This window comes from Salvia hispanica, chromosome 1 (assembly GCF_023119035.1).
Source record: "Salvia hispanica cultivar TCC Black 2014 chromosome 1, UniMelb_Shisp_WGS_1.0, whole genome shotgun sequence".
Classification (NCBI taxonomy): Eukaryota; Viridiplantae; Streptophyta; class Magnoliopsida; order Lamiales; family Lamiaceae; genus Salvia; species Salvia hispanica.
This window is the reverse complement of record NC_062965.1, coordinates 48,880,952-48,952,717: the sequence shown is the minus strand read 5'-3', so window position 1 is coordinate 48,952,717 and position 71,766 is coordinate 48,880,952. Positions and strand designations below refer to the sequence as shown.

Here is a 71,766-nt window from a genome sequence, read left to right as displayed (position 1 = left end):
ACTCCCATATATGTAGACACACATTAGACAGACTGGGTCAAGGAAACATAATCCTATCCCAATTAGGAAACCTAATCATATACAAATTAAAGGCATACTAACAAAAAAATATTCTGATTTTCTCAATCAACCTATAACATCTTGTTGATTTGGTGCACCTATGTTTCAAGGATGCATGAGCTCGGAAACTTCTTTTACAGCGGGCTGCATTTGCCATCAAACACGAGTAACCCCTACCGAGCCGGGCTGAAAGCAGCCCGAATCCCGGGCCTGAACGGTTCTCATCCTGCCCCACTAGCACCCAAGGGCGGCCAAGATTCTAACCGTTCTAGAAGGTTCCTTGGAAGTCGGATTCGTAACTTCATACCCTAACTACAAACTATACCCTAAAGTTCTCAACAAGGGCGACGACTCACGTCTTTTTCGTCCCCATTGGGAGCATGAACACAGTGGTCCTGTCAGTGGTCAATAGCCATAACGCTGAAATCGTTGAAGTTGTCGCCGGTATCTTCGGTGCCAAGCCTATGATTGCACATTGTATCATTTGTGAAGCTGTCTCGAACCAAGTTCGTTCCAAATATTGTTTTTTAGTATTATATTTTTGGCAAGTTGACCTCACATTTCACTAACTAACTTTATTTATATTTTTACTTAATCTGCATGTCCCACTAGGTATGAAACATTTGTTTTGTGGCATGAAATTTTAGGTAATGCTCGATTGTGAGTTAATAAATAGAGAATAAAATAAGAAATGATGTTATTTCCATTTTATGAAAAAATAGTATGTTGTTTTTAATGAGACGGTCGTATACGTATGGATTCCACATTTCAAAGGTTTGGCGATGTCACCAGGCCTGAAAATAGGGGAAAGAGACTGAAACAAGATTCAAACTAATGTGGAATTTTTAAATTTGAAATAGACTAAAATTAAAGAAAGCAATTACACTAGAATATGGATTGGGAAACTCCGGCATAGTCACAGTGGTGAGAAAAATTAACACTTGGCGAAAATTATTTTTTTTTTTTGAAAAATAGACAGAGTGAGAAGGAAAGAATGCATGAACATTCTCAATAAAATGATGCAAAATGAACTAAGTTAAAAAGCTACTAAAAATAAATTCCTAAGAAAGCTAGAAACTATGGATGTGACAGCAAAAAGGTGGTCTCAAAGCTTATCTAATACTCTCTCTGTCCCACAATAGGAGTCACTCCTATTATAAGCACGAATTTTAAGAAATGTAAAGAATAGTGGATTTAAAAAGTTAGTGAAATATGAGACCCATTTTTTATATTAATTTTATAATAAAATGTGAGTGATGTGAGTGTGGGACTGACAAAATTGGCAAAGTGTGACTCTTATTATGGGACGGAAGAAGTAGATAAACTAAATAACTCCTAAATTTTGTCTAAGAACTTGAAACAATTTATACACTCGTGAACTATATACTACCTCTGTCCACGAAAATTTGTCCCATTTTTTCATTTCCCTCCGTCCCCCAAAATTTGTCCCATTTCACTTTTACCATTTTTGATAGTGGACCCCATATTTCACTAACTCATTTCTACTCACATTTTATTATAAAATTAATATATAAAAGTAGGACCCAAAATTCACTAACTTTTTCAACTCATTTTCCAGTATATTTCTTAAAACCCGTTCCCGGTTTGACGAATTTTCGTGGACGGATATAGTAACTTTTATTGGGTTAAGATTAAATTGCAATGTTTGCGTGAATGACATCGATTACATCTATTCGAAATGACATCTTTGTTTTTCTTGTCATATTTATCCACCTACATTATCTGATGAGCAACTTATGATTTGATTTGGTGGAATAAGATTATTATTTTTTCGATCAATTTTAATGATCATGTGAAAATTCAGAATACGTCTATAGTTCACGATATAAGCAACCAATAGCCCCTTCGACAAACAATATTTAACTAAAGGTGAAATGGTTAATCTAAAGTTAGAAAATTTCAAACATGGAATCCGATCAACACAATCAAGAATATATGGATAACCTTGAACTCACATAAACGGTCGTGTGTGATTAAGCAATATACTTATAACTTTCGACCAATTCCTAATTAATATGGAATCAATTTTTAATGATTTATATAAATCCATAGTACTAATCTGTCTATTTTATTTCACTTTCCAAATTTTCAATAATTAAATTTTGTTCGAGTAGATAAGGATATTAAAAAACGTTATATTCCATTATTAGAGAAATAACATTATGCTATTTGATTATTAGATGAGATTGTGTAGGTAGTGTAGCATATGACTTTGATTATTCTATCAAACACGCCTATAAATAGGTTGTTTTATCCCATAAACTATAATATAAAAAAAAAACTAATTAAGATGACTGGAGTTATAGTTTTATTCAGCACTTTGGCCTTTAATTTATTGCATTTAGCATTGGCTTTTGATCCTTCTGCTTTACAAGATTTCTGCGTTTTCGATGCCAAAAGACCCGGTAAGCATTCTCCCACTTTCATATCACTATTTAAATTTGGGTAAATAGAAAAAATCATAAAGTTTTAGTCAAATTCTGGTCCGCGCTACAATTTTACCATTTTGCTCAATTCTCCCATAACAAAAATATTCTAATTTTCTATTAATAATATATTGTTGATTTGGCGCACCTATGTTTCTAGGATGCAAGAACCCAAGAATTGTTACCGCCAACGACTTCTTCTACAGAGGGCTGCATTTGCCATCAAACACGAGTAACCCCTACCGGGCCGGGCTGAAAGTAGCCGGAATCCCGGGCCTGAACGGTCAAGGGCTGACGCTGGCCCGCCTTGACTTCCTGCCAAATGGACTCTTCCCGCCCCACTACCACCCGAGGGCGTCCGAGATTCTCACCGTTCTAGAAGGTTCCTTGGAAGTCGGATTCGTGACGTCATACCCTAACTACAAACATTACCCTAAAGTTCTTAACAAGGGCGATGTCTTCATCGTCCCGGTCGGGCTTGTCCACTACCAACGCGGCGTCGGGAATGCTAAAACGGTGGTTCTGGCAGCGCTCAATAGCCAGAACCCCGGAATTGTGGAAGTTGCCGCCGGTATATTTGGTGCCAAGCCTGTGATTGATAGCAATTATCTAGCAAAAGCTTTTAGATTGAATAAGGGAATTGTGGATCGGCTTCAATGCAAGCCTTGGTCTTGATTGTTGTAGAAGTGATTACTCCATTTCTTTATTTTCAATAACATGAAATAGCTCCATGATTTTTTTCCTAATCAAATACACCTATAAATAGATTGTTTTATCCCATTAACTATAATCAGAAAAAAAAAATGACTGGAGTTGTAGTTTTATTCAGCACTTTAGCCCTTAATTTATTGTGTTTGGCCTTGGCTTTTGATCCTTCTCCTTTACAAGATTTTTGCGTTTTCGATGCCAATAGCGCCGGTAAGTATTGTCCCACTTGCATATATCACTATATAATTTTGGGCAAATTGCAAAATATACATTAATTTTAATCCATGAATTTTAACATTTTCCTCAATTCTTCCATGACAATATTCTGATTTTCTATTAGTAATATGTTGTTGATTTGGCGCACCTATGTTTCTAGGATGCAAGAACCCGGGAACTGTTACAGCCGACGACTTCTTCTACAGCGGGCTGCATTTGCCAGCAAACACAAGCAACCCCTACCGAGCCGGGCTGAAAGCAGCCCGTATCCCGGGCTGAACGGTCAAGGGCTGACGCTGGCCCGCCTCGACTTCCTGCCAAATGGATTCATCCCGCCCCACTATCACCCGAGGGCGGCCGAGATTCTCACCGTTCTAGATGGTTCCTTAGAAGTCGGATTCGTGACGTCATACCCTAACTACAAACATTACCCTAAAGTTCTTAACAAGGGAGACGTCTACGTCGTCCCCGTTGGACTTGTCCACTACCAGCGCGGCGTTGGGAATGCGAACACGGTTGTTCTGTCGGCGGTGAATAGCCAGAACGCCGGAATTGTGGAAGTTGCCGCCGGTATATTTGGAGCCAAGCCTGTGATTGACAGCAATTATCTTGCAAATGCTTTTAGATTGAATAAGGGAATTGTGGAGCAGCTTCAATCCAAGCCTTGGTCTTGAGCGTTGTTAGAAGTGATTACTCCATTTCTTTATTTTCAATAATAAGAAATGGCTCCATAATTTTTTTTCCTACTTTCAAATTGCCATTTCTTCTAAAGACAATCTCTAGTTGAGCACCATTGGGCATTGTGTATCATTTGTGCAGCCGTCTCGAACCAAGTCCCTTATAAATGATATTTTAAGTTAATATATAGTAATAATTTGTTTCAAAAGTAATAGTAACCAAAGAGAAAAAGTTTCTTATACTAAATTCTCCGCACAAAATACTGATACTAGTACATATATAAAATGTATTTCCTAGATTCCTGAATAAGTGGTCAACTCCTAATATTAATGCTAATATGCTATGTACACCTATTACTTTAATTTGGTACATGTATTTGTGTAGATTCATCCCACTCTAGTTTATTCCTTCACTAGTATAAATAGAATGCCCCTTGGTCTAAATTTCATTTAAGTATTCAATAAGATTTCTCTACACAAAGTATCAACTTGTTCTTGTTTCATTTCTCTCTGTATATACACATTTTGGCAAAGTCGACGATAATCCAACTATTGAGGGGAAGGTTTATAGAACTGCAGTGGGTGTGGTTCAATATGCAACAATTACAAGGCCAGAAATCAGCTATTGTGTGAATACGGTGAGCCAATACCGTGTCTTCGCCTCTTGATAAAGAGGTCAGAGAGGTATAAATTAGTTAAAACCACAGAAATAGGTTATAGGGGAATGAATAGTGGAGTTCTGAGATTATGACCATGAGAATACACAAACATTAAGAAACAAGAGAAAACAAAGAAACCAATTCAATTCTCAATTAACAAACAAGAGAAGAGAAAGAAACCAATCCAATTCTTTGATGATTGCAAATACATAACTAGTTTAGAAAGGGGAAGTGCTGATTATTGAACTTGTTCAAACATAGCATATCCATCCGATGGAGAGGGATATCGCGGCGTTTGTGGAGCGTTGCTTAGCCTGCCAACAGGTAAAGGCCTTACATCAATGACCACATGAAAAATTACAACCACTGGTGATACCCGAGTGGAAATGGGAGCACATCGCCATGGATTTCGTGACGGCCTTGCTAAAGACCCTAACGGGAAACACCGCAATTTGGGTGATCATAGATCGACTTACCAAGTGTGCGCACTTCATACCGATTCCTATAACTCATGGATCGAGCAAGCTGGCGCAGATTTACATAAAGGAGATTGTGCGATTGCATGGAGTCCCAGTGACAATTACGTCCGATCGTGACCCGAAGTTCACATCAAAATTTTGGATTAGTCTACGGCGCAAGCTTGGAACGCGATTGAATTTTAGCACGGTGTTTCACCCGCAGTCCGACGGGCAATCCGAGAGGACAATCCAAACCCTCGAGGATATGTTGAGAGTCGTGGTGCTCGACCGCGGTGGAAGTTGGGAATCCGTACTACCGCTGATTGAATTTGCTTACAACAACAACTTTCAAGCAACAATCAACATGGCGTCATATGAAGCACTATACGGAAGGAAGTGTAGATCACCGCTTTACTGGGATGAGGTTGGCGAGCGAAGGGTACTCGGACCCGATGCAGTCGAAGAGATGATTGAAATTGTTCGACAAATTCGTGTGAGAATGAAGGAAGCCCAGGACAGACAAAAGTCATACGCTGACGTCCGACGGACCGACTAACAATTTCAAGCCGGTGATAAAGTTTTTCTCAAAGTGTCCCCGCCGAAAGGGATAACGCGTTTTGGTGCTAAAGGAAAATTGAAACCGCATTTTATCGGACCTTATGAAATTCTTGAAGAAATAGGACCCGTAGCATACCGATTAGCGCTACCGCCAAGTCTCGGAAATGTGCATAACGTCTTTCACGTATCGCAGTTGCGAAAATATGTGTTCGATCCGAAACACGTGATCCACTATGGAGAAGTCGTGCTGAATTCCGACTTGAGCTACGAAGAGAGACCACAGATGATCTTGGACCGAAAGGTTCAAAATTTGAGAAATAAATCCATTGCTAGCGTAAAAGTACTATGGAGAAACCACGAATATGAAGAAACCACGTGGGAGCATGAGGACAAGATGATGGAACTGTACCCGGAACTCTTTCCATGAAGGTACCAAATTTCGGGACGAAATTTCTTTTAAGAGTGGTAGAATGTAACGCCCCGCTTTTTCGAACCCTTTCGAGTTATAAAATTTTTGCATTAAATGCTTTTAATGCTATGGAGTATGTGGATTAATTGATGAGTGATTTAATTACATGATTTCTTCGTGACCAAATTGCGATTTGGAGTTGAGATTTATTTGAATAGTCAAATGGATGACGAGATTGATTGAATAATCAAAAATGTGGAAAATATGACGTGGCTGTTGAATAGTCAAAGATGTGGAAAATATGACGTGACCGTTGAAAGGTCAATGTTTTGAGAATATGAGGTGGAAGTAAAAATGGTTGTTTTTGTGTGAATACTTTGATGCGGAGTAATATAATTGTGGCGAATTATTTCCCAAGGGATGAGTGAGACTAAATAGGATTTTCATAAATATCCTACACATTTTATTGGAATTTTCGACCCTTATTATTATTGGAGAAGGAATCCTATTTTTCTTGGATTTAATTATTTGCTTGGGATAATTATCCAAATTAAATCCAAAGTCCAATTATTCTATGGAATTTTCGACTCCCATGTTTATTTCATGGAGATTTTCGAAATCTCCTATTTTGTGGGAGAAAGAATTATTTTATTATATTATTTGATCCCTTATTTATTCTCCTCCATGAATAAATATAAATATTCTAGCATATCTTACCATATCTAAGAAGATCTTGCCATATCCTATTTAAATTAGGATTTGAATTCAAATCCTAGGCATAAAAACCGCCTACTCCATAATTATATGGGAGGATTTATTATTTTATTCTGCTCCGTGATATTTTATTCTACTCCGTAAAATATCCAAATAAAATCATAGGCTAATTAAATCTTCCTCCCATTTTTCCCATTTTTCACGCCAACTCCCTCCCCAAATCTTCTCAAATCTTTAATTTATTTAATTAAAGATATTATATCTTGCACTCTATAAATACATGAGAAAACCTAAACCTAGAATCAGATAAAAATCGCCCCTCTCTCTCAAAATCACGCCTCCCCACTTTTCCACTTCTTCTTCAACTTGTTTTCTATTTTATTCAAGATCTCTTCATTCTTTACCAAGAATTGAAGTTGAAATTCAAGAATTGTTGAAGAATCAAGGCTATTACTTTGTTCTACCGTTCGTTCTATCAAGAAAAAGTATTTTTATATCAATCTTTTCTCATCTAACCGATTAATCGGTGTTCTTTGAACCCTCATGCATATAGATCGAGTGAAAGGGGAAACCAATTGATGAATGGGATGCATGTGTGTGTGTGTGTGGACCGTGTGCGTGTGTGTGCATGCCTCGGTGTGCGTGCATGTGTGTTGTATGTGTGTTGTATGTGTGTGCGTGTGATGTGTGTTGTGAAACACTCATGCGTGACACGTTTTGATGATAGATCTGGAGTTGTTGTGCGAATAAAAAGTGATACGATAATCATACCTTGATTTTGAATGGTGATATTAAAACGAATTAATGGGAAAAGGGAAACGCTGGGAACATGCATGATTTTCGAATCAATGTTTAAAACTGATTTGTGATACACATAATTTAAAGGTGATAATTCGCGCTCTCAGCGTGATAGCAAGGGGAAGAGAATACTTGCGAGCTAAGCCGACGAGGTGGGCTTTTCTTTTAAAATAAGGATATCGTCCTAAATCTTTATTGATGAGAATGAGATCTGTGTTATCATGCCTTGATTTGTTTTGTCGTGCCTATCCCTTGTGGCTATGCCACTATTGATTTAATCGAATTCGGATCCTCGTAGAGCCGCAAACTCTACGAGGATTGCGGCCGCATTCCTTGTCATGTAGAATGAGGATATGGTAAACGTAGATGAGAAAAATGGTTGCGCGACCGTGATTTTGGATAAATGATATATATATTGTGGTGCCTCGGGCCTTTCTAAAGATAAAACCCCGATGGACACTTGAAAATGGCATGATAACTATATTTGTGAAAAAACTGTTTTCGGCATGAGTCCACTGAGTATGTTTATATTACTCAGCCCTGCACGTGTTTTCCCAATGTGCAGGTTGAGCGATAACGAGCGATTGGCGGTGTTGAGCAAAGGAGATAATAATAATAATATGACCAGTTTGAAACTCCGAGTGTAGTTGTGTCTTCATACATAGCTTCACCCTTCTCTTGGTTGCTTCCGCTGAAACATGAAACTTATGATTGTTTGGTTGAGTTTGAACTATTTTATTTCGTGGGAATATTGAGATGTGATAGGGATTGGATTATTTTTGAAACCTTGTCATTTTGAAAATGCTAATTGTGATACCCCTTTTTCATTGAATCTCATTGCTAAGGCATTATTCTTCTCTTACTTAATTTTTCATTAAATACTTTGGTAAAATTTCTTTAAATGAAACCCTAGCCTATGATCTTTGTTGCATTTAAGTCCGCCTAGTTAACGACCGCCGTATTTATTATACCCTAGAAGGGTGGATCGTTACATTCAGCCTGCCCGACTTTTTTCACAGCCAAGGTCAACAACATGAAAGAGCCGTTGTAGGCCGTCTCAACAGCCTTGACAACTTCCACAAGCTCAAAAGTTTTGGTATTATGCAATTAAAAGCTTGTTTCAATCATAAATATCTTTGATGATTAAATATGCATAGCATACCGTACCGTGTCAACATTGATCTCATCAATAGCAAACTTTGCTTTCTCATACGCATAATCACGATCGATAGGTTCAGACAGAACAAGAGGGATCAAACACACCAACATACTACCTAGATAAGTAGGAAGTTTCACATCAAAATCAAAACCCTAGAACGTTAATTCAATCAATTACTCCCTCCGTTCAGCTTAAGATGACACGTTTTCCTTTTTAGTTTGCCCCAACTAAGTTACTAAGATGACACATTTCCTTTTTCGGTACCTTTATCTGTCTAATTAATACACTCAACCAATTTTTCTCACTTCTATTAAAATATACATCTTTCTTCATAATACTTACACCCACATTTTCTCTCTCCAATTAAACACTTTAACCAACAACTCCTAAAATCTCGTGCCGGCTAAGCAATGTGTCATCTTAGCCGGGGCGGAGGGAGTAGTCAAAACTAATTAAGCAAAATTAGAAAAAAATAAATAAATTGCTTACACCACTATTGCAGACTTGAGTGATGTATCTGAGAACGGCGTGATGGTCATAAGGAGGGCCTTTCTTCATGTCCGCTATCAATTCCGTACCATTACTTGCCAAACATTCTCTCATCATATCGAAATTTTCCTCTTCGAAAATCCACTTTCGTTTGAAGTTGCAGAGTAGAGCAGTGATATCTTCCGTGAATTCCGATACCTGCCGCGATTCCTTTGCCATGCCGGAATCTAGACAAACTGTTTCTCCAATCGGTAAATTAGGGTTTTCTGCCATCCAATAAACGATTTTACAATTTCTCTCCTTTTCTCATCTATGAGGACTAAATAAGTTCAAATCAAATAAAAACCCAATATATCAATTTCATACCCCAAGAAATTCTAATTAAACCGTAATTTGATTCGCATAATATGTAATTTTCTGAAATTAATTAGTGTGATATGTATGGTGTGAGGATTTCAATTCATTAGCAGATTTCAATAAAATACTACTCCCTCTGTCCCGGCCGCTTAAGATGACACGTTTTCCTTTTTAGTCTGTCCAACTATGATGACACATTTCCTTTTTTGGTAACTTTCTCTCTCCAATTAATACACTCAACCACTTTTTCTCACTCCTATTAAAATATTCATCTTTTTTTATCTCTCTACTTTAATACTTCCACCCACGTTCTCTCTCCAATTAAATACTTTAACTAATAACTCCTAAAATTCTGTGCCGGCTAAGCAATGTGTCATCTTAACCGGGACAGAGAGAGTAGTAGTATAAACTTATCAGAAGGTGACCTAGGTATTCTAGACAATGACGAAGCCAAAATTTTATTGAGAATCAGTAAATTAGTAATGCATATATTGAAATTTATGGGACCATGGGCCCCCGGCCCATTTTAATGTGTTTCACGTTTACAAGGAATATGTATCAATCTATTTTAGATGTGTATAAATCTATTCTAGGTACAAATCAATTTCATATGACTATGAATACTTTCACCGTTTGTCTGATTTACTTTTCTTAGTTTGACAATAGTATGATATTAATTTATGGTATGAGGATTACTGTAATTTATTAGTACAAAATTAAAGCTAACAATTGAAAAAAGTAATTTTCTATAATTAACAAACAAATAATAATTTATTAGTGCAAATCAGAACGCCGGAATCGTTGAATAAGGCTTTTAGATTGGATAGGGGAACTGTGGAGCAGCTTCACTCCAAGCCTTGGTCTTGAGCTCCGATCCATACTTGTTTAGTTCTTATGATTAATGCTGTTTAATTGCGCATTATATCATTTGTGAAGTCGTTTCGAACCAAGTTCGTTCAAATATTGATTTTTAGTTCTATTGCTGGCGGATGGCCTCCCATTTCACTAACTCACTTCATTTATATTTTTACTTAATCTGTATATCCCATTAAGCATGAAACATATGTTTTGTGGCGTGAAATTTTAGTTAACGCTCGTTTGTGAATTAATGAAAATAGAATAAAATAAGAAATGATGTTATTTCCATTTTATGAAAAAATAGTATGTCATTTTTAATGGGATGACATTTTATGAATTCCACACTTCAAAGGTTGGGGAATGCCACCGGGCCCAAAAATAAGGGAAAGAGACTGAAATACGAAATACTCCCGTAAACAAGATTTAAACTAATGTGGAAATTAAAGATGGAAATAGATTAAAATTAAAGAAACCAATTAAACTGGAATACGGATTGGGCAACTCAGACATAGTCACAGTGGTGAGCAAAATTAATACTTGGCGAAAATTATTATTTTTTTCGAAAAATAGATAGAGAGAGAAGGAAAGATGCAGTCTTTGCACGAACATTCTCAGCTAAATGATGCAAAATGAACTAAGTTAAAAAGCTACTTAAAATAAATTCCTAAAGGAAGATAGAAACTAGGAATGTGACATAAAAAAGGTGGTCTCAAAGCTTATCTAATAATCCCTCCGTTCCACAATAGGAGTCATAGAGTTTTAAGAAATGTAAAAAAATAGTGGGTTGAAAAAATTAGTGAAATATGAGACCTATTTTTTTATATTGGATTTATAATAAAATGTGAGTGTATTGAGTGTGGGAGTGACCAAAATGACAAAGTATGACTCTTTTTGTGGGACGGAGGGAGTAGATAAACTGAATAACTCCTAAATTTTGTCTAAGAACTTGAAACAATTTATACACTCGTCGACTATAACTTTTATTGGATTGAGGTTAAATTGCAATGTTTGCGTGAATGACATCGATTACATCTATTCGAAATGACATATCTTTGTTTTTCTTGTCATATTTGTCCACCTACATTATCTGATGAGCAACTTATGATTTATATTGGCGGAATAAGAATATTATTTTTTCAATCAATATAAGCAACCAATATCCCCTTCGACAAACAATATTTGAACTAAAGGTGAAATGGTTAATCTAAAGTTGAAATTTTCAAACATGGAATCCGATCAACACAATCAAGAATATATGGATAACCTTGAACACACATAAACGGTCGTGTGTGATTAAGCAATATACTTATAACTTTTGACCAATTCTTAGTTAATATGGAATCATGAATTTTTAATGATATATAAATCCATAGTAATTTTGTCTGGATTTATTACTACATATCACCACTCTAGGTTGCGTACAATTTGGCTACTATTGGTGTCTGTCTATTTTATTTCACTTTCCTAATTTTTAATAATTAAATTTTGTTCGAGTAGATTAGGATATTAGAAAACGTTATATTCCATTATTAGGGAAATAACATTATGCTATTTGATTATTAGATGAGATTGTGTAGGTAGTGTAGCATATGACTTTGATTAATCTATCAAACCCGCCTATAAATAGGTTGTTTTATCCCATAAACTATAATTAAAAAAAAAACAAATTAAGATGACTGGAGTTGTAGTTTTATTCAGCACTTTGGCCTTTAATTTATTGCATTTGGCATTGGCTTTTGATCCTTCTCCTTTACAAGATTTCTGTGTTTTTGATGCCAAAAGACCCGGTAAGCATTTTCCCACTTTCATATCACTATTTCATTTTGGGTAAATAGAAAAAATCATAAAATTTTAGTCAAATTCTGGTCCGTGCTACAATTTTACTCTCTCCGTCCGCAAATAAGAGTCCCGTTTTTCCATTTTAGTCCGTCCATGAATAGAAGTTCCGATTGACTTTTACCATAAATGGTAATAGGGTTCCACCTTTCATTAACTTATTACACTCACATTTTATTTAAAACTACTATATACAAGTGAGACCCATATTCCACTAACTTTTTCCATCCACTTTTCTTAACTTTTCTTAAAACTCGTGCCGCCCATGAATGGGACTCCTAATGGCGGACTGAGGGAGTACCATTTTGCTCAATTCTCCCATAACAAAAATATTCTAATTTTCTATTTATAATATGTTGTTGATTTGGCGCACCTATTTTTCTAGGATGCAAAAACCCGAGAATTGTTACCGCCAACGACTTCTTCTACAGCGGGCTGCATTTGCCATCAAACACGAGCAACCCATACCGGGCCGGGCTGAAAGTAGCCGGAATCCCGGGCCTGAACGGTCAAGGGCTTACGCTGGCCCGCCTCGACTTCCTGCCAAATGGACTCTTCCCGCCCCATTACCACCCGAGGGCGTCCGAGATTCTCACCGTTCTAGAAGGTTCCTTGGAAGTCGGATTCGTGACGTCATACCCTAACTACAAACATTACCCTAAAGTTTCTTAACAAGGGCGATGTCTTCATCGTCCCGGTCGGGCTTGTCCACTACCAACGCGGCGTCGGGAATGCTAAAACGGTGGTTCTGGCAGCGCTCAATAGCCAGAACCCCGGAATTGTGGAAGTTGCCGCCGGTATATTTGGTGCCAAGCCTGTGATTGATAGCAATTATCTAGCAAAAGCTTTTAGATTGAATAAGGGAATTGTGGATCGGCTTCAATGCAAGTCTTGGTCTTGATTGTTGTAGAAGTGATTACTCCATTTGTTTATTTTCAATAACATGAAATAGCTCCATGATTTTTTTTCCTACATTTCAAATTGCCATTTCTTCCAAATATAAATTCAGAATGTCGACTAGTTTTCTCGAACCAAGTCTGTTACAAAAGATATTTGATAATTTGTTTTAAAAAAATCATTAGCCAAAGAGGAAAATCGTCTTTTGGTTAATTGCTAAATTGTCAACGGTTTGCACACTGCAAGCAACCCACAGCTATCAGAGGATCGAAATATTCCTTTTTGATGATCAACATTTTTTAAGGATCCAATAAATCATAATTAGCTAAAAAAGGGAATGTCTAATAGCATTTTTAAATTCAATTAAGGAAGTTAATTCGTATTTTTTGAATATATTGTATTCAATTTTTATTAGTGTCCAAACTAAATTAAAGGATGTAAATGGAATCGTCTTATAAAAAGAATGATTAAGACATACTAGTTGACAAATTAATCAATAACTTAAGGACTGTCCTTGCGCTCTAAATTTCGGCCCTTTCTTCAGAAACTTTCAACAAGTAATTGTGTCTCCATTTTTGTGTCCTGATGCAATTCCTTTGATTTTTCCATGTCGGAATAAAAGGTGCAATGCATGGGATTCGGCAGATGCATGGAATCAATTTTGACGTCGGATTCCGCAGATGCAGTATCTCTCCAATAGGGCTAAATTGTATAGCTATTTAAGGCCCAACAAAAAACTAATGTAGCACGTAAAAGAACAGAGATATTAGACAGATTTAGTGAGCAATCATACAAATTATATTATACAATTAATACAATATTATTGTTCTTCAACAAACAACAGAAACTGGAGGATGGGTGCATTTAGAAAGGGGAAATGCTGATAATTAGACTTGTTCAAACAAACATATTCATTAGATAACATATTCATTAGACAATTTTGCTTGGATAGTTATTGTAACAGCTTCTTCAGCATCAGAGAGTTGATGGACTGCGAGTCCGCGACTCGACCCCCTTGACAACTTCCACAGGCTCAAAAGTTTTGGTATTCTGCGAACCATGTTTCAATCATAATTGAATAAACAAAACCCATCCCAAATCTTTGATGATTTAATACATATAGCATAGCATACCATATCAACATTGATTTCATTGCTAGCAATAAAGGTCGGGTGTGACTAAGCACTATGATATTATTAACTTTGACCAATTCTAGTAAATATGGAATCAGTCTTAATTATTTTATTTCGGTTTCCTAATTTTTACTATGAATTAAATTTTGTCCGAGTAAATTAGGATATTAAAAAGCGTCATATTCAATTACTATGGAAATAACGTTATACTACTGTTTGACTATGGGATGAGATTGTGTAGGTCTTGTAGCATATGATATTAATTGTCCTAACCAAACACACCTATAAATAGATTGTTTTATCCCATAAACTATAATCAGAAAAAAAAAAAAAAAAAAAAAAAAAAAAAGACTGGAGTTGTAGTTTTATTCAGCGCTTTAGCCCTTAATTTACTGTGTTTGGCCTTGGCTTTTGATCCTTCTCCTTTACAAGATTTTTGCGTTTTCGATGCCAATAGCCCCGGTAAGCATTGTCCCACTTTCATATCACTATATAATTTTGGGCAAATTGCTAAAAAAAACATGAATTTTGATCTATGAATATTAAAATTTTTCTCAATTTTTTCATGACAAAATATTCTGATTTTCTCTTAGTAATTTGTCGTTGATTTGGCGCATCTATGTTTCTAGGATGCAAGAACCCGGGAACTGTTACAGCCGATGACTTCTTCTACAGTGGGCTGCATTTGCCAGCAAACACGAGCAACCCATATCGGGCCGGGCTGAAAGCTGCCCGTATCCCGGGCTTGAACTGTAACACCCCACTTTTTCGAACTTTAATTTTAGAGCCAAAAAAATATTTAATTCCCTCATTTATGACTTAGGAGACGAGAATTAATTGAGGAACGAAATTATGACCGAGTCGAGTTTAGGGTTGCGTTGGAAGTTTGAAAAGTCAAACTTGTTGATTATATGACGTGTCATGCGAATATTTGAATTTGAGAAATTATGTGTTTGTGGGTGAGTGAGATTATTAGGATATTTTTTCCATAACCTTATTTGCTTGGATTTTCGAAAACCCCTCATTTTATTGGAGAAAATCCTATTTTTCCGAATTTAATTTAATTCTAGGGATATTTATCCAAATTAAATCCAAAACCCAATTATTCCCTATTTTTAATGAGAAAAATCGGCCCCACTTGTTCTAGGTGATTTTCGAAAATCACCTATATTTGGGAAGGAAAGAATTTATTTTATTTTTAATTGATCCCTTATTGATTTCCTTACATACCTCAAATCAAATATTCTATCAAATCTTACCATGCCTCAAGAAGATCTTGTCATATCATATTTTAGTTAATATTAAAAATCCATTCCTTATTTAATACCTATAGTACACGCCTATCTTCCTTTCCCAATGGGAGGATTTTTATTTTATTTTTCTCTGTGATATTTTATTCTACTCCGTAAAATATACAAAATAAAATCTTGGCTAATTAAAAGCCACCATTTTCGAAAATTTCATGCTTGAGCCCTAGAGCTTATTTTTGTTAATTTCTTCTTCCCTACTCCACAATATTTGTTTATTTAATTGTGGAGAATAAAAATCTTTCCAAATATTCTACTTAATTACCTAAAGATTTTATTGAACCCTATAAATAAGAGCAAAACCTAACCCTAACCCTAACCCTCATTATTTTTGCCCCCACCCATTATACACGCCCCCCCTCTCTCTTTCCCTCACTCTCAAGTTTCTTCTACTTTTCTCCAATAATCCTTCATCCTTTGAGAAGAATTAGAGTTTGAGCCTCAAGATTTTGAAGAACCAAGTCTCTACTTTGTTTCTACCATTCGTTTTTCTCCAAAAAGGTATTCTTATGTTAATTCTTCTTCATCTAACCGATTAATCGGTATTCTTGAACCCTCATGCATCTTGATCGAGTGAAAGTGGGATAAAGGGGATATGGAATATATGTGTGCATGTGTGTGTGCGTCGTGTGTGTGTGTGTGTGTGTGTGCGTTGCGTGTGCGTGTGCGTGGCGTGTGTGTGTGTGTGTTGTGTGTGTGTGTGGGTGTGTTGTGTGTATGTTGGCAAAATACTCGTGTGTGACATATGTTGATGATAGATCTAGAATTAAGATGCGAATGAAATTTATATGATGAACATGACTTGATCTTGATTGGTATGGGAAAAGGGAAAACGTGACGCATGCATGATTTATGAATTTATGTTAGGACTAATACATGGTATGTACATGTGTGGTAAAAAGGTGAAACCTCGGTTGCAAAGCAGGATAACAAAGGGAAAGAACATACTTGAAATCTAAGCAGTCGAGGTGGGCTTTATTCTTAAACTCTCTTATTTCTTGCAAAAATATTGATTGGTGTGATAAGGGTGGTTTGAAACGTTATGCCATGCCTGTGACTGTTTTTTATGATATTGTGTGTCTGATGCCTAGTTCGTGAGTATGCTCCATTAGGCTACAGTGGCTATGGATATGTATAAACGAATTCGGGTCTGAGTACGGGCCGCAAACCCTACCAGGCTGTGTACACGGTGGGATCGGGAGCCGTCCTTGCTAGTCGGCCGGTCTCGTGGGCGAAAAGTGTGGCCACACTTTCGTCGCACCATGGAAAGATTGTGATTGTGATTGTGATTGTGATAATTGATGAAAAAAGTGGGGGAGTTGTTTGACTGGCCAGTCTAAGAAATATTTTTTTGTGATACTCGTGATATTCTTTTATAATTGCTTAAAACTCGAGTTCAATATGGTAAGGGTGGCATAACTTATTAAATAAAATGTTTTGGCACTCGAGTTCACTGGGTATTTCAAAATACTCAGCCCTACATGTGTTTTCCTTATGTGCAGGTTGAATGTCGACGAGCGTTGGCGGGTGTTGAACAAACTTAATTAATAAGATGGATATTTTGAACCTCGAGTGTAGTCGTGTCTTCATACATGGCTTCACTTTCTCTTGGATGCTTCTGCTAAATTTTGAAACTCATTATTACCACTTAGTCATTTTTAACTTATTTTTCCCCTTGGCTTAGACGATTGAGACATGTCGTGGATTTTGTTGAGCTTATGTTAAACCCTTGTTTTTGGATCGTAGTTTATGCTATCTTTTCTCCTTTGACTTTCTTGTTAAACCCTTGACTTTGATCGTCATTTATGATTATCTACTCTTCATTGATTTTTCTTGATTTAACTGTTGTCTTATTGCCTCAATAGCTCGTTAAATTCCTAGGTCAAATCTCTTTAAATGAAACCCTAGCCTTGCGCTCGTTGTATTTATGTTGTCTAGGTAGCGACTGCCGAATTTATTATACCCTAGGAGGGCGTGTCGTTACATGAACGGTCAAGGGCTGATGCTGGCCCGTTCGACTTCCTCCCAAATGGATTCATCCCGCCCCACTATCACCCGAGGGCGGCCGAGATTCTCACCGTTCTAGAAGGTTCCTTGGAAGTTGGGTTTGTAACGTCATACGCTAACTACAAACATTACCCTAAAGTTCTTAACCAGGGCGACGTCTTCGTCGTCCCCGTTGGGCTTGTCCACTACCAGCGCGGCGTTGGGAATGCGAACACGGTTGTTCTTGTTGTGAAAGAAAAATACTGCCCTGCCACAGCAGCCGGCGAGTTCTTCATGATTTCTCGTGAGGAAGGATGGGTTCTTCACCAATCTGCTCCATAATTTTTTTCCAGTCATTACCTACAATCAGTTCACAATTAATATCAGCAAATAAGACCATTGATTCGCAGTTAAACCAATTTAATACCAATTACACCAAAATCAACTCCTTCTACAGTACACCATGGTCTATACCCAGCAGATTCTCACAACCTGTAAAGAATTTCATCCCAAATTTCACATTTCACGATAAAAAAATTCTAGAGTTAGAGAAAGAGAGAGTGCAGAGGAAGGAGCACGACACTTCCTATTTCAGCCTAAATCATTTTCAAGGTAGATTACATTCCAAATTCATCTCCTTAAATCTCCAATCTCTTACAAATTAAGCTCATATGATTTTGTCATAAATCATGAAAACAACAGTCAAGAGAGTATCCCTATTCTTCCAAAACTTTTTTCCAACGGAGGTAAATGCTCCCAAAACTAAAAGTTTCAAATCAATAACCAAACGTTTGAATTTTCAAATATCGAACTTTGAGCAAGATTTTGAAATAAAATGCTTAGCTTTCCGTGGGGGGTTGGGACTGTCGCCGAGCAACCGGACGGCGCGGTGACCCACGCAGCGATGGTGCGGCGCCGGAGAGCCACAATGGAGGCGGTCAGGCGCTGCGTGCAGCCTCTGGACGGAGAAAGTAAGGACAGCAGAGGAGGCGAGGTCTCGAGGCAGGCGAACTGCAGCGGCGGTATCCCAGAGGATGGCGGCGGGTAATTTTTGAGGGAGAGAGGAGAGATGGTTTGGTTTTAAGTGTTCATTTTCATAAATAAATAATGCCACAAAACTTTTCTGGTAAGCCCACTTTTTTGGGGAAGAGCAAACACATAGAAAGCACGAAGCGGAAGAGACCATTTTTGCTCCATCAATTTATCAATTACTCCTAATTAATTAACTCATTTTCCCGCCCAAACTGAATTCAGTGGCATTTACGTGAATATCAATACAACTGTACCTTTAGATAGTTATAGATTAGAGCATATATGTTCCAATCATAAATAAACAATATTTGAACATTTAATATTTATAGCATAACATAGCATACCATGAAATGTAGTATCAACTATCATGAATTATAGTAATTGATACCTTCCGAGCATTATTGTAGTATGATTTCAAACCCAAAAACATGAACTGACCAAAACCCAAGTAGAATGAATCCAAGATGGGAAAACGTGTAATTTTCAGAAGTATAAATCAGTAAATTAATATATTTAAATAATTATAATCTTCATAATATCTAAATATCATAACATAACCTGTGTCAATATCAATCATCACAAACATAATTTTTTATAAGTATTATATACTCTCTCCGTTCTCTTTTTTTTACTTTGGAACATTCAGTTATAGTTGAGTTATTATGTATTAAAAAACTCCCTTACTTTATTACTATATCTTTATTATGTGCCTTACTTTATTACTACTATATCTTACCTAACACAATAAACATCATTTACTTAATCTTCCTATCGAAAGAGCTGACTAAATTAAGGTGGAGCGGAGAGACGATGTAGCAGTATTAAAAATAAATTTTCGGATAGTATACATCCAAACTTAACGGAAAACCCAAAATTTTCCAAGAATTTAAATCGAAGCAAAGCAAACTCTGAAAAAAAAATGGAACCAAATTAAAAATTTTGGTTTAGTTCGGATCAGATATTCGGTATTTTTGGGTATTTTGCTTCTCCCTCCATTATTCTTCTTCAATGTAGGAGTACAATAGAAGACAAACAAAAGAATAGAAGTGTTTGATGCAATAAAGGCTATTCTTGGTGTAGCGTTGAGGTGCCTACCCTAAAACCAATTCATTAGCAGATTTGAAATGCAAATGGACAGGTTTTATTTACTTCATCAATTTTGTATAATTTGTAGCTCACAGAATGCTTTACTTCCTCTAGCTTCAAAAGTCTCATTATACTCCATATTGTAGTATGAGCTCGAAATCCTAAAAACATGTAATCACCAAAATCCAAGTAAAACAATCCAAGTCCCAAGATGCAAAAACAGAATCATTTTCAGAGGAATAAATTAAATCAGTTAAAAAATCATAGAATTCTTCGTCAACAAACAAGAGAAGAGAAAGAAGACCATATATGAGTGCAAATACATAGTCCTACATAATTAGACATGTTCAAATATAAAACATATAGTACTAATTTAACAACATACATGGAAAACATAGTAGAGACTAAACAAAAACATGACATCAAAATAGTATGTAACATAGTAGCAGAATTGGAACAATGAAGCCAGTTTAACCCTCCACTGCTCGAGCCTCGGGTTTAACCCTCCACTGCTGGAGGGTAAGATCAAGGCTCCTAGAGTAAAAGCAGACCATTGCTTAGATAGTGATAGTAGCAGCTTCTTTTTTCACAGCCAGAGTCAAATAATACATCGAGCCCAGGTCGAAGAGTGAGGAGACAGCCTTGACAACTTCCACAAGCTCGAAATATTTGCTTTTCTGCAATTAAAGTTTCAATCATATAAAATAAACAAAACCCCTCCAATTCTTTGATGATTAAATATTGAAGCATAATTAACATAACCATACCATGTCAACATTGATTTCACGAATCGCAAGCTTTGCTAAGTAGTATATCATATCACGTTCTTCGGGGTCAGACATCTCAGCAGGGTAGAACCAAACCAAGCCCGGATGTAGCCAAGTAGGAATATGCACATCCACATCAAAACCCTACCAATCAATTTTAATCAAATAATATAACTCCTAATTAAATTACCATGTTGATGATGATGATATTTGGATGACTTACACCGCTATTGCGGATTTGACTGATGTATTTTAGAACAGCCTCGTGGTCGTAAGGATATTTTTCCATCTCCATCTCTCTCTCTTTTGTAAGGCCGCGACGTTTGCGATAATATACCGTTGGATCAAAATCTTCCTCTTCGAATTTCATCTTATCTTGGTAGATACTCAATTGTAGGGATCAGATCACTCGGGATTCGCTAATTACCGGGACCTCTTTATTGATTGATCTCTGAGATGGCTAATCTCAGAAATTACAAGCCAAGTACAAACGGTGATACAAGATTACAAGTAATCTAACCCACTGATATATCTAACTATTACAGGTATCGAACCCTAACTGAAGCCCTAACAATTCCAAGATCTCAACCAATCTTGAATCCTAGTCCTTGCCCAATTAGTACCTGCACACTCAAGTAGATAGATTAGCAAATCAACACAAGATCATTTCGGATCTAAGTAGCAACAAACAAATGCAACAAAGACAGAACAGTAAGGATATGGCTCAGGTCACAACAGTGATAAGGATCCATGTATTTTATGATCCATTTCCCAAGAATTACCCATTTAATTATGCTTGATCTAACTATTTTTGTGAGATTGATTTTCAATTTATCAACACAAGGCAAAAGATAATAAAGATCCAACCAACAAAAATTGATGGGCATAATACTGATTGAAGACAGCTGCAGGTACAAGCTTTGGTGCACGGCTTCCATGGTCGTATCATCCTCCCCTTTTTGGGAAAAAGGTTTGTCCTCAAATCTGACCCTTCCCTCTTCCTCGCTTCCCCCACCCCTCGGGGTGTTTTGGGGTTTGTGGCATGACCTCCCTCTTATCCTTGGCCCCCAAACCGCCCATGGCCACCCCGGAGGGCACTCCCCTTGGCCCGTGGTTCATTTCCTCCCCTCCCGGGAAAAGGGGTTTGGGTTTTCTAAAAGGGGTTTTGTTCCCACAACTACAAAATAGAAGGAGAGCAAGTCAAATATAAAAGTACGACAAAAGATTGAGACCACTAACGGCTCAAGAGACAATACTACACCAAAGACGTTGTATGGACTTCCAAATTCATGTTCCTCTCAAGCTAAAGGCCAAGTACAATAAAGATGAGAACACAAATTAATGAATCATTTCATGTCCAAATCCCACCCATAAAATAAAAGACAAACTCATCAAGATACCCTTCATACCAAAACTCAAATAACTTCACAATATAGGTACAAAGATGTGGGTGCAAATAAACATAGATATTCGTTCACAATGTATTTTCCCAAACAAAGCCATTAGATTTTAAATTTTTCCCCAAATAGACCATAAAACATCCCAACTCCATTGAATGGTTTAATGGAAATCCCAATTAAAAGCAATCAACATGCCAAAACACACTCCTCAAGCCCCCTTGTTTCTATTTGGTTGAATCCCCATCAAATGATCCCCAAAATTTTGAACATCTTCACAAAAGATTTGGCTTTCTCAAAAAGAGTAGGATATACAAGAAAGGGTCCTCATGGGGAATTAAAAGGTAACCGAATAAGGTTTTTATTCACAAGTTTCCCCATTCTCAAGGTTAAGAAACAAAAGCCAAAAGAAACCATTGATACATCACCCTTTTGCTCAAATAAGACCCTCCCCACAAATTGACAAACCTATTCAAACACTAGATAGGTTTCACAACACCAAGTTTGAAAGAAGGATTATCTTTCAACAAACAAAGTTCATCCGGGGATGATTTCATCCCATTCCCCCCATCAATTTCAAGGGATTATAAAAAATAAGGGGGAAAATGTGTCCAAAAACCCTTTTGCACAACATGGAGAAAAAACACATCACCATGGTATGAAACTTGAAAAAAGTTTCAACAAGTATCATGAGAAACTTGTCAAAATAAGCCCCACAATTGCTCCAAAAATTTTTTAGACCCCCTTTAAAAAAATTACCCCTAGCCATTAAATACAATAAATCCACAAAAACATTTTGAGGGGAAAAAACCCTTTTAAAAGGGCCATGAAACCCCAACCCCTTTGAAGGTTTAACCCTTTTTAAGGGAAGAAGCAAACCCCAAAGTTCTAAAAAAATCAATAGTTTCACTTCTCTTGGTCCTACTATTCTCTTGACATATAAATGAAACTAAAAGGTTACTAAAAAAAAAGAACCTAGCCATTTTAAGATGCAAGGAAGTAACCCCACATTCAAGATAGAATCCACAAGAGAAATGGCATGTCTCTCAATGCTTGGGAAATCAAGAAAGGATCAATATATGGTGAAAATTTGAATCATTCAAAGATTCAAGATCATGAGACCACACAAAGTCTAATAACAAATCTATCAACACAAAAGGGACTTTTCTATTTAATCATATGCAAGGAAGCATAAAAGGCGACAAGGATGTACTTGAACCTTGGGCAGAGTTCATCCACTTGCCCTTGTTCCTCTTGGCCCTTCTCCCGGGGCATAAAAATCCGCCATTGCAAATTTTGGGGCTTCAATTTTCCCTATCTTCAATTAAATTTCCACCCCATTCATCAACACAAAAAAACATTAAAGAAATATTAAGGGGGGGCTTATTTTCCTCACCAAGGGCAAGAGGCAAAACATTTGGGGGCCCCCCAAAGGGGGGCCTTAGAATTTCCAACAAACCCTTTTTCACTTTTGGGTTGTGGTTTTTTTTTCCCCATTTTATATTTTTCTTTTCTCTCACCCCACCACCTCTCAATTTTTTCACCTCACACTCTTATCTTTTTTCACGCTTCTTGGCTTTTTTTGGCCCAAATTTTTCTTTCAAAACCCTTTTTCTCTCGTTTTTTTTTTACTAATTTGGTTTAAGCTCATCAAAGGAGACATTTCCCCCTATACATCAAGAGGGGGTTATGTGAAAAAAGGAAAGAAGAGGGAAATTTGGGCAAAGAATTTTATGAGTTTCTTCTTTGGTTCGTGTCAACACCACCATTGGGAGGTAGGCCTCAATCGAGCTCTATATGAGACTTCTTCTTCAATTCTTCTCAAACCCCTTTTTGGCTAACCTCCCCTCACCCTCCCAGAAAGCCACTCTCTATGAGACTTTGGGAAAACGTTTTCCCCCCGACTTCCCCTATCAAGTCCATCTTCATGGTACCTTGATTAATCACCTCTATCATCACCATAGAGCCCCAATTTTTCTCTTGTTGATTGCCCTCCCCAAAACTACCAAACCTCCATTCTCATCCCGATTTACCATATTCCCTCCCAAATTTCCCCCCCCAAGACTCCACCCCTCCATGTTGGTTTTTACCCCAAAAACCCTACCCTCATTTCCCCCTTCCCCCCTATTGGCTCCACCCTCGACAAAACATCTTTTTGCCGGAAGCTTTGAGATGTAGATGGTCACTTTAAAAGGGACGGATCTTGATGCCAACCTCCTTTTGGGCCCCAAACCCAAAGTGTTTTTTATTGGGTTTTCCCTCGGGGCTCGAACTCCCCTTTAGGGGATCCTCCGGGGGATCCCTTCCCTCTCTTGTTTGGTTTACTAAAATCTTCTAATTTTTGGGGCATCATCTCCTTCCCCCTTGGGTTTTGGGAAATTCTTGAGCCCCCCTTCTCGACTTCCTGTCGCCCCCCATTTTGTTGGATGGTGGGGAGGCATCAAAATTTTCCCAAAAAAAAAAGCAGGGTTTGAGATTAATGAACATATGGACACCAAGTAGTAAATACCAAAGTAATAATGATTAAACATATGAAAGCAAAGAAAACTAGGCCTAGAGCAAACACACACACTAAAGAACACAAGACATGGGATGAAGCTTTATGCTGAAATCTGGCTGATCTTTATGAATTTTTTTGGTATTGATCCCCGCGCCCAATTTGGATGAATTTTAGTGGATAGATTCCCAAACAACTCTAGATCAAGGGAAAAATAGCCATATATAGTCAGATTTGATGATTGGATATGTTTTGTATGGTTTTCTCCAACTATGCCAAAACAGGGCAATGATGCTAATCTCCATGGTTAACTAGGCAAACGAAGTAATGTTTTGATGAAATTTTGCAGGTACGTAGGTCACATAACATAGATCATACACACCAAATTTCAGCTTAATCTAAGCACAATTGATCAATCCGATCATCCCAACAAAACATAGCAAAAACAAAAGAACAAAAGGAAAAAAAACCTAACCCAAAGCAACAATAGATCAAACGCCTAGTGGGTACTAGGCTCTGATACCAAATGATAAGGATCCATGTATTTTATGATCCATTTCCCAAGGATTACCCATTTAATGATGCTTGATCTAACTATTTTTGTGAGATTGATTTTCAATTTATCAACACAAGGCAAAAGATAATAAAGATCCAACCAACAAAAATTGAATCTAAACAAGAATGGATGGAAGATTAGGAATGTAAAGCATGTGTATAAAGATGAGATAAGAGAGCTACAACCATAGGACCTTAACCAAAAAGATGGAGACAACCCTAGGCAACTTTCATTAGCTCTATCACCCCTTGGCTCCACTACTCAATGGATACACTCCATTGATGCATACCTCTACTTGAATCAATCAAAGATGGAAACAAGCAACCTTCAAGGAAGGAATTGGATACATTCCTCAAAGAGGAAAAACTCACAAAGGAGATATCTTAATCACAATCTTATCTCAATCTAGAATGAAAAATGACACCAAAAAGATATTTATACTAAGAGCCCAAAATGTGAAAAAGGCCCACAAAAACTAAGTCTCGGGTGATTCACCCGGTCGGGTGAATTGTGCGGTCCAAAACACCCGCCCGGGTGTTTCTTCTGGAATCTGGAAATGCTTCACATCACTTTCACCCGGTCGGGTGATTTTCATGGTGAAAACACCCGCCCGGGTGTTCCTTCTGGAGCTCCCTGCCTGTTCTGCGCGGCTTTAGTAAATCGTCCATAACTCTCTCCTCCGAACTCCGATTGGGGCGTGTAAGATACCCACGCGAAGCTCTCTCAAAGACGAAGATAATTGTGGCAGTTTCAAAGCATTTGGAAGTCATCTTGATGGTCATAATACTGATTGAAGACAGCTGCAGGTACAAGCTTTGGTGCACGGCTTCCATGGTCGTATCAAACAGTGACTACACCAGGCCAAGGACCTCACCACACGCTTCTACTACAAGTCACACGATGAGAAACCTTTGAATACTAGGTCAGAAAACCCTAGCCACACCGAATGTCCCCCAGACTATCAGAACACCCCCACAATCACCAGAAACTCACAAGATCCTTTCAATTTCTTACTTCTTGACCACCGCTCTTCACCAGATTCTAACCCTAAGTAAGAATCCTTCAAACACTCTGTTGGAAACCGAGAAAGTCTCCAAACTCAAGATCTAAACCGATCAGATCCACTATAACAAGGATCAATCGGTGTAACCCAAAGATCTGAGGAGTTCACCGGCGAAGTCGCCTGAAAACAAGAGAGAGAACGAAGAGAGAAGACGGAGAGAGAGTTCTGGAGTGAGAGAGAGAGAAAACTGAATTAGGGTAAGTGAGAGGTCAGCCTCTCACTTAACAAACACAACACAGAATCAACGGCCACAAAGCTGGATCCAGGTGAGAGATACACGTGGCAGACATCGGTGCAGTCAAGGTATGTAATGGATCAAGCCGGGTTGGGCCACCATTACACAAACATTGGGCCACAGCATTTAATCAATTGGGTCAGGCCCAATGCAAGATTAAATACTTAAGGTCCAACTAAAAGTAGACCATCAATATTCAACATCAATCGATCATTGTAATCTGTAAATTCCTTAACTTCCCTCGTTTTCTTTGCGGAATTGATTTCTGTTACATCAGATTCCAAACAAGTTGTTTCGGCAGTCGGTAGAGTAGGGTTTTCAGCCATAACTATACGATTTCACAATCTCTCTTACTTTTCTCAACGTAAAATGGAGTACTACTACTTTCTATGCAAAGATAGACGACTATTAAAAAAAATTGTTGCTTTTACAGAAAATGAAATTGTTGATAATTATGATTTCTCATAATAATATAATATATCAAGTGTGTTTGGAAATATTATGAATAATTATTAGGATTTTGAATTTATAATAATTGAAATCAGATTTATAATTATTTAATTAATAAAATATTTCTAATTATACTAATATTCATTAAGATTTTCATATTAAGTTATTGATAAGAATACGATAATAATTATTATGATATTAAGATTTTCTTAATATGTTTTATTGATAGCATGATAATAACAATAAGAGATAGTATTTCGTATACTATATTTTAAGAGTGCATTGAGATTTTCTTAATTAGTTATCGATTTATAATAATACTATATACTCCCTCCGTCCCATAAAAATATGGACAATGGATGTGACACGGGAATTAAACCAAAATTGGTCAAGTAAGAAAGAGAAGAAGAACGGTAGTTAAAGTAGTTTTACTGGATAGTGGGAGCTACATTATTAAATTGAACTTTCCAAAAATGGAATGCACATTATGTGGGACTAACGAAGAACGGAGGGAGTAGTGGCAGAGACGCGAGATGAAATCGTGAAGGAGTCTGGAAGAATAGTGAAGGTCAGTTGCAAAGACACATTGTTGGCAGTTGCGAAGCCAAATAGATGGCAGGGTATCCCAACATGTTAATACGTTAATACTTCACTACTATGGAACGTATTAAAATGTGAAAAATGACTCTACTATTATAGAACGGAAGGAATACTTCTTCCGTCACACTTTAAGTGACACATTTTTTTTTTTGATGTTCCACTTTAAATGACACATTTCTAAAAATGGAAACATCACTATCTCTGTTTTTTTTTATTTATCTTACTTTATTCTCTCCACTTAACTCACACAACAACACTACATAAAATACCGTGCCGAAAAAGAAATGTTTCATTTAAAGTGGGACGGAGGAAGTATATTTTTTCATAACATATTAACAACTTTTGCTTAATTACCATGCCGAAATGAATGGGCTAAAATATGATGGAGCATAGAGAGTATATACAAAATATGTTTTGTTTTTAAGATTGTATGTATCCAAATTGAATAAAAACACCAAAATTTGAAATCGAAGCGATAAAAATCTAAAAAAAATATAAACCAGTTTTAAATTTTGATTTGGTTTGGATAGCCTGTGTTTTTCGGATATTTTGGTGCCATATTATCATATAGGCTATTCTTTGTGTAGCGTTGAGGTGCCTACCCTAAAACCAATTCATTAGCAAAAATATGTAATCACTAAAACCCAAGTAGAATTAAAGAATGAATCCATGATGCAAAAACAAAACGCATCATATTTAGAGGTATAAATCAATTAAAAAACAACAGAACTCTTCGCCAACAAACAAAAGAAGAGAAATGGTGATAAGTAGACTTTTCAAATAGTATAACATATATGTACTCATTCAACAACATATAATAAAATAGTAGAGAGTAGAGACGTAACTAAAACTTTTCAAAAATATGACATCAAAATATCTAACATAGTAGCAGAATTGGATCAATGAAGCCAGTTTAACCCTCCACTGCTCGGGCCTCGGGTTTAACCCTCCACTGCCGGAGGGTCCAAGGGGCCCTTCGGTGATAGGAGACAATTGCTTGGATAGTGATAGTAGAAGTAGCAGCTTCTTCTCGATTTTTCACAGCCAGAGTCAAATACATCAGGCCCATGCTGATCATTGAGGTGACAGCCTTTACAACTTCCACAAACCCGAAAGTTTCACTTTTCTGCAATTAAACCATACACTAACTTTCAATCACTAATAAACAAAACAACCCCAATTCATTGATCATTAAATATTTGCTAATCTGTATGTGAGATCACGATGGCTGGGTACAGACATATCAACAGGGAAGAAATTAACCAAGCCCGGATGTAACCAACCAGCAAGACGCACATCCACATCAAAACCCTACCAATACAATTTCAATCAAATAACATAAACTCCTAATTAAATACTCCCTCCGTCCCACAAAGATTGTCCCATTTTTCCATTTCCGTCCGTCCCACAAAGTTTGTCCCATTTCACTTTTACCATTTTTGGTAGTGGACCTCATATTCCACCAACTCATTCCTACTCACATTTTATTATAAAACTAATCCTTTAAAAGTAGGACCCTCATCCCACCAACTTTTTCAACTCACTTTTCATCACATTTCTTAAAACTCGTGGCGAGTTAAAGTGGGACTATCTTTGTGGGACGGAGGGAGTAGTTGTATGTTGATGATGATATTTGGATACTTACACCACTATTGCGGACTTGGCTGATGTATTTTAGAACAGCCTCGCGGTCGAAAGGATTTTTTTCAATACTCTATCTCAATTACACATCTATTGCGGATTTGGCTGATGTCAGAAGGATTTTTTTTATACACTCCATCTCTTCCTTTCTCTTATTGAAATAATTTCCCACAGGATCATAATCTTCCCTTTCGAAGATCATCTTTTTTTGTTACATACTCAATAGATCAACGGTATCGTCATCTGTAAATTCCAAAACTTGCCTCACACTTGGCCGAATCTGATTTCCTCCCTTCAGTTTATCACGCAAACCAAATCGGGTGCTGCTTCTCCATCCGACATATTAGGGGATTTCACATACATGATTTTGCAATAGAGCGATTAGGGTTTATATAGGGTACAAACAATGGGCTGAATGATGGGCCAATGAATCCTTTAATTCAATAGATACCCAATAATAACTAATTGACTAAGGTATTGGATTCTTAGTTAGTAAAGTAGTATTTACAAAAATATGTCATTGCGTTAGAGCAATTGGTCATCATCACCACCATCACCATCACTTGTGTAATACTATATTGACATGTGACAAATTATGTGCAATAGACGAAATAGAATAATGTGACAACATTTAAGAGACAAGAGGGAGTATTTTTTTTATTTGCAAAAAAGAATAATTATATAAATTTTAAAAAGATGAGGCCGATAGAGGGACAGAAAATAAAAGCAAATAGTTTACAGAATTGTTGTTCTTGTACTAGAAATTTAGCATGAGTGCAAATACATAAGTATTTTAGATAGGGAAAAGGGTGATAGGTAGACTTTTCAAACATAACATATATATACACTCATTCACAACATATCTTATAGGAGTATATATCCAATATCAGTGTACACATGAATCTTGCATACATATATGGAAAACATAGTAGAGACATACCAAAAACTTGTCAAAAACATGACATCAAAATATCTGACATAGTGGCAGGAATGGAACAATCAAGGTTTAACTTTAACCCTCCACTGCTCGAGCCTCCGCGTCTGGTTTAACCCTCCACTGCCGGAGGTCGAAAGGGCTATCCCAGTGAAAGTTGACAATTGCTTGGATAGTGATAGTAGCAGCTTCTTCTTGCTTCACCCCAACTCTTTTCACAGCCAGAGTCAAATAGGCCAAGGCGATGCAGTTCGCTGTCGCGACAGCATTGACAACTTCCACAAGCTCGAAAGTTTTGCTTTTCTGCAATTAAACCATATATGTATCAATCATAAATAACCATTTCTTAGATCATTAAAAATTTATAGCAAAGCATAGCATACCATGTCAACATTGATTTCATCAATTGCAACCTTTGCTAGCTTGTACATTAAAGCACGTTCGCCGGGGTCAGACATCTCAACAGGCATGAAATTAACCAAGTTCATGTGTAACCAAGCAGGAATATACACATCCACATCAAAACCCTAGCATCAATTCAATCAATTTCAATAAAATTAATTAAATAAAATAAGTATGATAGTTGAATTGGATGGACTTACACCGCTATTGCGGACTTGGGTGATGTATTTGAGAACAGCCTCGCGATCGTAAGGATATTCTTCCATCTCCTTTAGCTCTTCGTCATCGTAGTCACTTGGGGAATAATCTACCATAGGATCATAATCTTCCCTTTCAAAGATCATCTCTTTTTGGTAGATCCTCAATAGACCAAAGAAATCTGTGAATTCCGAAACCTCCCGCGTTTTCTTTGCCTCCTTTGCCATGCCGGAATCGATTTCTGTTACATCGGATTCCAAAGAAGTTGTTTCTCCAATCGGTAAATTAGGGTTTTCAGCCATAACTATACGATTTCACAACCTCTCTCTCCCTTTCTCAATATAAAAAAGCTTTAATTACTACAATTTGGTGTAGTAAGAGATAGACTATGACAAAAAATTGTTGTTGATTGTTTGGAAAGTAATACGGTTGAAGATTAAGATTTCTCAAGATATAAACCTTGATATATCACGCGTTTGAAAATATTACGAATAATTATAAGGATTTTGAACTTATGTTAATTAACTAACATGATATTAATAATACATTAAGATTTTCATAGTAAGTTATTAACCAAGAATATGATAATTATTATTTTAATTATTTTGATTCCTAATTTTAGTAATTATATTAAGATATTCTTAATAATTTATTAATTGATAACATGATGATCACAATTAGATATAGTAAATAAACGGTCATCTTCTATTACTTATAACATTATAATCCAAAATCGAGATCAAATCTTTACCTTAGATTTTAAAATGAGTGGATGAGATTAAATCTTACAAATCTCAATAAATAGTAGACAAAATATCAAAGGGTAAGATCGTCATTATGTTATCATATGATAATTTTCGTGGGGTTTTTTTTATATCAACATAGTGTATTTTACAAATATCAACAATATGACATAAGAATATCAACACTGGTATAATAAAATATCAACACATATTTATTGAGATTTTTACATGGTTTTATTGAGATTTTATATGCATTATATTGAAATTTTTTGATGTATTTGTTAATAAAAATCTGGTTATCAACATTTAGGAAAACTAAAATAAAAAATATCAAATTTCATCATTCGAACGTCGTCGGAACATATGCAATTGAGATCTTGTTGGAATCCTTATAAAATTTTCTTTAATTTGATATATTTTTTGCAAAAAAATAATTTAAATCGAGAGAGTTAAGTGAATTTAATATTTTAAGATGATTTTAATGATTGGGAATTGACATTAATATTTTATTTAATAATTTTCTTAATTAAAAATATAATCCATGTTGCATTATTTCAACCACTAGATCTTCTAATCTAATGGCTAAGATTTGATCTTAATTTGGAATTGTTAATTAGTTAGCAATTAATCAATCCCCATTAAATAAATATAGTTACTAATATTATAATAATTATATTATAATTAAAATTGAATATTATTATTATTACTACGAATATGAAATGCTATGTAACATAAACGCAAGGAGTCAGGTACAATAGTGGAGGCTAAGGGCAGAAAGGCGGAAACCATGAGCACACTACCAATCCAATATTATTACTCTTCTTCAAACAAACTAAAGAAATTAAAGGGCAACAAGTTTCATATGAAAGATCAAGAGAATCCTAAAGCCGCGCCTATTGAGCATAAAAAAATTCGATCGTGTCGTTGGTGTAAAAAACCAGGACATTTAAACAAAGATTGATATGCTTGGAAGAGAAAATGCGATTAGCTCTTCTCATTGAAGAAAATGAGATTCCAGAAATGTTGAATGTTATGGAGGAAGAAACTGGTGGATCTTTGAAGAGATCAAGGAGATCACTGGATCAGTATTAATCAAGTTTGCCATGTGAGGAGAATAGGCACAATGAGGACCAATTGTAAGTAATCCAGACACAGAGTCAAAGTTGTTACAAATTAGAATGTCTTTGAAGAAGAAGATGATAAATTTATACAAACATGGCGGACTACAAACTAGACAGAGTATTCGTCAAAGAATTCTACCTGGTTTAACCCTCCACTGCTGGAGTTCCAAAGGGCTATCCCAGTGACAGTTGACGATTGCTTGTATAGTAGCAGCTTCTTCTCCCTCCCCTCCAACTTTTTTCACAGCCAGAGTTAAATAAACGAGGGCATAGCACACGTCTGTGGCGACCGCCTCCACAACTTCCACAAGCTCAAAAGTTTTGCTTTTCTGTTATTAAAGCATATATATGTTTCAATCATAAATAAACAGAACCACCCCACCCAATTATTTGATCATTAAACATATATGTATAGCATACCTTGTCAAAATTGATTTCATCAATCGCAACCTTTGCTAGCTTGTAGATAAAATCACGTTTGTTGGGGTAAGACAACATAACAGGGAAGAAATTAACCAAGCCCGAATGTAACCAACCAGGTATACGCACATCCACATCAAAACCCTACCATCATCAATTCAATTCAATTCAATTAATCAAAAGTAACTCTAAATTAAATATATAAAATTAGTATGATAGTTGAATTGGATGGACTTACACCGCTATTGCGGACTTGGGTGATGTATTTGAGAACAGCCTCGCGGTCGTAAGGATGTTCTTCCATATCCTTTCTCTCTTCCTCCTCGTCGTCACTTGCGCAATAATCCACCAAAGGATCGAAATCTTCCTTTTCGAAGATCATCTCTTTTTCGTAGATTCTCAATAAACCAAAGATATCTGTGAATTCCGAAACCTCCCGCGTTTTCTTAGCCTCCTTCGCCATGCCGGAATCGATTTTGGTTACATCTGATTCCAAAGAACTTGCATCTCCAATCGGTAAATTAGGGTTTTCAGCCATAACTATGAAAAAAAATTGTTGGTTGTTTGGAAAGTAATATTGTACTAGAAGATTACGATTTCACAGCATATAAACCTTAACGTATGCCGTATGGTTGGAAATATTATATTTAATTATAAGAATTTTGTACTTATATTAATTAATTAATTAATATATTAATAGAAATTATACTTATTATAATATTTTAATTGATAAATAATTATAATAATAATTATATGAACCTTAAGATTTTTATAATAGATTATAATAAAGAATATATTTCCTCCGTCCCACAAAAGTATTTAGTTTTGATTGAGCACAAATTTTTTAGTGAAGAATGGATCTCACCTTATTTAGAGAAAAAAATAGTTCTAGCTATCTTATGGAACGGATTAAAAATGAAAAAATGAACACTTTTATGGAACAAAGGGAGAAATAATAATCATTATATTATGATTTTTGTTAATTTGGTACCATGACAGAACACAACTACAGATACTATAATAAATAATTACTAGTAGTCTGGCCCATATTATTTGGGAATCTGGCCCAACTTAATGTGAGAGCCCAAAAGTAGTGGGCCCACTTAAGTGTGTTTGCTTCCAGCCACATTTCGTCTTGGAAGTCTCTCGAGATCTTTTTCTCTCGCTCTCTCACTAAAGAAAACTAGTCCATAGACGTTGTACTACTAATATTATTATTATTAGCATTCTCTATTCTTTAATACTACATGACATAGCAATTCAACACTATAGTTGAAGAAATGGAACAATCAAGCCTCCTCCACCTCTGGTTTAACCCTCCACTCCTTAAGCTCCCAAGGGGCATAAAAGGGATCATGGACAATTGCTTGAATAGTGATAGCATCAGTAGTATCTTCTTCAGCTGCCCCAACTTTTTTCACAGCCAGAGTCAAAAACATCAGAGATTCGGCGGACCGCGTCTTTACAGCATTGACAATTTTCACAAGCTCAAAAGTTTTGCTTTTCTGCATAATTTGAACATTAATGTTTCAATCATATATAAACAAAACCCAATATTTGATCTCAATCATCATTAAATACTACTACTAGCATACCATGTCAATATTGATTTCATGAATTGCAAGCTTTGCTCGCTCATACACATAATAATGACGTTGAGGATCACACAGAGGAAGGTGGATGAAAAACCAGCCCAGATCCAGCCAACGATGGAGCTTCACATCCACATCAAAACCCTAGCATTTCACAACAATCAATTTCAGTCAAAACTAAATTAAATGAAATTGATATATTTGGATTGGATGGACTTACACCGCTATTGCGGACTTGGCTGATGTATTTGAGAACGGGCCCCTTGTCGAAGGGAACACTTTGTCTCTTCTCCTCTATTACGTCATCATCATCAACATCACTGTCGCAATAATCTCTCAAAAGATCGAAATCTTCCTTTTCGAAGATCATCTTACTTTTGAAAAAATGCAGTAGGCCACCGAAATCTGTGAATTCCGACACCTGACGAGATTCCTTTGCCATGGCCGAATCGATTTTGGTTATTTTAGCGGAAGGTGTTTCTCCAATCGAGAAATCAGGGTTTTCAGCTATAGGCAGTCAAGCAAATTTGAAACCCTAATTTGCTTCTAATAATATGTACAGGGTAATAATTTTCTCAAATAAAATAAATACGAGTACTGAAATTTTCTTTTTTGTATACTCCAAAGCAAAAATCTCGACCAACAATTAATTTTATTCTCAAATAAATTACTAATAGTATCATCTAATAATCGCTATTTATAGACAAAATGTTGTCACGCAGAGCTCTAGATATATAATGACCTTTATTCGCTCATATTTGCAAAATTAGATTTAACTACCATAATTAATATCTTATTTATTTGCAAAATAATTTTATCCAGTTCCATGAAGATGAAGATAAAATTTGGTGACCTTATGGGGTAAAGGTTTTTTATTTAAATTATCTTTTTTTTTAATTGGATGATTTTTAAATTATATGGAGTATTTTTATTTAAATTATGCAATTTTCTTTTTAAGTAATAAAATTTCGTACATTCGTAAATTAAATTAATTCAGTTTATGACTAAAAATAATGAAATTAAAGATGATATTTTGTGAATAATAAATGCTCAAATCCAAAAAGGAAGGACGACCAAAAAGTTCATAGGATCCCTTAATTTATCAGGAAATGAGTGTTGTTGAAGATTCTAATATATTGGAATATGAATTCAGATAATATAATTCTTGATAAATTAATTATCTTGTGTTTAGAAATATCAAGAAAAACTATTGAGATTTTGAAAATATAATAAAATTCATTATTATTATGATTCATGATTTTATATAATTCAACTATAAAATTGAAAATGCAGCTGGCATCTTCCCCCTTAATTCCCTTGCGCTTGGCCGCCTAAAAAAGGAAATTTTAATGTCAGGAGTTGTAAATTTTTATTTTTTAGTAGTTGAAAATATTAATTTTTTAGAATTTGTAAAATTTGTGTTTTGTTAAAAAAATTTAATTATTTATGTATTTCTATTTTACAACTATTTAAATTGAAAATAATGAATAATGTAAATTAGTTGAGATGGATAGCCAAAGGAATGATACATTATAATATACTCCCTCCGTCCCACAAAAGATGTCACACTTGTGGGACGGTACGAGATTTTAGGAGGTTTTGTTTTGTGTGTTAAATGAAGAGAGAAAATATAATTTTTATATTTATGTGAGAGAGAATTTTTTCTAAAAAGAAAAATGTGATATTTTTTATGGGACAAACTAAAAAGGAAAGTGTGACATCTTTTATGGGACAGGGAGAGTACCTAAAAAGAGAGAAATAATGATATGGCAAGGGGTGAGCGATGGATAGAGGATTGGGTTGATGCTGACATAGTTGTAATTCCTAATTAATCAGAAATAATTTGAGAAGAGGAATGGTTTGTGGATGCTGACATAGTAAGAATCCTTAATTAATCTAAAATAATTTCTAATTAAATTTTATGAACGACGTTGGTATGTATCCACCAGAAACATATAGGAAAGTACTTGGACTCCCTCGTCGGCTTTCAGCCCATAAAGATAGGGCCTCCTTATGGGCCAATATAAGTATTTTTATTTTATTTTACTTATTTTTAACTATTTTATTTATGTAGACAAATATTAGAGCATCCACGGTGGCAATAGGCCAGCCATAGGTCAGCCACGTCAGCAGCACTAAAAATCCACCTGCCACATCAGATTTAGGTCAGCCATAGGCCAGCCGCAATAAAAATAATTCAAAAAATACTATATTTACGGAATTAAAATTATGATTAAATTATGGAATTAAATTTACGAGACATATACGGGAAAATTCATTAATTGCATTGAAAAAAGGTACATAGATAAAAAAAAATTACATAATAAAGAAAAAAAAACTATCGTCGTGCAGTCCTCCGTGCCCACAACTCTTCAATTATATCCTTTTGGAGTTGAATATGAGCATCCACTTGGCGCATGTCGGCATATTCCTTGAGGCGGCCGACTTCATCAAGAGGTACCCCCACGTCGTACGCTAGGGGTGGCCGTTCCGTGGCTTGGACCGGCTTCATCGTCATTGGCCCAACTAGTCGGGTTGTACGCCTTCGTCTTCGACGATCATGTTGTGCATGATAATGCGGGCGTACATTATTTGGGAAACGCATTGGACATCCCACAAACGCGTTGGACCCTTAATTGCCGCCCATCGAGACTGGAGCACACCAAATGCGCGCTCCACGTCGTTGCGCGCCGACTCCTGTCGTTCCGCAAAGTAGGCCTTCTTGTTATCCGCCGCGTGCCTGATCGTCTTCACAAAGACGGGCCACCTAGGGTATATCCCATCCGCCAAGTAGTAGCCCATATCATGCCGGTTGCCATTGGCCACAAATGAGACGGCTGGACCGATGCCCTGACACTTCTCGTTGAAGATGGGCGACGAGTTCAGACGTTGAGGTCGTTGTTCGACCCGGCTACCCCAAAATACGCATGCCGATCCACAGCCGGTAATCGGCTACGGCCTCGAGGATCATCGTGGGATTCTTTCCCTTGTAGTCGGTCGTGTAGGCCCCCTTCCAAGCGGTCGGACAGTTCTTCCACTCGCATACAATCTATCTTTTCCTGAACAATGTCCAGAACCCGTCTTTGCCCCGTGCATACGCATCAAATTCGACAATCTTGGGGAGTAGGGCTTCGAGTGCTGGCTCCCTTCACACGAAAATGTTTATCACGCCACGACGGAAAAACTTCAGACATTGTGAAAGGGGGTCGTCTCACCGATGTGGGAGGTACTCATCCACATGTCCGCGCACCTCTCAGTAGGCAACAGTCTCGATTGCCGCCGTGCCCTTTTGGATAAGGGTGTCGGGTCTGCCCGCCCCAGCATCGTGCACAAGCGGAAATAAAGATATCGACGCTCCAAAGCGTCAATGATACGCATAAATAAGTCCCTGTGCATTCCTAAAACGCCGCCGAACATGTTTGCGGGAAACCGCGGGTTCTCACGAAAAGTAGTCGTCATATAGCCGGCTGATGTGCAGCTACGTGATCCCGATCAATCATTGCTCGGCGGTGGACAACCCGGTGGAGGGTGAGGTATCGCCTGCTGTTCCACCCTTCGCATGTACCGCTCCATCTCGCGGTTCATGTAGGCCTCCATAGCCTCGTTCATCTGCCGTTCGTACTCCTCAAGCATCCCCACCACTACCACCACTGCTACCACCCGCGTTACTTATCGCTCAATGATGCTCTTGTACAGAAATTTAGAGAGAAAGAAAACCCGTTAAAACAAGTGGTGCAAATGAAAATGAAATTAAAATCGCGTTTATATAGGTTTTCAAAAAAAAAAAAAAAAAAAAAAGGAAAAAGGAAAAAGGAAAAAGGGCTTTGGCCGATCAGCACGCCACAATGGCGGCTTGAGCGCCAGCCAATCGGCTAGCCCACGCCGATTTAGGACTGGCCGCTTGCAATTTTTCGACTAGCCGACCGGCTAGCGACGCGAATCGGCTAGCCGGCATTATGAATGCTCTTAAGTAGTACTGTAGTAGTACATTTTACTCCACCGGATCCTATTAATTGTCTAAGATTTTGCTAATTTTGGTCGGTCCCTATTAATTATCTCCTTGTACTTTTATTATTTTAATTAAATATATATCTTATTACGATCTACTAACTCATTATATATGTAATGATTACTCTTTTTGTCGTATAAAATTATATTTCATCTTTTTTTTCTCGTAAATATAGTCTATATTCATTTATAGAAAATTTTCATATAAATATACACTACTAATAATATGAGTGTTACTATCCACTAACAATATTATATTTTTTTCTCTTTTATTTTAATAATTCTATGATATATACTTATGGAATAATTAATGAGTATTTTTTCAATTTTAAGAAAATAATAATATTATTTTTATTTTTAAAAATTTAATTTATTTTTCAATTTAATCGAAAGTCAAAATAAATATGTAAATTTTAAAAATTTTAATAGCTCGACACGTTACTACCGAACGTGGCAGTCTACTCCGTATATACACGCAAGCTTTCTCTCTCAGTATAAACACGCAACAAAGAAGCAGCTTTCTCTCTCCTCAAATGGAAGAATCACCGCCACCGCCGCCGCCGCTGGAGCGGATGAAGAAAGGATTAGTGGGGTTTGGTGCGTCGTTGGGAGAAGGGTTCGGGTACGCGAAAGCCGCCGTGGTGGGCTTCACCAAGAAACTCACGGCCAAGACGGAGGAGGACGCCACCGCCGCCGACCTGCAGACGGCCAAGATGCAGGTCGCCGCCGCCGACCACGCTGAGGATATCAAGAGGAAGGCTTGACACCTTTAATCATGTATTGCTTCTTTTATTTTATTTGTATGATTGTATGATACTAGTAGTAATACTTTTTTTTTTAAAAAATAATAAAAACTCTTTCTTTCCTTTTTCTTGATTCGTTTCGTAAAATTAAAAAAAAAAAATCATTTTAAGAAATTGACCGCATTCCATTTTAGTTAGCTTGTTCATTAATTTAAAAATCCAAGGGAAAGCTTAACTAAATTTAATTTGTGTTGCTATTTTCATCAAGTTCTGGTTTGATTATGATCCTGTATAAAATAATTTTCATGAAAATCAAATATTACGAATAAATAAGAGTAGTAAAGCATAAGAGTGTAATTTCGAAGAATAAAAAACGTATCCATTTTGTCAACATTTTTAGTAAGAAGTTGTAAAGTTTTGACGCACTAACCCCGCAATTGTTAATGAGTAAAATTAAAACTTAATTAATTATTAATGAGCATCACTACAGAATTAGAATGTTAACTAATAGTACACGCTAACGATTTATTGCGATTTTACTCAATTCCAAAATTGCGATATACTTATTGAGTATTTAACACTACACTAAAAAAGGCGCATTGATATCTACATCAACAAGTAAGATTCTCGTTTTCATTCACTATTTATGATTTGGAATATACTTATTTTTTCGTCATCTGTTAATCAGCAGTTGTTTGGGCTGGATGAACCGAAAACAAATTTACGATTTCTTTTTATTATTTTTTTTAAATGTGAGATTTCGATTTGATTTTTTTATTTAGTTAGATTGTGGTGATTCGTGATTGAACTGTTTTGGACTTTGGTTTATTTCATGTGTGTGTTTGAGTGGAATTGAACAAATGTATACGCATATTTTCCCCAATTTCATTGGTTATGTATAGTAATCACTGAAAAATGCTGCAAAATTCATGAAGAATGGAGTTTTAGTCCATTTGCAGAATTTCATTGATATTTATAAACAGACAGGAGAAGGCGTTAAAACGTCTTACTCGTATCATCAATGACGAAAAAGAGAATCTTTAAACATAAGTATTTGTTGCTTATTTTGAGTATTTATGCTTCCTAATTAAATACAATCGGCAATTTTTCAAATAATGCTCTGTATTGTTTACATTTTTAAGTTTATTGTAACTAAATTAAAATTTTAGAATAAAATTATCATTCGTGATACTATCTATACATATCTTTTAATATTTATTTACTCCGATAATAAATTAATTTTTAGCATTAATTTATTTGATGGAATTTTAAGAATCATTTTCCAATAAATCTTTTTCTCAACCCTTTTACTCTCTCTTGGAAAAAAAAACAGACGCTAATTCCAATGGCGGAATCGATTCGGCATTTCGAGCTGAACAATGGCGCAAAAATCCCGTCAATTGGACTCGGCACATGGAAGGCTGATGATGGAGTCGTCGGCGACGCCATCACCACCGCAATTAAGGTTTCCGTAGTATACACTTTTTTCTTCCCATAGAATGTGCTCTAATTTGGTGTTCGTTTAGCATGAAAACCTTGCGCGATTTAGTTAGAAAAGTTGAAAAATAAATTGAACACTTTTGATCTCTCGGTTTAGAACCTTAGCAAGTAGCAGTATAACTCTATTAGGAGCAGTATTAGTTCAGATTCTAAAAATTGGAGTAATACATTGGCATTAAAACTAATAATTTGTTCAATTTTGTGTTATGAAGTAATGAAACTAATATTGAGGTATAATTCTGAAAATGCAGGCTGGGTATCGGCATATTGATTGCGCTCAAAGATATGGCAATGAGAAAGAGGTAAAACAATATTACTATTAGATATTTTGTTGTTGTAGAAGCAAATTGTGTAAATATATAACACAAATAGATTAAATTTCTTGTTGCAGATTGGTAAAACCCTTAAGAAGCTGTTTGAAGAAGGAGTAGTGAAGCGCGAAGATTTGTGGATTACTTCCAAGCTCTGGTTTGATATACCTGCAAATTGTTCCAATTAATTATACTCCACAAAAAATGTATTCGAATCACCCTTCTTAATCCCAAATCTGCAGGTGTTCTGATCATGCTCCCGAAGATGTACCTTTGGCCTTAAACAGGACCTTGAGTGATTTGCAGCTTGACTATGTTGATCTTTATCTGGTGAGCTTCGGTTAATGTTAATGCTATGTTATGTTATAAGCTTCCACTTTTAATACTGAATTGTGCTAATTTTTTGTGTGGTTGAATGCATATGAAGATGCACTGGCCTGTTAGCATGAAGAAAGGTTCAGTAACTTTTGATCCCGAGAATCTCACTAAAGTCGACATACCAAGCACGTGGGCAGCTATGGAGTCACTCTGCGATGCTGGCAAGGCCCGAGCTATTGGTGTGAGCAACTTCTCATCCAAGAAGCTCGGGGACTTGCTAGACATAGCTCGTATTCCTCCATCCGTCAACCAGGTGGAATGCCATCCGGGCTGGCAACAGCAGCAGCTGCATAGCTTCTGCCAATCCAAAGGAGTTCATCTATCGGTTAGTATAACTCATCACCTCTTGATGTACATCGTTTTTGAAACATTTGATTTATGTTTGTTGGTTTATTTAGGCATATTCACCTCTTGGTTCCCCTAGCAATCTTGGAAGTACTATGCTTAAAGATCAATTATTGACTCGGATTGGTGAGAAATTGGGGAAGACTCCGGCACAAGTTACTCTCCGCTGGGGTTTGCAGATGGGCCATAGTGTGCTCCCAAAGAGCACTAATGAGAAGAGGATTAAAGAGAACTTTGATGTGTTTGATTGGTGCATTCCTCAAGATTTGTGTGACAAGTTCTCCAAAATTGAGCAGGTAAAGTCACCATAACATACATCTGCAATTCATTCTCTATTGCAAAATTAGAGAATGAGATAGGGTTCTATTGCAAAATTCATTCTCTACATGTTCTTGACTACCGAGAGGTTCTGTAGCTAGAAACGAGACCTGCGTTTAAACGAAATTTCGAACTAGTGATGACTTCAAGTAATTTCTTGCAGGTGAAATTGATCTCTGGGAATACTTTTGTGCATGAAACTTTGGGTTACTACAAGAACATACAAGAGCTCTGGGATGGTGAAATCTGAGAGGGAAGTACTTTATAATTTCACTAATGTATCATTTTTTGGAGAAAACTGAAAGTGCTATATCAAAATGGCTACTCTCTTATTGCAAAGAAAAAATGGTGAACTTTTTGAATAAAGTATTGCTTTGCTCTTAATTTGTTAAATTTGTAGCTGATGGTTTGGTATGATGAAATCTTAATTAGATGTTTTATTTGAGTAAACACGTAGGGGATGACACACTGGCTTAGTGATTGTAGTAACACTTTTTGTGTGATGCTTTTTAGTCGTCTTTAGATTTAGTTGTCCATTTTTATGTTCACTCCATGTGCCTTTTTAATTTTTTCATAAATATATTTTTTAAAATTTCAGTTGTGCATGCATTATTTGAATTTTGTGTTTATCATAAAAAGTTTTCCGTACCTAATTAGAATATATAATCATTTTTTCAAATGTCACTTTTATTTTTGCAAAAAAAAACATTAACTATAAATTTTATATTATAATAAAATTTATTTTACTACTAATATTATATTATTGATATAGTTAAGTTAATGGTCGAATTTCGTAAATGGGATATATACATATTATTAGTACTCCGTATATATCCCATTTAACTTCACGGGGATTTTAAGATGGGCAGGTTTTAAAAATTGTGAGAAAAGTAGAGTGTTATGTGAATTTAAATTTTACGGAGTACTAATTTTACAATGAAATAAGAGCTGAATATGATTTTAATTTAAAAATATTTTGAAATAGCAAAATGATTCACTCCATTAATATATTTATTTTGTGAATTGTTAAGAATATTTATTTCTTAATAGTAGTTATCATTTTAAACAAACTTCTAACCACATTCGTCTTAATATACTCCCTACGTCAATAAAAAATAATTTTATTTTATTATTTTGAAAATATTATATGAAAAAAACACAACAGGTGAAATAAAGATGTCATTTATTTATAAAGAAATATTTGTTTAGTTCTGCTCAAATCTATACCAGCATTTGGCAGCTTGGCTTCTCATAAAGTTGATAGATAATCTTGTTTCCACCTCTGCCAAAGCCTCTACCGCCTCTACCTCCCCTTTGATTTCTAGATCCACCTCTCCCTCCATCTAAATCAAACTTGCTGTTGTAAGGCTGCTACTCTTTCATTTGCCCAAACTGTTGTTGCACCAAGTGGAGTGAAGGTTGAGATCCTTTGCTAGAGGAATTAGCTCTTGTAGTCTCCATTCTAGACTATGGTTCTGATCTTGAGGTAACTGCACAAATTGCAGGATCATAGTCCTAACTCAAACCTCCAAGGATGTGCAGAATCTGCTCTCCATCAGATACCCTACAACCAACTGAGCTAAGAAGATCAAAGTAATTTCTCGTTTTACCCAAGTATTCACTCATGGAGAGTGCTTTTCTGAGGCTTTGCATCTGCTGCTTGTATTGCATTACTTTGGCAGTTGAGCGACTAGCAAAGTTAGTCTCAAGCACTTCCCATATGTCCTTCGCAGACTTTAGACCAACCACGAGAGAAAGAGCTCCCTCAGACAATGAAGAGAGCAGCCATCCTGCAAGCCTCCTATCCTGCCTCTGCCAAGCTATGAAGGCTGGATTCATCACGAAAGATCCTGCAACTGGATCTGCAATCATTTGTGGAGGTGGGCTGGCTTCTCCGATGAGAAATGACTCAAGCCCATATCCATACACTGCAACATCCACTTGTTGTTGTTAAATCAAGAAATTTTCATCAGTTAGTTTCACTGAGATAGGAGGTAGTTGAGAGAAGTGAGGCAAAGCTGCCAAAGGAATGGTTGTGGCATTTGAATCGTTTGATTCTACCATTTTGCGAAAGCTACAGTTAGAACCAAGAGGGTAGAAGAGACAGAATCACTAAGATCCTGCTCTGATACCATGAAAACAAATGAGGAAAGACATGAAGAAGAAAGTTCAACTGGAATATTTGATAAACTTGACAAAATGATTGATTCACTATTTCATTGATTTCATTGTGCCACATACATTCCAAACTTATAGCTAGACTAGGAAGGATCTAGAATACATCCTTAATCCTTGTACAATATGATTACAGAGTATAATTGAAAGCTCTTTTCTTCGAAGTGTGATTGTTGTTTTTCTTCAAGTATTTTTCTGAGTTCTCCTGTCATTGTAGATTGATTAAGTGCGCAAACAGAGGAACTCGGGGCTTTCAAAACCTTAACCCACAATATTAAGAACTAGTAAAGGGAAGAAAGGGTTGAATCCCACAAAGACGATGTGTTCTACATTTGTTGAGGACAAGTTGGGAATGATTGTTGCCACGCTTCACAGGGTGGGTTAAGTTAAACTACTTGAATAAACGAGCCAAGAGACTAAGCTAACTAAACTGATCCACTTGCGAAAACGTAACTAAACTCAAATTGATCAACTCATAATGTAATTTCCGGAAATGGACAAACAAGTAAAAGTAAACGAGCGTCAGTCTCCAGCAGAACGTATGAAAAAAGTAAATTTTTTCCAACAACTTCATCTTCCTCACATAATCAACATAAAACAGAATATAATTAGATCTCGGACATTTCCTTACTAACGAACAACTTGCTACCAAACAAACTTAATGTAATTAACTTGCAATTTTAAACTACGCTATGAGATTGACGGAATTTACGTAAATAAACTAACTAAGCCATAATCATGCAGAAGTAGCGAGAACGATTATCTACAGCTAGAAAACTTAGTCATACATAAACACACTATCATTCATCGTAAACATGTTCAGAAAATTGTAACAGCAACTCGGATTCAACAAATAGCACCACAGCTAAACTACTTAACTCGAAATATACTCAGAAATCAGAAACACAAATAAACCAGCAAGATTAACCACGGAGAAACAAAACATGTCAAGGAAAACTGACTTTATAATTTCAAATTTTTTTGGGGGGGCTTTTGCTAAACTTCCGATGGGTGCTTTGGCTCCATTTGATTGATTTTATCCGTTGCAAATTTTTTAGCTCCATTCTTCTTGATCCATGCAGATCTTGATTATGGCGGACTTTACAAACATCTGGCTTATAATTGTTTGTTAGTTTATTGATTCAAATGCTTAAATCGAATTATCAAATATATTTTATTATGACGATGTGTATCATCCGAAAATTTTTGTTTATATATAGTGACTTATTCCAACATCTACATTTTAGATCTTTGATGTACTATCGCTAGCCTTTATATTGTGCACACCTTTTCACTTATAAACTCATTGGCTCAAAGAAATTCAAAGTAAACAAGTAGGAGATGACATACTATATTGGAAGAATGAAAATCAATCAAAAGTAAAACACGCCAAAATATTAGCAGTTGATTCCCTATACCAATAAGGAAAAATGAAAATCAATCAAAAGTAGTAATTCCTTTGGGTTTCGCGGGGATAACCAACCGATCCACTCAAGGTGGATCCACCAGTGAGCTCATGAGTGTTAACATACACCCAAGGGGTTGTTGATGAAGATGGATAGAGCCCAGGAGTTGGCATCATCGATGGAATCGGCGACGTGTTAACCGGTCCAGTAGTCGCCATGGTGGAGGAGATGGCGCCGGTGGTGGCAGCAGCAGTGTTGGATTCGGTTGACATATCCAGCAAAGGTGTTAAGGTTTCGAAAGTTTTAGTTTCAGTTTCTAGGTCCAAATTCCTTCAAAAGCAAGTTATATCTCGTCTTGCGATTGTTGGGTGGTTTCTGGAATTACAAGATATAAATCCTCGTCGGGCGTAATACAACCCAAAGAAGAAATACAAAGGAAACTAAACTGAAACAGAAACTAAAACATAGAGATTCAAAAAAAATAAACCGTAGGAAAGATGTTTAGCTGAGTCGAGGAGACCTCTTTCCGCAAGACGAGATACGCCCCGGTAGTGCTCTTCGGATTGGTGTTTCATCCCCAAAGATAAAACGGCTACCTCTCGTTTGATATAGCATCGCAATCGAAACGAGCTCCAGCGAACTGGAATAAGGCGATGGCAGAGCTTCGACATAAGACAATGCAGAGAGAGCAGAGAGCTTATGATGCGTGAATTCTAGTTTCTGATGTAGAATCGTATTCGATGCTAGAATGCACAAATGACTAGCCTATTTATAGGCTCTATCCACCTGCAGGGGTCAACAATCTTGATGGCTGTCATCATCACTGGCGGAGCCAGTATAGAATAAGGGGGTACTACTGTACCCCCAAATTATTGTCTATGTAATATAGTATTGACATCAACAGTTCAAAAGCTATCTGTGGTGTAGTGGTGGGCGAGTTGTTTTCTATCATTGGAGGCCCGAGTTCGATTCTTCATTAGCCCCATTTTATACTTATTCTGTTTCTATTTTTTATGTTCCCTATTTTTGCATACTTATTTACTTAGATTTTATATTTGTAAATTATTATTCTGTTCTATTTGTTATACTAATTTCATTGATGAACCTAAACTCTTATTTGTGAATGGAATAAAATAGCAAAGCATGACTCCTATTCGCAAACGTATGGAGTATATTAGTACATAATAAGGTTTTTCTATATTCTTTCTTTTTTACTATTTTGTGGTAGTTTATATATATAAGTATCATTTATTTTATCTTGTTTATATTTTAATGAATTATTTTTTGATATATTAATGTTTCATACAATCTGTACCCCCAATTTAAAATGTCTAGATCCGCCACTGGTCATCACGGAGAGTCTTTGTAACCGTTGGGGGTTACAAAACGTTACGCATTTTAAATCCCGGATGTATCTAGACATGTGTTAGGTTTGGTATACTGAAAGCATGTTTCGAGCAAGTTTCGCGCGAATAGAATCTTGCTTGTATACATAAAACTCTACAATCCACTTTTAACCCGATTCAGTATTATTCGAGCAGTCTCGCACGAATAGAATCACTATTATTATTACATTGTGTTTGCTTGTGCATTTATAAGATGTTTTACAAACATTTAAATGCATAAGAAGTAAACAAAGTCTAAGTCTTTTGCTTAGTAGACCGGTTGTTGGCGTCGTCCACTTTAAGGTAACACGGTCAGGTCAGATCTATGCAATGCTTTGCTAAAGAAAAAGAAGAATTTCACAACCTAGATAGGCTATGGCTACCTATTGTGAAAGGTTGTAATGTCAGTCCGCATATTTCTAAGCCTTACTGAAATAAGATGATATTGGTGTGGTATAGCACTGAACGGATCTAACAGCAAGACGTGTCTTTATACTATCTACTAAAAGACTAGGTCTTGATAAAATACTATTTCTTAATCTACATGTGTTAGCAATGAGCATACGGTATTGATTATGCACTACTTTGACTTATCAAATGGTGCGGATTTTTCGCAACCCAATAATCCTGATATATTGGGTAGTGGTGATTAATATCTAGCGGTGCTAGGATTGCTATTATGTTGAATCGTGCGCGAGGTGAGTCACGTTTGATAATGTCCTCAAGAGAAGCTCGAACAAGGTTTTATTATTCGGAAAACTGGCCAGTTGGAGTTTTATTACTCTATGAATAATAAATAAATGTTTCTTGCTAAGTCCACTCTTGGAATGAATAAGATATTAATTAATTAAGTCCATAGCTGACATTAATTAATTAATGGAGATTTATATTTTAAGCGCGGGAAATAAATAATAAACAAAGTGGAAACCCGGATTACTTGTAATTTCGGATATGGATGGGGAGAGTTCAATATTACTTCTGTAGTGGTTGCTCGTAATATTTCAATATAAGCTTGTATTAAATTGTGGGTTCAATTTAATTAGTAAAAAGCTAATTGGGGGAGCCCATATCCAAAACCTTCCATAGATCAATGTCTGAACCCAAAAAGGAACTTAATATAAATAGGAGAATAAAGGAGACAGAAATCATTCATTATTATTACTCATATTTTTCGTCTCCCTCTACCTAGAGGAGTTCGAATTTCTCTCCTAATTGGAGAAGGATTTCTTCTGTCTTCTTTATTCGAGTCCTAGTATTTTGATAAGATCAGCCCACCCTGATATCGAGATACAGTTCGGGAACCAGAGAAAAGATCCGTGGTCTAGTATTGAAGATCATCGTGGAGAAGGCGCGAGCAATCGACGATTCTTTAGAGAATCAAATCGGTAACTCTAAACCGTAGAATTCATGTTTTAGGATTTACTCTCTTTGAGCATGATTTATTTGTGTTCTAGCATGCAATTATCTATTTAACATGTGAATTGATCAATCGCATAATCAGTCAAATAGATCCTACGTCTGATTTATTTGTTTTGTACAAGTCTTCCGCTGTGCAAGGGGCACCAAACCCCAACAACATGTACATCCTGAAGTGAGTTTGACTTGATCAGGTCAGCAATCAACTTGATCAGTCCACTGGTCTAGGCCAGCTCCAGCCTGATCCTATCGCTAGACTTTGCTAACTTGAACAGGTCACCTGGACTTTCGCCAGCTTGATCAGGGCAGTTCTCCAACTTGATCAGGTCATTGGTCCAAATACCTAGGTGCCCAAGAGCCTCAAAGACCACCCAAAGACCAATTGACGAGCGCGGTGTGGCATAGCGGGCGGGCGGTGGCGCGCACGTGTGAGCTCTTCGACCCAACTTGATCCACTAGAATTTTTAAGTGTAGTAGAACACTTAATTTATACACCTCAAACAGAGGCTCTCACTTCCAATGTGGGACAACCAACACTAGTTGTTTGCTCCCTACATCCAAACTTAGATAAAGCTTAATTGTGCACAACTTTAATGCACTATTTCTCACTCACCGGGAATCGGATTTGAGAAAATGAATATACTACGATCATCTACGCGGAACATAGACCGATGCTGTAGCATTTAATTTCGAAGAAATAAATGTCTCATCACATTTATTATCCGGTCATAGTCCATTGACCGGACACATTTAATCCATGATTCCAACAGAATTAAAATGAACAACTCGGTAGTCATTATTACATTATTAAAATACCAAAACTATAGAGAGAAAATTTTATAGAGCAACTTGTGTGTCGATCAACTTGCAATCTAGCATTTCAATTTCAAATAGAAGATTCAATACGTACTGATTCTGGTTTATAAACATTCATATTTTTAATCTGACTAATTTAATCCTTCCAAGTTCTTCATCTCAACTCTTATGGTGATGTAATCATGTAAATACATCACCTCAATATCAATGATAAAAATAGCTCAATTTCTAAACTAGCATCAATCAATCAAATTCTAAAAATGCCCTAAATTTGATTTCACACAACTTTTTAAAACAATTTACTAAAAGCAGAGTATCTATATGGTGATATATAGACAAAATGATTAAGTTTTTAGTTCATTTTTCGAACCAGACATTGCCAAAATAGAGACAACAGCACCCATGAGGCCATGAATCAATACCATGATCATGGCTAATTAAAATAGATACAGAGACATTTTTATTCTTTACACTTCATTTTTCAACCAGACATAGCCAAAAATTGAATTTCCGAGCTAAAGTTAATACCTTCTTAATCCAAAGACTCACACGTTAACACACCAACCAACCAATTAAACACCATACTTTACACAAAAGTACAAAAAAAAAATAAATTAATATTTTCTAGAAAACCTACTTATTAAACACACTACTAATCTACTATTCCTCTTTACTCAACTCAACACTCAAACACACAACATTCCTCTCATAAAAAACAATGGTTATGCTTATAGGTTGTTTCCTCGTACTAATCTCGTTTTCCCATCTCCCAGCCGCGGCGGCCGCGGGTGGTGGCAAGTGGAGCCTCCTCCGCTCCAACATCGGCGTCTCAGCAATGCACATGCAGCTTCTCAACAACGACCGCGTTGTCATCTTCGATCTCACCGACTACGGCCCCTCAAACATCTCCCTCCCCAACAACCACCGCTGCCGCAAAGCCCAATCCACCAACTGCACAGTACTCGACTGCACGGCGCATTCTGTTGAATACGACGTCGCATCCAACTCATTCCGGCCCCTCTTTGTCTCTACCTACACCTGGTGCTCCTCTGGCGCCACCACGCCAAATGGATCTCTCACGCAGACCGGTGGCTACCGCGACGGTTACCGCACCACCGGAGTGTTCGAACCGTGCAAAGACGGCTCATGCGACTGGCATGAGTTTAGCAACGCCCTCGCTCAGAGAAGATGGTACGCCACCAATCACATCTTTCCAGATGGCAGACAGATCATTTTTGGCGGGCGCGACATCTTCTCGTACGAGTTTTACCCGAAAAGGTCACAATTTAAGCGATCAATCGATTTGCCTTTCTTAAAGGAGACTCGAGATCCTGACATAGAAAACAATCTCTACCCCTTTGTTTTCCTGAATGTGGATGGAAATGTATTTCTCTTCACCAACAATCGAGCTGTCTTGTTCGATTACTTAAAGGGTATAGTGGTGAGAAATTACCCAACCATCCGTGGTGGGGATCCCAGAAACTACCCAAGTTCAGGTTTTGCAGTTCAGCTTCCGTTGCGGATAGATGCTCCCGCCATCACACCCGAAGTTCTGGAGACCATGCCTTTTCTCATAGTCATGGGTGACATGGTGCTCCTTCCTAATGGGAATGTCTTGATTATTAACGGCACAGGCGCTGACACGGCCGGCTGGATTATGGGGCATGAACCTGTGGTCACACCCCTCATTAAGAGACCCAGTAATCAGCCTAGGTCGAGATTCGAGGCACAAAGCGCCAGTTCTGTGCCTAGAATGTACCAATCCACCGCGATACTGCTTCGCAATGGCAATGTTCTGGTTAGTGGGAGCAATCCTAACGCTTATTACGCGTTTACTGCGGTGCATTATCCCACGGATTTGTTGATGGAAAGTTACTTACCGGAATACTTAGATCCGCAATTTACACCTTTGCGTCCCAACATTGTGTCCCCGGCTTCACATTCTCGAGTTGGGTACGGGCAGCAACTAGCCGTTGATTTCACCGTTGAAGCCGCGATAAATACATATTTTATTAGTGTTACAATGGTCGCGCCTCCCTTCACTACACATTCATTTTCAATGAACCAAAGGTTGCTCGTTCTCACCGGGGGCGTTGGGCGCATCGTGTCGCTTGGAGGAACTAATTATCGAGTGAAGGTTTCGACGCCGGGTTCGAAAATCCTTGCTCTGCCTGGTTACTATATTCTGTTTGTGGTTTACCAAGAAGTTCCTAGTTTAGGCATTTGGGTGCAAATCAGATAGGGGAAGAATTCTTCTTTTGTTCTAGGATGCTAATTGCATTCCATTTTAATAAAGAACATTAGATTTATTCCTACTCAGGGAGTGACGCATCACCATTCTGCGTCTTTCTTAATGAAACGCATGAAGATTGTGAGTTTTTACTTAGTGACGCATAAGATTTATGCGTTTTAGAGTGACGCATTACAGTTGTGCGTCTTTGACTAATGACGCATAACACTTATGCGTCTTTCACTAATGATGCATAATCCTTATTAGGGCTGGCAAATCGTGCGGATTGGGTCGCTATCGGGTCAACCCAATATCGACCCAATCTTAACGGGTCCCAACCCAACCCAAATCATCGTGTTCTTATCGTGTTCAATCCAAACATATTCGTGTCGGATTCGTGCGGATTTCATGTCATCCAAAAAAATATCGGTCGTGTCGGATTCGTGCGGATTTCGTGTCATCCAAAAAAATATTGGTCATCTTTTAATGATAGTAAGCTACTACAGAATATAAACGTTATACGATAACGACCGATATATGATATTAAATAATTAAAATTTAAAATTACACGATAAAATAAGATATTACTCCATCCGTCCCGCTTAAGATGACACGTTTTTCTTTTTAGTTTGTCCCAACTAAGATGACATATATCCTTTTTTGGTAACTTTCTCTCTCCAATTAATACACTCAACCACTTTTTCTCACTCCTATTAAAATATTCATCTTTCTTTATCCCTCTACTTTATACTTACACCCACCTTCTCTCTCTCCAATTAAACACTTTAATCAATAACTCCTAAAACTCCGTGTCGGCTAAGCAATGTGTCATCTTAGCCGGGACGGAGGAAGTACAAAATTAAAATAATTAATTTAAATAATGTTTAAATCCAAATAATGAAATTAAAGTATATTAAAATTAAATCTAACAAATAAAGTTAAAATAATTACTTTTGAATAAAATTTAAGTATGCAGTAATATTTTTTTATCGTAAAAATAATAATATTAATCTGGATTTAGGGTTGATTTTTTTTTTTTTTTTTTTTTTTTTTTTTTTTTGCCTATTTGTGTGTTTCACATGTATATAATTCAACGGGTAGAAGTAAGTGATTCAATTTTTTGTAATTGCGCCCCTTTTTACAAAGCTAAAAATTGAATCTTGGTTATGTTTTCAAATTGGAATATAGTTTGCTATTTTTCAATTGAAGTTGCAATTTAAGTTGGATTGTTGAGTTTTTATGATAAAAATAGAATCTTGGTTGTGTTCTACAATATTTTTCAAATTTTTGTTATAGTTATTCATTGTTCTTCCTTACTAAAGATTGTAGTTTGTCGCATAAATTTTTTTTAATTACTTTTTGAGGTATTTGAGTGCTATGTAGATATTAAGTTGTTGATGAATATTTAGTTTTGTTAATGACATCTCTGATTCATATGTTGGAGGTTATTGGATATGTAGATTTTCAACTTATGCTATGTTGTATGATTGATGATTGTTGATGAATATGTTTGTTTTTCTGGGTGAATATTTTGAAGCAAATGGCATCTTCAAGTTCCGAAACACAGTTATGTTATGGATCTGAGGATCCATCACTACTCTTTCATCAAAACGAACACATTTCAGCCTCATTGTTGGCAAATGGCACATCAAATGTTTTTAGAGTTCGTCGAACGGAAAGTAAGGTTTGGGCAGTGCAAATACATGAAAATGTGAAGTATTGGCTGGATGTATGGGGTTTCAAAGGCGTGTTGGAATGTAATAGGCCGATGAGGATGGATAACAAGCTTATCACTTCCTTGATCGAGCGCTGCAGGCCTGAGACACACTCTCTCCACGTTTGCCACTTACCACAACTGCACGGCGAATCCAGATACTTGACTATTTGAACATTGTTTTCCTTTGACACTCCATTTTCTATTCTTCCTCGAGTTCGGACATGGTACTTCCCTATATCTCGGTCAATTACAGTAATGTAATGTTTTCACCCCTTTGAGTCATTCTTAGCAAGCATGTCCCTCGCCTACGGTGTTAACTCACCTTCGGTGTGTTCTATTTTTGTCTTCTTCTACACCCACCATTGCACCGTCCTCCAAAATGTCAAATCAACCAAAGCTCTAATTGGCAACACTCTCACACCCCTCAACACGTTGTTGTAGCACTCCGACATGTTTGTTGTGGGCACTCCCCATCTAAGTCCACCATCGTAGCATAGTGACCAACATTCTTTTGTAATCCTACTGAGCATTCGCATCATACCACGGCTGACATCAGATAGTGCTCGACTTCTTCTGTCAAATTTACGTACCTGAGTACTGACCCCCAACTTCCAGATCATGGCCTTCACACTGGGCCCCTTGTGCTTCTTCGACACATTTGCCCTCACATGGACCAACCAAAATTTGTAGTGTATCTGCGGGGCCTTTTTCATGATTTCAGATTCCATTGCATTGAAGATTCCTTTATGCCTGTCTAATATAATGCACATCTACCTCTCGTATTTCACGACATGAGTTCTTACATGGTCCAAAAACCACGACCAACTGTCTTTGGTTTCTTCATCCACCACGCCATATGCAATAGTCAAACATGTCTTGTTTGCATCAAAACCACAAGCAACAAGTTTTAGCATCCGGGGATTCAATTAGGGAGGTGAAATTTTGGAAAATTGAGATTAGGGGGATTTTGTTTTTTGGGGGTTTGCTTCGTCTAGTAGTGTGATTTCCTTTCAGTTGTTTCTTTAAAATTTATGTTTCCAATCTACATCTCGAGTTTGTTTTTCTCGATCTCTCGATTTATTTGTGTTCGAAGAAGATGAAGTCATTTTCGCTGATGCTTTAGTTAGTTGGGGTGCGGATTCGTTTTGTCCGTACTTCCTTTTTTGGGGGAGTTTGGTCCCCACTTATTTAATCCCCTTTGGTCTAGATATGTTCGTGGGAAGTCCCGATCTAGTAGTTGTTTTTGATTTTGTTTTTATGAAAAAAATTCTTTTTCCCTGATCTAGAAAAGCTTACATGGATTTATTTCCAAATTCACTTAGTTAAATTCCTAAACCCTTCCTTGGGGGGGCAAAAAAACCAACCCCAAAAATATTTTCCCAATTCTCTACGCATGTATTTTACGGGTCCATCTCTGGGGATCGATCCCTATTTCCCCCCGTGCTAGTTTAGTACCCTGTGGTTGAGGGTTTTGAAGGTTTGTTTTGCAAAAACCCCTGAAATTTCCGGGCCTTGTAGTCTCTAGACCTTGTGATCTAGTTGATTTACCGGATCGGGGGAATTTTAATTAAAAATTTAAGGAATAAAAAGGGGAAAATCAACTCTTAAAAATGGGCCGTTTGCCGGGGGAGGATGGCGAGTTTGTTTATGTTTTAGAGTTTTGGGTTTAAATAGTTTTAATTTTTTTGAATTTCGGGCGCTTTATGAGAAAGGGGGTAAAGGGGTCGGGAACTGGAGCAACCCATTTGGTCAAGGAACTTTCCCTAAGGGGAAGGAATCAACATCCGCCATAACTACCGTGATCGGGGTTGTCAACCGTAGATCCATTTCCGTTAATCGGGAGTGAAGAAGAGGGGGAATTCATGGGGGAAAGAGGTTTCCCGGCCGCCGGGGAAACCGAGCATTGGGAAAAGGGGAGGAAGGGGGAGCCCAGAAGGGAAAACCAGGGGACCTGACCCGAGATCGTTTCGTTTAACCGCACATCTCGACGGAGAGCCCCCCGGGCCATTTTGTCAAATCAACGTCGCGGCCTATTGAGATCAAGACGAATGTGCTGGGTTTTTTAAATTTACATTCTCTGGACTGGGGGAAGAGTGTCCTTATGATTTTTTAACTAGGTTAAGTTGGGAGATCCAAAAGGCCTAACGAAACTACCGAGGAGGACTATCGCCTGCGAGCGATTCCATTTTCCATTGAAAGGAGAGGCAAACATTTGGTTGCCGAGGCTTCCACCGACTCGATCACCACATGGGGGATTTAAAATTGGGAGTTCCCGGACTATTTCTTTCCATTCAATAAGACAAACGCTTTGAAAAAAAAATTCAAGAGTGTAAAGCTTACATGAATCTTTAAGCCAATATTGGTCTCGGTTTTAAAAGGGCCCCTGCTTGACGTTTCCCCCAAATCCCAGATGATTTGAGGCCGAAACATTTTATCTATTCTACGGGGGAAAACCGAGTCCAAGGACTTTAATAAATTTTAGCGGGGGTTTCACCAAGAATAAGGAAAGCAGGCACCAGTTTCCCGGGAAAAGATTAATCGACGCGGGAAGGGTTTTACCCCCGGCCTGGGCTATCATGAGGAGAAGCCCCGGGAACACGCTTAAGGAACGAGAAGGAGAAGAGGGGGGGAGAAAATAGATCGACCGGAGAAGGAACCGTTAAATGCCTTTTAAAAAGAAAAATACCCCCGGGCCGACCGAAAAGGAAAAAACCCAGGTCAAGAAGAACATCCCCCAATTTTACAATAAACCCCTCACTCGATGGAGATTTCCAAGCTCAAGTGAATGCAAGGGGGAATTGGAATCAAAGTAATCAAAATACCAACTGAACCCCGGAAGTTTTGGGGGGAAACCAAGGGACAACCCTTTGTTTCGAGGGGTTGGGGGAACCAAAAAACCAAAAACCAAAAACACCGTGCCCAAAAGGGAGAACTGGAGACATGGGCCCACCAATCGAAGGACCAAAAAGATAATTCTAATCGGTGGAAAAAGGGGGGGCCGAACAACTGGAATTTCCGAACGGGGATCAAGATAATCGAACAATGAACCAAAAGAACCGGGAATTTTTTGGGTCCCAAACCGATCGGGGGAACAATTCAAAACAATAAAATTTTAATGGTCCCCCCGGTCCAAAAAACCCCCAATAAACAATAATCGGAGGCCGTAAAATTTTTTCCAAACCTGGGGGTTGGGAACCAATCAAAATCAAGGATTTAATCCTCCCTCATTAAGGTTTCCAAACTAATCTTGATGACATGGTGCATGACCGAAATTTCCAACAACACATGCAAAACATGGCAAAAAATGACGGGGCACAAAATTCAAGAGCTAAAAAAATAATTTCAATGGACAGGGCAAAACCTTTGGCCCAACGTCCGAACCAAATCGGGAAATAAAGGGGAAAATTTGGGCCTCCAAAAGGGCCAAAACCCCCGGGCCCCGAGAAATATTAGTCAAATTCCCCTTGAGATGGGGGGAAAGGCTATGAAGGCCCGAAGAAAGGATAAACGGGAGCACCCCGGATGAACGGAGAAAAGGGGAACCAATTTCTGAGGAGGATCCCGGACTCGCGGGGTTCCTATACGAGCCCTTCCGGGGGAGTTTTAAAGGGGGATCTATCCCTCAAAAGTGACCCTTTTTTCCCTTTGATCCAGAACCCAGGGAACTTGGGGAAAAGGAAGACAAAATTTGGGGGAGTTCCACAATGCGAAAGGCCCCAAACCTTTCCCCATATCGAGGAGAACCAAGAAAAAAAAGATGAAAACCGAGGCCCTTTGTGGAAATATTTAGCAAGCCGGAGATAAACCCCCTTTTCGGTGCTCAAATTACCGCCCTTTAAAGAAGTTCTTTAAAGGGAATTAAAACCCGGGAAAAACCCAAAACCCCGATGGGAAGTTTTCTTTAAGGGGAAAATGATCCCCGGATAAAAGAGAAGGATCCCGGGGCCAAAGTGTACGCCCGTATGTTCACTCTCCCTATTTCTTTAGGTGACAAAAATTGAGCATGCCATGTTTATCAAAAGGGCACGATAAATGTCCTCCCCCCAATATATAAAAAATTGGGGGGCCCCCTTTGGGATATTTAAAGTAGTGATTCCTTGGCCGAAGAACATGCATCTCTCCCGGGGGGAGTTTTGGGAAAAATGTTATAGTTAGAGTGCATGATTTCCTATCCCCAAAATGATTTTCTTTAAAAAAATAAAAGGGAATGAACCCACAGCCTAGGGGGTGAAGGGAGCCCCTTTCCCTTTCCCACCGCGAAGACCTTATTGATGTGTTTGAGGGAAAACCATAGGGCCCCGGACTATCATGGGGAGAAATACACCTTCAACATTGAAGAAGCTATGAAAAAACCGCGATGTTGAAAACTTATGTTGTAGAGGGGAATTCCCCCCCTAGTCCAAGAATATCTTGAGACCCCCAATGCAAAAAAAGGGCCGAAAATTTTAAGGCCCGACCCGACCAAGAAAAGGAGGGGGAAGGAGGTGTGAAACTTTTTTCACAAAAAGGACTTGAAAAGAGATCGATCAATGAAGCGATCATGGCATTCCGCCCCCAAAAGACTATCATTCCAATCAGCCGTGACCGGTCGGGAGAAGAGCCCCCCGGGGACCCGAATCTAGAAAATGGCGCCCAAAAGGGCGGAGAACCCTTTCCCAGAAGCCATCAAAACCAAGAAGGGGGTTAAAAACTTTGCCTGAAAATTTAAAGTATGCATCCCCGGGGGGAAAGGGAGAAATTTGGGCCCGGTTTTTAAAAAATGTTTGACCGAAGACCAAGAGAGTGCGTCCCGGAAGTAATAAGGAGGAACAAAAAGGCCAAAAGGCGGACACTTTCTCGACCTAGGGGAATTTAAAACCCGATTTTTGAGCACCACATCGAATTGAGGAAGGGGCAAAGGCTCGGCGTGATCCACAAAGGAAATAATCCAAACAGGGGGAGGAAGTGCCGGGGGTTTCTCAAACCATCGCCCCTTGGGAATCATATATTTATTCCAGATAATAAAAATGGGCCCCCCTCCCCACCCCAAAAGGAAATCCAAGGGGTGGTGAAGAAGGGACAAGAACGATTTGGTGCCCCCGACCGGTAAACCGGATGGGGGGAAGTCCGACTATGGGAAACTAAATGAAGCCCCCAAAAAAGGGATCTTTTTCCCTTTTTACCATTCTTTAACCAAATTGGAGGGGGGTCTTTTAAACAAGTTTTGTTTCGAGGAATAGCGGTTTATTTCCGTTTTTGGGGAACCCGAGGAAAAAAGACCACATTTACATGTTTTTTTAAACTTATGCCTCCCCAAGGATGCCTTTTGGGTTTCATGTAATGCACCAGGGACATTCCAACTTTGATGAAGTATTTTTTGGATCTATTTGGGGTGTGCATCGAGATATTCATGGAGTTTTCCCACCGTATATGGAGGCTCATTTGACACTTGTTTAGCCACCCTTTGACCCAGGCCGCAAAGATGTCAAGGGGAAAATCTTTTCCCTAATTTTGAAAAATGTCACTTCAGGGTAACCGAGGGATTTTTTAGGTCATGTGGTCCCCCAAAGGGGAATACAAGTGGACAAGGCAAAGGTGGAAGTGATTGAAAAGGTTCCCTTTTACCCTACAAACAAAAAAGGGTTGGGAGGATTCCCTGGTCCCCAGGTTTATCGAAGGTTTATCAAGGATTTTGGGGAAAAATTTGGCAACCACTCACTATTTGCGGGCACAACGATGTGGAGTTCAAAGTTTGATGAGGGATGCAAGAGGGATTTCAATTGCTCAAGGAAAACTAGTGTCCGCACCAAATCGGGAAACCGGCCCGGAATCCCCCTTTTTGAGATAATGTGCGACGCGAGCGTTTTCCGGGGGACCCCCGGGGCGTAAGAAGGGAAAAAAACTACGAAATTTCTTTTGGGCTCCGACACTAAATCAAGCTCAAGAATTACGATATTTTGGAGAAGGAAATGTTGGTGGGGCCGTTTCACTGTTCAAAACCCCCCTTATCTTCTTGGGTCAAAGGTTATTTTTTTACCGATAAACACAAAGATTTCACCCTTAAGAAAGAATCAAAGCCAAGGCAAGGGTGGGTCCATTCCAGAGTTTGTTTGGGGAAGTAAGAGAAAAAAGAGGAAAAAAGAATCAAAAGTGGCCGAAAAATTGGTGGGAATTTCCCATAAAGGAGATACGGGCGAGGCTTTTTCCCGATGTTTTTCCCGAAGAGCATTTGTACTATATGGACGAACCACCCAGACCGATAAGCCGGGAATCATTTTTAGTTTTAACCGGTCCAGGGGAACTGATCGGGGGAAAGCGCGTACAACGAAAACCCTGGTACGGGGAGACTGCAAATTACTTGGGCACGAGAGGTGCCAAGTTCCGGGGGGGGAAACCTCCCGGGGGCCCAAGATGAAGCTTAAAAAACGAAGCCAAATATTTCCGGGGTGATCCTTATCTTTGGAAGATGTGTGGGGATCGATAATTCGACGGATTCCCGAATGGGAACAAAGAGATGTACTCCATCATTGTCACCCCCGGGGGGGAGGGTTTTTTGGGCCAAGGGGGAACCGCAAGGAAAGTTCTAGTTGGGGTTCTACCCCCTACAAACCCAAAGGGTGCCTTTGAATACCCAAGCCGGGGGAAAAAGGGGTCAAAAGACGGGGGGGAAACTCGAGAAGATGAGATGCCCCAAGTGCCCATAGGATTCCAAAAATTTTTGAAGGTTTCCCGGGGGGTTGGGTTTTTTCGGGGCCCCTTTCCGGGGGGCCCTACGGGAAAAGCTTACATATTGGTCGGCCGAGACTACGTTTCCAAATGGATAGAGGCAAGGCTACGCCCACTTTGGGGTCTAAAGAGGTGGCCAAGTTTCGAAGTCAAACATTTTCGCAGACATGAGCCTGAGCCCATTAAACTCGATCAAGGGAAAACACTTCGCAAAACCCCACTATAGAAGCGCTATGAGGAAAACGGCATCATAGATTGTCTACACCATATCACCCCCAATCGAATGGGCAAGTCAAGTTCTAATGGGAGATAAAGAAAAATTTTGGAAAAAACCGCTTAACACCACGGAAAGGGTCGGAGTAAACGCCGACGATGCTTTGTGGGGGATAAACCTTTTTCAAGACACCAATCGGGATGTCACCTTATAGGTTTGTTTGGGAAATTTTCACTTTTCCCGTGGAAGTGGGGGCACAAGGCATACCGGGGCCCTTAAGGAAATGAATAGAAGTTCCGGGTATGTGAAGAAGAAAGGGAAACCCAACCCTTACCGGGGGAACTACGGCAGAGGCATTCGATTCAAGAATGTGGAAAGGGGAAAAAACGAAGCTCGGGACCACAAGAACCCCCGGGGCAAGGAACTTGGTGGGGGGGTAAAATCTTCTATTTCAAATGCATCAAACTAATGCCGGGAAATAAGTCAAAGGGGAGGGGCCATATACCTTTATCAAGGGCCCGCGCACACTGAAGTGCTGGAAACTTGGGGAAATGCTCCCCAACTCGGGGCCCTTTTCTTGTTAATTAAAAAGATTGAAAGTCTATAGGGGTAATTCAGCCATGCGTAGTGGAGGAAATACCACACGGCGCCTCGCCATCACCCCTTTTCAAAAAGGAATATTCCCCCATGAAACCCCGGGGGCAAGGGGGTGTTATGTTTTTACACACCGATCCAGGGGGTTCGAGAATATTCAAAGGAATTTAATTTGTTTAATTGCTTTAGAAGACAAAGAAAATCCAAACAAAATAAAATTCAAAAAAATTTTAAAAAAATTTTCGAAGACCCAAACTCAAAGGGGGATTTATGTCTCGTATTTTTTCCCTTTACCCAGAGTTTCCGGGGGCTTCATATTTTTTTTAGGTCGATTGGAAGGGAATCAATTAGGGGGAAGAGAGCATGAAGGAGCAAGCTTGAGGAGGGGTTATAATTTGAAATTCAAAATGCCGAAATTATTGGGGGGAAAAACGGGCCGATGTTCGTTTTGCAAAAGTTTCTTCTTTTGGGTAAAAGATGCGAACCGACCTTTCTCTCCACATTAAAAATTTACAACTTGCCCCCCTCTCTCACCTATTCTCTCTGCTTACAAACCCTAAACCAAATCGTCGGGTTTGGGGAGGGAATAATCATCCACAAATAGCCCCCGATCAAGCCATTCCAAAACCGACCACCCCGACTATTCCCCGAAAGTTCCAAATCCACCGAGGGCAAAAAAGCTAATGAGGAAACCGGGGCTCGATCAAGCCGGAAAAAGGGAAAAGCTGAGCAACCGAAGAAGAAAGTGAAAACAAACCGCCCCTTGGGTTTCCCCCACTGCCCCCGCTCCCCAAGGGAGCCACCCCAAAAAGAGCAATTTCCCCCCACTGGAAAATTTTTGTTTTTGTGTTTTTTTTTCCGTGTTTTATTTCCATGCGTTTGCGTGTTTTATGTTTTTTTTCTCCCCCCTTAACCCCAAAGCTTGGCCCCCGTTAAAGGGTTTTATGTTTTCGTTTGGGTTTTTTTTTTCCCACTTAAATTGCTGGGCCCAAGGGAAAGTGAAATTGTTGTTTAATTTTGGATTAATTCTTTGCTTTTTCCCCCTTTACGACGATGGCTTGAGGACAAGCCGAGTGGGGGAGGGGGGGAGGAAATCAATGCTTGAATTTTGCTTTTAGGAGTCGTAGGGCTGGGGGTCGCATGAACTAGTGGATATAATACGGGAAATTCCCCCAGGGAGAGCAATTGAAAATAGGAGGTATTCCAACTTAGAAGCCCCGTTCTTTAGTAAGCCGAACCAATCCAATTTTTGGGAAAAGATAGTAAATGCCTTTTCTTTCTTTGCCGGGAAACCCTACTTTAGAGGGGAGTTATGGGCCCCGTGATAACACTTAGAGCCAACATATGTCAAAGTTCCACCGAATGTCAAGGGAAAAAAAAGAAAAAAAAAAAAAATATAAATAAAAAAAAAAGGGGGAAAATATATAATCATAAAATCGAGGGAAAGGGCCGACGAAGTCCGGGGGGGGAAAAAAAAAGAGAAAAAAATCAAGGGGGTAAAGGGGCGGGCGAAGTCCAGAAATCAAGGAGGTTTTGCCCGGGCGAAGTCCAGGAAATCAAAGGAGGATAAGCGGGCAAGTCCGGAAAAAAAAAAAAAAAAAAAAAAGAAAAAAGGGGGGTAGTGACGGGGGATGGGGAGGAATTCTCATAACCCGAGGTTTCTGGTTTGGCAATAACTTAAGAGAGAATCGGTCCTAACATCCCCCTGGGAAGAGCGATCGAGTGAATCTAACAATTGGGGAAAAAAATAAATTCCTCTTTACGAGCCCATTTTGTCAAGAAGGGGAAAAGGGAAAAAAAGGGCCCATTTGGGGGCGAAATTTCGTTGGGTTGACCTTAATCTTGTGGGGACGGGTTGTTCAAAAGTTGAAAAAAGCTTTATGCATATGTGTTTATGTGTTTTCATCTTATGTGATTATGTATTCTTTGTTTTAGTGTCTAAGTGTAGTAGTTTTTTTGGGGTTTTAGAAGGGGCAAGGGGGTAACCATGCTTAAATTGCCCTTTTTCTTTTCTTTCGTCTTTATACTTAGGACAAGTATGGTTTAAGTGTGAGCAGCTTGATAAGGCTAATTTCATGCATTGGTTATGTAGTGAAAAAAATCAATTTCTGGATCTAACAAGTTTTGTTAAGCCGGTAGGAAAGGGGAGATCCAGGAGATGCCGGGGGAGGATATCTGGGGGGGAGCAGAACGGAATCAAGAGGGGAAAAACTAGGAGGAAGGGGAAGGGCCAAAAAACCGAGGGCAATCAAGTCAATCAATACCTCGTCCCCACCGGGTTTATAAATAAAGGAGTGCGCAAAAAGAATGGCGATCGGTTACACTCCACACACAACCCCGCTCTTTGCCCCACACTAGGGATATGGGAAATTTGGGGTGGTTTTTGTTTTCAGAGTGAATTACGTATCAGTGCATCACCGTCCCTTGAGGGCGAAGAAACAATTGTTCTTTTAAAATTTCTGTTTGGTACTCTGTTCCGTCTCGAACTTCACGTTTGGAAGTCGAGCTTGTTGTTTTGTTGCTGAATCAGTTTATCCGTTCTGTTTACGTTTGATTTGCCTTGATGAAGTTGGATTTCGTGTTGATTATTATGACGCTTGCTATTTTGGTTTGTTTATTTGAGATGTTCTCTTGAATTTGTTGCTGAATATTTTAGGAGATTCGAGAATCGTGGTATTGAAGTTGTGTTCGGTTGGATTTTTGTTCGGATGCTTGGATCCGGAGTGGATTTAGCATCCGAAGTGTGGATCTGAACAGGGGAGGTGAAATTTGTGCATGAGATTATGGGGATTTTGTTCTGCTTGGTTTGCTTCGTCTAGTAGTGTGATTTCCGTCGTTGTTTCGTTTACCGTTAAAATTATGTTTCCAATCTACATCTGAGTTTGTTTTTTCGATCTCTGCATTTATTTGTGTTCGTTGAAGAAGATGAAGTCATTTTCAGTTGATGCTTTAGTTAGTTAGGCTGCAGATTCGATTCCTGTCCGTACTTACCTTTTTCAGAGTTTGGTCCCCACTTGATTTAATCTCCTTGGTCTAGATATGTTCGTAGAAGTCCCAGATCTAGTAGTTGATTTGATTTAGTTCTTATACATAATTCATTTTTCGCCTAGATCTAGCAGTTAGCATAGCATACTTTATTTCCAAATTCACTTGGTTAAATTCCTCAACCCAAAATATGCGTGGCAGGCCAAGCCAAAAATAGTTTCCAATTCTCTCCGCATGTATTTTACGAGTCCATGTCTCTGTGGGATCGATCCCTACTTCCCTGTGCTGAAGTTTAGTATACGTAGTTTGAGGGTTTTGAAGGTTTGCTTGCGTACCAACGACCAGACTTCCAGTCTTGTGAGTCTCTAGACCTTGTGATCTAGTTGATTTACTGGATCTAGGAAGTGTGTAATTAGAAATTGATGGGGTTAAAATTCTATAATTTCCCAGGTCTAACACAAATTTTAAGCCAAATGTGTAGAGGAAATTGCCAGATCCAGGAAGAAGGAGAAAATCGCCTGGAAAAGGAAGCTGGCAGAGAAAGTGAGCGAAATAGAGAAGTTACCAGACGACGGAGCAGCCGAGAAAAGGGCAGAATGGGGATTACAAGGAAGACTCTAGAAGCTCCATCCCATATAAATAAGAGCATGCGGCACACGAGAAAAGCATCCATCACCTCTTAGCTCTTAGCTCAGCTTTTCTCACTCTACACACACACATTGGGGAAAATCAGTTCGGGGGGTTTATGGTTACAAATTTCATCGGAGCTGTGCAACACCGTCTCCACGGGAGGCGAAGATACAATCTGTTCTGTTTTAAGTTTACGTTCCCGAATTTCCCGAGTCTTCGTTGTTCGAAGCTCGACCGTATTCTGTTAAATTTCTGTTGGATATTGCACTATTTTGCTATGGAATTTACTGTTATGGTTTTGTTTCATGTTATCGCCGTATTTTCTGTTTACTTTGGATGTTTTCGCGATTGATCTGAGTTTGGAGTTGAATTGTGTGGAGATCGTGGTGGATTGTTTGAATCTGGTTAAATTTGTGTGATCGGAGATCGGGATTGCTGTGGTTTGTCGAGGGAAGCTTGGATCCGGAGTGGATGAAGCGTCCAGTGTTTGGATTTGCTTATATCTGCATGGTTTTGATGTTTAAATTCTGTTTTCTTATTTACCTCGTCTAGGGATAGTAGATCTGCTTAAGTTTCAGTAGTTAATCGTAGTAATCGGTTTAATCTAGCTTGCTATGTTCCGTTTTGTGTTTTGCCCTGTATTTCCTCTGCATTTTGTGATCAAGGTTTTTGAGAAGATGAAGTCACTGTTAGTTAAGCCTTTAGTTAGTTAATCTGCAGCTTTTCATTCGTACTCTGCTATTTTGGGAAATGGTCCCCACGATTCAATTTTCCTCTGTCTAGGTTAGTTTTGGGAAGTCGTTTACTAGGTCTGGTAATTATTTTCATTGGAGAGTGATCCTGAGTACATCTTGTTAATCGTCATGCATGTTTCTGTCATTCTTGCCTAGATCTAGCTGTTAGAATAGAGCATTTCATTTCCCGAGCCTAGGAATCTAATCTCAACCCCAAAAATGCGTGGCAGCAGCCAAAAATAGTTTCCAGATCTTCTCACAATGTTTACTTACGCATCCATCTCTGTGGGATTCGATCCCTACTTCCTTATACTAATTCTTTTTAGAACAGTGGGTTGAGGGTTTTGAAAAGCAGGAAGTGATTGTGTGCCCAACGACAGGTGATTTCGAGGGTTCTCTGAGTTCCTAGACCTTGTGATCTAGTGGATTCTCTGGCTCTGAGAAGTTTGAATATATTGACATACTCGCACGAGAATTTCCCATCTCTTCACTTACCTTTAAATCTTCCTTGGAGGTGAGTCTCTTCTATTGTTAACACCGCTGTGGCCTTCTGGAAAGCATGTATTGCAGGCCCAAATGCCCAGAAAACATAGTTGAACACCCTTGTACGTCTCTTACTCAACAGCTCGTTGTGCTTCCACTCAACAATTGTGCCTGGATTCTGTGACTGGAGTTCAAACATGTAGCTTGGCAACCTAAATGATTCCTCCCATCCACCATATACAAACTCTATAGCCTTTCTCTTTGCATACCATGCCTTCTTATAACTGATTGACACACCAAATATGTCTTGAACATCAGCTATTACTGAGAAGACCTTGAAATCGGCACATTGTTGAACATGATGTCGAATACACAGAGCAATCATTGCCGATGAAAAGTTAGCATGATCTCTGTTAGCACGATGGCCTACACAAGTATGTCGACCCACCCATTTCCTAACTTCCCACATATTTTCATGCGCCCTTTGTGTAACTGAAACCTCCCACTTACATTCCCTCGCTTTTTCAGCGTCGGTGGTGCTGATGATGCCTATACCTGTTGCTGTCGTTCCTACTGGAAATTTGCATACGACATGCCCTTCTTAATTTGCTCTCGACGAACTTAAATTGTTTTTCCTGCCACAAACTCCACATAGTTATAGCAGTCTTCACATGTAGCTTGGAATCAAATTTTGTTCCCAACACAATCCGATGCGGCTCTTTCTCATCCCAATACAAGTTGCTATGTTTATTATCAATAATATCATCAGATACTCCAGAAGGACGAGTTGGTAATTCGCAAAAGAATTTCAACCCCCTGTTGTTGTATTCCGGAAGTGGTTGTTCACCTTGCACAACAAGTTTACATGCTACTATCTCATCATCAGAACAACCATCAACATTATCAGAATAACCATCACTGAGATCGGATTCTGGCTCAGTCTCAGATAGTGTTGTTGGCTCATCAAGAACATCTGCAACATCTACCTTATCATTCAATCCACACCAACATCAACAGCATCTACAACATCTCTCTGCCCATTCATACTACGATCAAAGCTCATATACTCAACCCTCGCAGATGATCCAATACCACAGTCAGAGCTCAAAAGTTCAACCCTCGCAGATGATCCAATACCATAATCAACAACTGGTGGGATTTCTGAACTTCTCACAGGTGAATACTCAACAAATAATTCAATACACCCACTTGAATTTTGAGCATTGTTGAACATAAACATCACACTTTCATCATTGCAAATCACAGAACATGTATAACTCATACCGGAAGCAAAGACTATGCATTGTCTCCACAATAATTCAATAGTGTGTTGGTTCATATCTATTCTCATCACATCACATATCATTGCTACCAATTCAGAATAGGAAACACACGAATTTAATACGATGGAGCTCCTCGCACGAGGTGGATCATAACCAATACCCATATGTGGTAGTTGAACTACCCTACCACCCCAATACAAACTCACAAATACTTGCATGATTTCTGCATCAAAAACATTTCCAAAAAACAACAATTAGGGACATTTTCCTATAAGCCCTAATTTAATAAATTGGGTAAAACAAACAAATGAAAGCAAAATAAACATGAATCATGATGAATGTAGCTAAATTGAAGAACAATTACCGGAACTTATGGAGAAAATTGTTGGAAATTGACCGAAATCGCCGGACATCACCGGAAATCGCATACACCCGAGGGAGAGAGGAATTGGAAGTGATTTTTGTGTTCTGCACTGCTTCTGCCCGACTTTTAAAAATCACCCAAAGACGCAGATTATGCGTCATTAGTGAAAGACGCACAAGTGTTATGCGTCATTAGTCAAAGACGTACAACTGTAATGCGTCACTCTAAAACGCATAAATCTTATGCGTCACTAAGTAAAAACGCACAATCTTCATGCGTTTCAATAAGAAAGACGCATAATGGTGATGCGTCACTCCCTGAGTAGGAATAAATCTAATGTTCTTCATTAAAATAGAAAATTGGTTTTCAAAAAAATGCTTGAAACTTTGTTGTCAAGGTGACTTGAACCCAAGACCTCTTGTCAAATTAGTAACAAGACCTTCACCACTCCACCAAATGCTTTGAGTGATATGACATGAACATTAACTAAATTTATATATTAAACATGATAAATTTTTATTTACACTAACTTATCATCCAAATTTAATAAATAATTATTAATTATATTATCTATAACTATATTTAGCACTCACTAAATTTATTATTATTTTTATATAATCAGTTATACATAAGGTTTAATATTTTTATATATTATTAATTGCATTTTGTTATTTATTGAATCTTAATGTATATAGTATGCATTTACATTTTATATATATGTTATATTATTGCTTCAAATAAAACATATTTTGAAAAAAAAAATGAACTTTATTTTTTTTATCATAAAATATCAACAAAATTTAGTATATTTAAAATATATTTTATTATAAAAAATATTAGTATAAATTTAATATTCAATATATTTTACTACTATTCTTTGTGTAATATATTTTTATATAAGTATACATGATGTTAAATGTGTTTTAGTGATAAATTATTAATTACATTTATCATTCATTATTTTATATATATTTTATATATTATATATTTAATTATATATGTTTATAATAATATTTTGGTTCGACCAGTGAACCGATTGAACCAGTGAACCAGTAACGACGTCAATTCGCCGGCTGATCCGATTTTTAAAACATTGATTTTAATTGTTATTTCCATTAACAACTAAGATTCTTATTTCACCTCACTATGTGTCTTGAAACATACAGTAAAATAGGAGTATTTGTTTTGATGCTTCCTTAATTAAGGAGTATGCAAATAATGATTAACAATGTTGGCCTAGAAAGGTGATAATGTTTTGATTTAGTATGTAAATCAACAAAATTTAAACTAATGACATAATTCCATGATGAGTTAATTATCTATTGTAAATCATATTTTTAAGAATAATTTTCCAATAAATTACTTTCTTGAAAAAAAAACAGGCGCTTTATTTATTTTTCGAAATAAGTTGTCACGGCTTAAAATCTGTAAAAACGTATCGGAATGGAGAAATCGATTCGACATTTCCAGCTGAACAATGGCGCCAAAATCCCGTCGGTCGGACTCGGCACGTGGAAGGCCGAGCACGGCATCGGCCGCAAAAGGATAGTACTAACATCTTTTTGATTAACATGAGAATCAAAATTTTGTTAGTAACAAATATCGGATAGGTTGATTTGGTACAAACGATACTCATGATCAGTCCTAACAAAAGAAAGAGAAATGGGGAATATGTAATATTTTATAGGACAAATTGAAAAATCACGAACACCACTTTATTCCACAAATTGAAAAATCATGGAGCAGTTCTGGAGTTTTGAAAAAAATTGAGGAAACTATATATACTTTAATTTTGATATAGGTGAAGTAAAGATATGGAGATCATATTATTTATAACTAAAAATCTCTCTTGGTTGAAATATATGGAGATCATATTTATGCGTCATGTGAAAAATGAACAAACTTAAACGTCGCGGTTTCCTATTGATATTTGAAATTGCGGGACGAAATTGATTTTGATGGAAATTCTTGAATTTTTTGGCAATTTATCATATTTTATATACTCCATCCGTCTCGTAAATTTTATCACGCTTTGATCGGGCATGGATTTTACGAAATATAATGAAAAGTGAGTTGAAAAGGCTGGTAGAGAGTGAGTCGTATTTTTATATATTAGTTTTATTTTATAATAAAATGTGAGTTGCAATGAGTTGGTGGAATATGAGATCAACTATAAAAAATGACAAAAAGTGAAATGTGACAAATTTAATGGGACGGATGAAAATATAAAAATGTGATAAAATTTAAAAGACGGAGGGAGTACTATTTGAGTAATTAATATAACATTTTTGTACTTCAAAAGGCATAATAAAGCATAGGAGTATAATTAGAAGAATAATAAACGTAGTATTTCGTTTTGTCAACTTTTTTCGTATAAGACGTCAAAGTTTTGACGCACAACACCCACGTTCAGTAAAAAACAAAAAATGGCATATAAATATTGCAATTTTTAATGAGTATTGGTAACTGTTTTCATTTACTTAATTATTTATTAATGAGTATCACTAGAAATTAGATTGTACCATGACAACTGGAGTACACATATACGATCGATTTTACTCAATACCAAAATTGCGATACCGTGATTATATTTTGGGATGATTATACCATACATATAAAAAGTTTTACCGATATTTTAAATTAGTATAAAAAGTATAAAATTTACATATATCAACAAAAAATTTAATTAGTATCCCAAATTAGTACATTCCTTAACAATCAATTAACGCCGTTACTTTCTCACGTTAATGATTCATTTTACTTTCTTTTGATTCATGAAAAAATGAAATTGATGAATAAATTTTTCTAACTTTATAATTATTTATTCCGTCTTAATAATATAGCAGATTGATTTATACACTGAAAAAGTATTTATTTAAACAAGCAAGCAGGTAGCTGAATTTACTGTTTAAACAGTAAAATAATTAGATTGGTCATGACCTCATAATAAAATAAATAATTGACTCAATGATATTGACACTGCATGAATTGCTTCTCGTGCACCGAAAGATGAATGACTAATTCATCCACTAATAGTTGAATTAAAATTAAATAAAATAACAAAGAAGGAAATTAGGAAAGCCAAAAGAATAATGATGAACATCAACTAAGTCAGAATTCATAAGAGCACAATTTAGAAGCACATAGCTGCGATCATATTTCATTAAGTACAATTTGGTTTTCGACAGAGACTTATAAGTAAAAACAGCAAGTGATATGTATTAACGGATGTTTTCATACCACAGGGTATAATATTGGTTTGGTTTTACATAACAAGAATAATAGAGTGATTGCCGAGGAATGTATTAATTTGACGTACTAATTAAACTTTTTGTACGATATATATAAGAGCACTCCCAATGGTCCGGCTAAAAACTCCCTTATTTCTCCCTAACTCTTGCCACATCACGTCTTAAGTATCAATGACTAAAATTTATCCCAGTTTTTTAGCCTAACCGATGGTTTCTCCCTTATTTCTCCCTTATTTCTCCCTAACTCAACATTTCATTTTTACATCATCATTTTTAATATTGTTTAATTTTCCCTACAAATGTTTTTAATAAATAGATTTATAATGAACAATTCATCGTTGTATTAATCATTGGAAAATATAATACAACGAAAAAAAAACTACAAATAAAAACCATAAAAAACAAAAGATTTAAAAAAACAAAGATTTAAAAAAAATACAAATAAAAATCATAAAAAACAAAGATTTAAAAAAAAGATTTAAAAAAAACTATAAATAAAAACCATAAAAACAAAGATTTAAAAAACAAAGATTTAAAAAAAAAAAAAAATTATCGCCGATTTATCGCCGAATCGCGCCCACAGTGGGCGGCGATGATTCGGCGATAAATCGGCGATAATAAGGGAGTTTTAATAAGCCGAATTATCGCCGAATTCACTCCAACGCCCGGCGATAATCCGGCGATAATCGGCGATTTTTCGCCGGATTTAACGCCGACCCATTGGGAGTGCTCTAAACTTTAAACTCATTGTACTAATTTAAAATATTGATAAAACTTTTTGTATGAATTGTGCAATTACCCTTTTATATTTAATACTTACACACTATAAAATGCTCTCTGTCGCTTTCATATTCAATAAATCTCTCACTTTCAATTTCGTCGCAAATCTCTTTGAATATCATCTTTTCTTAATCCATTGAAATCTCCATTGACAAGTAAGATTCTCATTTTCCCTCACTCTTTGTGTTTTGAAATACACGAGATTATTTTTTCGTCATCTCTTAATCGACAGTTGTTTGACTGGGATGAACCGAAAACAAATATAAGATTTTTAAAATTTTTTGCGGCTTTAACATGTTTTTTTTTACAATGTGAGATATCGATTTGATTATTTGAATCAAATCGATATGGTGAATCGGTGATACTGAACTGTTTTGTTTTGTTTTGTTTCATATGTGTGGGGAGACATTTACAAATGTATATGCATATTTAATTTCCCCTAATTTCATTGGTAATGCAGAATGGAGTTTTAGTCCATTTGCAGAATTTAATGGATATTTTTAATCAAGAATAGAAGGCGTTAAAATTAAAACGT

General features: G+C 37.5%; 6 protein-coding genes, 1 long non-coding RNA gene and 2 pseudogenes across 7 annotated transcripts; 6 read left to right on the top strand and 3 right to left on the bottom strand.

Annotated features, from left to right (window-relative positions):
• Positions 1-171: 171 nt before the first annotated feature.
• Positions 172-3,182, top strand: LOC125199356 (putative germin-like protein 2-1). Its single transcript, XM_048097401.1, has 3 exons — positions 172-355; positions 2,427-2,486; positions 2,668-3,182. Exons 1-3 carry the CDS (start codon positions 172-174, stop codon positions 3,180-3,182), a joined length of 759 nt encoding a protein of 252 aa, XP_047953358.1.
• Positions 3,183-3,310: 128 nt separating this feature from the next.
• Positions 3,311-4,105, top strand: LOC125199347 (annotated as a pseudogene).
• An 8,134-nt stretch (positions 4,106-12,239) lies between these two features.
• On the top strand, positions 12,240-13,304 carry LOC125199329 (annotated as a pseudogene).
• Positions 13,305-30,062: 16,758 nt separating this feature from the next.
• On the bottom strand, positions 30,063-30,886 carry LOC125199319. Its single transcript, XM_048097380.1, has 3 exons — positions 30,587-30,886; positions 30,368-30,511; positions 30,063-30,287 (listed from the first exon to the last, which is right to left on the bottom strand). The coding sequence occupies exons 1-3, from the start codon at positions 30,884-30,886 to the stop codon at positions 30,063-30,065; spliced, it is 669 nt and encodes a 222-aa protein (XP_047953337.1).
• A 1,687-nt stretch (positions 30,887-32,573) lies between these two features.
• Positions 32,574-33,406, bottom strand: LOC125199309. The gene is made up of 3 exons (XM_048097370.1): positions 33,107-33,406; positions 32,869-33,012; positions 32,574-32,777 (listed from the first exon to the last, which is right to left on the bottom strand). The coding sequence occupies exons 1-3, from the start codon at positions 33,404-33,406 to the stop codon at positions 32,574-32,576; spliced, it is 648 nt and encodes a 215-aa protein (XP_047953327.1).
• Positions 33,407-33,986: 580 nt separating this feature from the next.
• Positions 33,987-34,920, bottom strand: LOC125201092. The gene is made up of 3 exons (XM_048099015.1): positions 34,681-34,920; positions 34,464-34,604; positions 33,987-34,373 (listed from the first exon to the last, which is right to left on the bottom strand). Exons 1-3 carry the CDS (start codon positions 34,900-34,902, stop codon positions 34,158-34,160), a joined length of 579 nt encoding a protein of 192 aa, XP_047954972.1. The 5' UTR covers positions 34,903-34,920; the 3' UTR covers positions 33,987-34,157.
• A 5,598-nt stretch (positions 34,921-40,518) lies between these two features.
• LOC125201378 (NADPH-dependent aldo-keto reductase, chloroplastic-like) lies at positions 40,519-42,447 on the top strand. Its single transcript, XM_048099460.1, has 7 exons — positions 40,519-40,676; positions 40,963-41,013; positions 41,103-41,179; positions 41,265-41,352; positions 41,450-41,725; positions 41,799-42,041; positions 42,227-42,447. The coding sequence occupies exons 1-7, from the start codon at positions 40,557-40,559 to the stop codon at positions 42,311-42,313; spliced, it is 942 nt and encodes a 313-aa protein (XP_047955417.1). The 5' UTR covers positions 40,519-40,556; the 3' UTR covers positions 42,314-42,447.
• Positions 42,448-42,997: 550 nt separating this feature from the next.
• Positions 42,998-44,323, top strand: LOC125202286. The gene is made up of 3 exons (XR_007173124.1): positions 42,998-43,481; positions 43,569-43,656; positions 43,746-44,323. It is a non-coding gene; the product is annotated as an uncharacterized LOC125202286 (long non-coding RNA).
• A 5,656-nt stretch (positions 44,324-49,979) lies between these two features.
• LOC125199301 (aldehyde oxidase GLOX1-like) lies at positions 49,980-51,503 on the top strand. The gene has a single exon (XM_048097363.1). It carries the CDS (start codon positions 49,980-49,982, stop codon positions 51,501-51,503), a length of 1,524 nt encoding a protein of 507 aa, XP_047953320.1.
• Positions 51,504-71,766: the final 20,263 nt, after the last annotated feature.

Excerpts from the sequence above, each read along its gene's own strand:
- LOC125199309 (XM_048097370.1), bottom strand. The coding sequence starts at position 33,406 with ATGGCTGAAAACCCTAATTTACCGATTGGAGATGCAAGTTCTTTGGAA. Across the intron at positions 33,013-33,106 it reads CCCAAGTCCGCAATAGCGGT|GGTTTTGATGTGGATGTGCG; the intron begins GTAAGTCCATCC and ends TGATGATGGTAG. Across the intron at positions 32,778-32,868 it reads ATGAAATCAATTTTGACAAG|AAAAGCAAAACTTTTGAGCT; the intron begins GTATGCTATACA and ends CTTTAATAACAG.
- LOC125199301 (XM_048097363.1), top strand. The coding sequence starts at position 49,980 with ATGGTTATGCTTATAGGTTGTTTCCTCGTACTAATCTCGTTTTCCCAT.
- LOC125199356 (XM_048097401.1), top strand. The coding sequence starts at position 172 with ATGCATGAGCTCGGAAACTTCTTTTACAGCGGGCTGCATTTGCCATCA. Across the intron at positions 356-2,426 it reads GTTCCTTGGAAGTCGGATTC|CATTGGCTTTTGATCCTTCT; the intron begins GTAACTTCATAC and ends TATTGCATTTAG. Across the intron at positions 2,487-2,667 it reads TTTCGATGCCAAAAGACCCG|GATGCAAGAACCCAAGAATT; the intron begins GTAAGCATTCTC and ends CTATGTTTCTAG.
- LOC125199319 (XM_048097380.1), bottom strand. The coding sequence starts at position 30,886 with ATGGCTGAAAACCCTAATTTACCGATTGGAGAAACAACTTCTTTGGAA. Across the intron at positions 30,512-30,586 it reads CCCAAGTCCGCAATAGCGGT|GGTTTTGATGTGGATGTGTA; the intron begins GTAAGTCCATCC and ends AATTGATGCTAG. Across the intron at positions 30,288-30,367 it reads ATGAAATCAATGTTGACATG|AAAAGCAAAACTTTCGAGCT; the intron begins GTATGCTATGCT and ends GTTTAATTGCAG.
- LOC125201092 (XM_048099015.1), bottom strand. The coding sequence starts at position 34,902 with ATGGCAAAGGAATCTCGTCAGGTGTCGGAATTCACAGATTTCGGTGGC. Across the intron at positions 34,605-34,680 it reads GCCAAGTCCGCAATAGCGGT|GGTTTTGATGTGGATGTGAA; the intron begins GTAAGTCCATCC and ends GTGAAATGCTAG. Across the intron at positions 34,374-34,463 it reads ATGAAATCAATATTGACATG|AAAAGCAAAACTTTTGAGCT; the intron begins GTATGCTAGTAG and ends CAAATTATGCAG.
- LOC125201378 (XM_048099460.1), top strand. The coding sequence starts at position 40,557 with ATGGCGGAATCGATTCGGCATTTCGAGCTGAACAATGGCGCAAAAATC. Across the intron at positions 40,677-40,962 it reads CCATCACCACCGCAATTAAG|GCTGGGTATCGGCATATTGA; the intron begins GTTTCCGTAGTA and ends CTGAAAATGCAG. Across the intron at positions 42,042-42,226 it reads AGTTCTCCAAAATTGAGCAG|GTGAAATTGATCTCTGGGAA; the intron begins GTAAAGTCACCA and ends AATTTCTTGCAG.